Here is a 72089-nt window from a genome sequence, read left to right as displayed (position 1 = left end):
TTCCTTAGTGACTTGGGTTCATATTGGTAATTCCTTTCTGATAGAAGCAGAATGGATTGTCTCACCTATTAATTAGTTATATTCTATTCAGGACTTTAAGATATCTTTAATAGTTTGATATTTTATCAGGCAATCTCATGTACTCTTTAAACAAGCCCATATTTACATCTTGTTTCTCTTCATTACTTAGTGCAAAGTAAACTTATACTATATACTGACAGGTTGAAAATTCAATTCCAAATATTCCCTCATGTGTATGAGATTGTCATAAATAAAGCTCAAGGAGTCAAGAGACTTTATCCCCTGTAATTCCTGTATTATGTTAGTCATGTAAAGCTTCATTTGGTACTAAAACAAAAAGCCAGAAGTGTATCGAGGCGCTAAAGATTTCTGCCTCTTTCATTAGGATCTATCTAGGTAAATGGATAGAGGTAGAAAAGATCATAGTGAGGTAACCCAGACCTGGAAAGACAGATATCGCATGTTCTTCATTCTCCCTCATCTGTGGTTCCTAGCGCCAATTCTTGAGACTATATAACTGGAGAAACAGCAGAAACCAGGAACATAAAAGGTGACAATGGAGATGAGGGGGAAGGGGCAATAGAGAGTGTATCTCCCGGTAGGGTCAGAGAAGCCACGTCCATTAAGTCTCATGAACATGTCTGCCCAAACAAGATCTGAACAATGACAGCACCAACAGACATGCTAACATGGAAGGGGGAATGCTCAGAGGCTTCAACCCTCATCAAAGAACTATGGGCGACTAAAGGATGCTGAGAGTGGAGACATAACATAGTTTTCCCTAAGGAAGAGCCCCTGATTGGCTATCTAGTACCTAGGGATCAGCCCTGAAACCTTAAAATCTCATACATACAAGCAAAATTATATGGACTGAGCAGATTGCTCTTCTAAATTTAGGAGTGTGTGTGTGTGTGTGTGTGTGTGTGTGTGTATAATAAAAAAGAGATGAATTTGAGAGAATGGGGGTTAGAAGGAGGAAAGAAAAGGATAAATGATATTTATAATTCCAAAAAATATTAAAAAGTATATTTAATTGAAGAGAGTTTCAGCTAGGCAGTCCTGGCACATGCCTTTAATCCCAACACTGGGAGGCGGAGGCAGGCGAACCTCTGTGAGTTCAAGGCCAACCTGCTCTACAAGAACTAGTTTCAGGATAGCCAGGACTGTAGCACAGAGAAACCCTGTCTCAAAAAACAAAACAAACCAACCAAACAAACAAATAAACAAAATAGGAGAGGTTCACAGTAGTGAAAACAGATAATGGAATGAGACATGAGCCAAACCCTTCCTCAGAGGGGAAAGGAATCAAGACTAAGTTCTCGTTCCAGCACAAACATTCATAAATCCTTCAAAAACTGAATGCACTTTTCCAGTGTTTTAATTGTCTTCTCTTGTCTCATAACTAGGTTCATCAAGCTTGAAGTGGGGCCTCGGGAAATGAATGAGGCCATCAAGATTCCACAGATTTGTCCTTGGGCACCTAAATGCCTTCACAGGCAGTCTTTTCTAGAATCCAAATATAGTTAAAAAATTATTATGTTGCCAGTATCAGAGTTTATTTAATTTCGGGCTTGCAGAGTCTGAGCAGTATAGCAGTATCCGTCATAGAGAACAAGGCTCAGTTTAACCTAAATACACGGTGATTGTTTATGAGACAAGGAACAAACAGGTTCTATTAAAATAAAAGTAAGCAGACTCTCGAACTTATGAATTATAATTAGGGATGGTTGAACCTGTTTGATCAAAGAATATGCTAATTCTTTAAGCCAAAACCTAATGCCTCGTTGGAGATCTTGACACCCTCAGGATCAAGATATGACTCCTGGTGACTCCAAACTGTTGGAAGGCAGCCATGATCTCCACTATACCACCAACACAGATGACTTGAAACTGTTGGAATGCCAAACCAATACTTCTGGTTCTTCGGCACTTAAAGGATTTGAGATGAAAAAAAAAAAGTGGGGTGTATTTAAGATTAAGGCTACTTAAAACATGTTCTATAAAAAGTGGTGAGGGTTCACAAAAACTCAGATTACCGATTATACAGACAGCTTCTTTGTTGGAATTAGGATCATATACAGTGTGAGGGAATGGACAAGGGCAAGATGGAGCTCTTGAAGGTCATGAGTGTATGCTGGGTCAAAATTGATAAGGTCCTTGATTTCGTGAAACAAGTACTGTGATCCTGATAAGGCAAGTCTCGTACCCCCCCCCCCCCGAGCCTGTTTTTGCATCTATAGAAATAGAAAATGATGATATCTGTACTGCTGACCTCACAGGATGTCATAAAACTCCACTGAGCTAATATATAATAAAGCAAAATAAGAAGCTCTGAAAACGAGTAGGATTTCAACTATGATACCAGAATAGACGATCATAAATATAAAAGAAAACATTGGGCCAGTGTGTAAATCAAATGACTGGAGGAAGGAAGAAATGCATAATTGATATCATGTGAGTCATGGAAACTGATTTATGAGTGGAAATGAACACTGATAAGCAAGATGCATCTTCCCAGTAGTTGGAAAGACTTAATGACGGATTGGGCTTTTAGAGCCTGTCTTTAAAAAATTTATTTCACTTTTAATTTTGTGTCTGTGTGTGTGTGGGGTCTTTGCATCTGTATGTCTGAGGTGAACAGAGATGCTGGGTCCCCCTGGAGCTGGAATCATATGTGGTCTTGAGCTGCTCATCATGGGGGCTGAGCAGGGAGTTAACTTGGGTCTTCTGGAAGAACAGTATACACTCTTACCCACTGAGCCATTTCTTCAGCCTCTAGTTTGTCTTTTTCAGTACACAAGAAATAACCTTTTAGCTATCCCCTTCTCCTCCACCCCAACCACCTCCTCTGTAAATAAACACATTACCAGCACCAGGGTTGCAGCGTGACCAGAATGACAGGCTAATCAACAATAGGAAACGATATTGCAAATACAGCTGAGGGCACAATGCACACAAGAGCTTTGTCAAGTCCTTCTTATGAAACTTCCTGTCACAAACATCCTTTCAAAACCGGGACGTGCTGCCTGCCATTTTCCACACCACATCATCAGGGAGAAGCAGAGAACCCTGTTTCTCATTATAATTAATTGGCCATAATAGGAACTTTAAACAATTGGGATCATGATGTAAGTATGACACGTACTTCCTTGGATGAAATCCTCCCTGAGCTACAGGAAATAGGTCAATAAGGAAGTATATCTGCCCCAGACACACAAGATGGACTGAAGAGACCATTTGTAGATTCTCCACTAATGAATGACCCCTGCTGGATTCCTGCCTGGTGAGACCTCAAAGAATTAATTTGTTGCCAAGAAAAATAACGCCACTCAGGACCTAAAACCCAAGTCTCAAAACACAGAAGACTATGGAGCTGGAGAGATGGTTCAGTACTTAAGTGTACTGATTGCTTTTCCAGAGGACCTGGGTTCAATTCCCAGCACCCATGTGGTAGTTCATAATGAATACACAGTAGCTGTAAGGCCTTGATTGGGAGGATTTGATTTCATGCCCTCTATCCTCTGGAACTCAATTAGGAAGTTTTTTGTGGTTCAACTTTTTGCATTAAGCGCTATTTTGTAGTTATATACAGTCTGCATTGTAGTGGTAGACACTTTGATGCTCATATTAAATTCATATTAAACTGGCAGTCTGAAGTTTCTTTCCTTTTTTTTTTTTTTTTTTTTTTTTTTTTTTTTGGTTTTTTGAGACAGGGTTTCTCTGTGGTTTTGGAGCCTGTCCTGGAACTAGCTTTTGTAGACCAAGCTGGCCTCAAACTCACAGAGATCCACCTGCCTCTGCCTCCCAAGTGCTGGGATTAAAGGCATGCACCACCACCACCCAGCGACAGTCTAAAGTTTCTAGGTGTAGAAAATAGAGTGTAAAAAGCTAGAACACTGATGAATTTTTTTAAGAGTCAAAGACCTTGGAGAAAAGGTAGTAACAATAAACAGTCCACCCCTGGGACCTCCCCAGATAGCAATAACGATGAAGGGTTTGTGAAGCCCATGATGGGGGGAATAAATTAGAGTTTGGGGTCCCACACTAATTCAGATTCCCCCAAACCAACCTTAAGATGAAGTGAAAGTAGTTTGCTAAGGAAGCACTAAGAGAATCAGAAACAGCCAAGGAGAGAAAGGCACTCATGTAAGGTCCAATAAAGCCCTGCAGAAGGTAGCTTTTATCTGATCCTGCAGGCAGAAAGCTGGGCGTCCAGCATCTAACCACCACTGGAGGAGAGCAATCGCCAACACTCCGAGGTTATCTGAACATTTGCCCAAAGGGTTCTGTTTGTGTGAAATGGTTCCAGTTGTTGGAGAGCAGGTCTCAAACAAGAGCTCCGGGTCACACTACTCGAAGGAAACCTACTCTACTGAAGAAAAGGGTCGGGGTGGCACCTAAACGTGGAGAGAACGCATCCAAGAATCCGAGTGCCAACAGTGCCTGCTACAGGTTACTCAACCTCAGGCTTGCAAAGACGGGGACTTGCATGACATTGATGGTGGAATCTGTCCAAAAATAATAATTAAGAGGTTTTATAATCTCCATGGACAGAATGAGTTATTTAATTCTAGACTTGATATGATGTCAACAGTCATTTCCTTCTTTTCTTGCATAGCTAAGCTACATATCAAGCCAGGTCTCTGCGGTGCAAGCTGAAAAAATAAACTAGAAATAGTCTTTGTGCATGCTGATGAAAATGAGCGCAAATCTGTCCAACATTCTCCTGCATAATAGATAATGAGTGCTCTGGTTCGCTGGTAATTTGGAGGCTATGATGCTTGCTTTTCAACGAATTGCTGCAGAAGAATTACAATAACTATAGATTCAAGAGCAATTGAATGATGTCCCAGCATTTTAACCCATCCAATAACCAGCAGTATACAACAAATATATTTTTGCAAGCAGCTGATATTTGGTAGAAAATTACAAAAAACCTTTGAAAACATATTAAAATAAATATTAATCAGCCTGTTCTTCACAAGATAATGTCTGAACAAATATATACAGTATTATATATAGGATAATTATTTGTAATTGGACATGGACACTTAAACAAGAATATGGTTAAAACAGATGCTGGCACATTCTACATGACCCAAATAATTTTTATCAAGTAGTCTCAGTAGTGAGATTACTATCTATGTGACTGAAAAATCAATTATAGTTAGTAAAAATTTTGTCTTTTCCTTGTTCATTCTGTGAGAGTCATAAAGAACAAATTTATGGGCAGGTGAGATGACTCAGCCAATAAAGGTGATTGTCAAAGAGCCTGCCGACCTGACCTGAGTTTAATCTTCAGTAGCCAGTCACATGGTGGAAGGAGAGAACTGGCTCCTGGAAGTTGTCCTTTGAGCTCCACATGCACTCCGTGAAATACTTGCACACAGGCACACACTATAAAACATACAGAGAAACATACACACACACATAAATACATGAATAAATAAATGCAATTTAAAACATTTAAAGTAAATGTATTAGTCACTTTAAGTCATTGCTAAGTTTAAGTATAAATAAGGTTGTTTATGGTTTATCTTTCTTTGTTCTCAGAGTCCCCTGAGATAATAGAATATGACTTTAAATTATGAAGATTACTTGTAAAAAGTGGTCTTAAGATGTCATTGTGCTGGGCATGGTGGAGCATGCCTTTATGCCAGGGGTAGAGGCAGGCAGATCTTTGTGAGTTCAAGTCAACCAAGTCTATATAACAAGTTTCTAGTCAGCCTGAGCTACACAGTGAGACCCTGTCTCAAAGACAAACAAACAAACAAACAAAACAAAAGACACAACTGTATACTGGTGACTTTTTTGCTCAAGTCTATTTTACTTTTTTTTCAAAAATTATAACAAAAATACACAACAGAAGGAAAAATAGCAAGTATAGGGTTTAGAGAGATGGCTCAGTGATTAAGAGCACTGCTTGTTCTTCCAGAGGACCTGGGTTCAAATCCCACAACCTAATGGGGGCTCACAACCAATAATTCCATTTCATGGGATCCAATGTCCTCTGCAGACACCAGGCAGGCAAGTGACGCACAAACATGGAGGTAAAACACCCAAACACACACAATTATAAATGATAAAGTGATTAAACAGCAAGTATAGCACTTGATTTTTGTGCATATCTCTACATCTAAGAAGTATCAAAGATTTAGAATAATTTAAGCCCTTTGGGCTAGTCAGTATTGTCTCAACACAACAATATCTGAGAGATCAACTTACAAAGATTATTTTGGATCAGTTTTGGAGTTTCAAAGCATTCTCTCTAATGTAAGACATTAAGTAGATGGTGTTCCTGTTTTCAGCCTTTAGTGGAGGCAGCCCATTATGGTGGGAGCACAGGGCAGAGCAAAACCTTTCCCCTCCTACTGGGGAGTGAAAAGAGAAGGGGCTAGACCTTTACCTCCTAGGGCACATTTTCAGTGACTGGAATATCTCTCAACAGGTTCCGTTCCTATAGGCTCTACCATTTCCCAACAACAGACTCTGAAGGAACAGTTAACATCTGAAGTACAGGGCTGGAAAGACTGCTCAAGGATTAAGGACACTTGAAACTCTAGCAGAGCACCTGGATTTGGCTTCCAGTACCCACATTGTGGTTTACAACTGCAGGCAACTAGACTCAGGTGATCCAATGCTGTGCTCATGCTTCTGAGTCTCCAGGCACATACAGGTGTACATATTACCATGCGGGCAAAACACCCCTACTCTACATATGAAGTCAAAATAAAATCTAATAGAGCTGTTAATGTGGCTTCTTGTCTAAATATGATCCAGAGTTGGATTGCTACATGGGCAGCAAGACAGAGAGGTTAAATCAAGACTCAGAGCAAGGAGTGCACAATCATATTAAGGGAACGGCGGTGTGATGGTAAAGCCACAGTGGCAGGAAAGGGGCTCTCATTGCCACAGTAGAACTGGTCAAAGATGACTCTTGACAATAATCTGGGGGCTAAAGATGTGGCTTAGTGGTGAAGGGCACTTGTTGCTCTTTCAGAGGACTTGAGTTCAATTCCCAGTACACACTACATGGCTCTGACACCTTCTGGTTCACATATGAAGATTCAGGCAAAACACTTATAAATAGATAAAATAAAACAAATATTTTTAAAAAGCCTTTAATCTGGGCTGGGGAGATGATTTGGCTGGTAAAGTGCTTGTAATGCAAGTATCAGGACAAGAGTTTGGATCAGCAGCATCCCCATAATAGCTGGACGCGACAGAGCACATCCCAGCTCCCAGTGCTGTGGGGCAGAGACAGGCAGACATCCCTAGACCTCACTGGCCAGCTAGTCCAGCTGAATCAACCAGCTCCAGGCCAATTGAAAGACCCGACTTCAAAAGATAAGGTGGGGAGCAACTTAGGAAGACTCCTGACATTGACCTCTGACCTCCATACACACACGCACACATGTGTCCACAAATGTTCATGTGCACCTCACATGCAGACATGCATACACCCACAAACATATACACACATACACCGCATATTCTTATTTGCTTTCGGTCGCTGTGATCGACACCATAATCAAAAGAGACTTGGTGAAGAAAGGGGTTTATTTGACTAACAAGTTATAATCCATCATCTAGCAAAGCCAAGGTGGGAGGTGAGACCATGGAGTTGCTTCCTGGCTTGCTTCCCCATAGCTTACTCAATTACCTTTCTTATACAAACTAGGCCCATCTGTCTAGGTGTGGTACCACCCTCAGTGGTGGGCCTTCCTACATTAATCATTATTTTGTGATTAATTACAGAACCATAAGACTAATCCAATGGAGACAATGCCTCAGTTGAGTTTCTTCTTTTCAAGTGTGTCAAATAACTGGAAACTGGAATTAACTATGACATCCCAGAACACACTGCATTTAATACAAATCACAGTCATCTACATGCCAGCTATGTCCAATCTTATAATCAAAGAACATAGGTGAGAAAAGTCAGTTTGGCTAAGAACAAGATGCAGATGAAGAAGTTTCTGCAGGAAGGCCAAAAGATAGCCTCAACCACACAGATGCCAGCTGATTTGTCACTATGATTAGAAGCAAAATTACAACAATGTCAAAAAGACATCAGAGCTGGGGATAGGGACACGGAAGTTCATTAGAAGGTTTCTACTCGCTACTTTAATTAGCATATCAGTTAATGACAGAGGCTCATACGGTTCATCCAAATCTGGGAGGAGGTTTTTCATGGTCTGCTTTGAAAGAGGACAAAAGGAAAGAGCAAGACCAACAAAGCAGGGCTACAAAGGCCAGAGGCAGAGTTGCTGCCCTATCTACCTTTGGAAAATTGGACAACAGTTTACCCATAAAGTACTGGCCATAATGTCCACTTACGGCAAATATGGTAGAATGAGCACAGATATCTAAAGAGTGCTTTAACTTAAAACCCTGAAGGAAGAAACAAAGAGAGGGAGAGAGAAAGAAAAATGGCTGCCAAGAGCTACAATCCTTACGTAGGGGACCAAAGTGTCAACTCATTTAACAGATTAAAAATAACTTGGACTTGTATTTTGCTCACCAACTATTATCACAGTCTCTTTAAAAATAGCTGAGAATGATTTACTTTACTATGTTATGTGTGTGAGTGTTTTACCTGCATGCACCCCACTCCTGGGCACCATGTGCATGACTGGAGCCCAAAGAGGTCAGAAGAGGGCATCAGACTCCAGCTCTCCTGGGACAGTAGTTACAGACTTGTTGTGGGTTCTGGGAATTGAACCCAGGTCCTCTGGAAGAACAAGTACTCCTAGCAGTTGGGCCAACTCTCCAGCCCTCATCACAGTCTTTTAAAAGGCATCCACTACACATGTGGTACACAGACATACATACAGGCAAAGCACTTACATACATAAAATAAAATAAAAATAATTTTAAAAATATTTATTTTATTTCTATGTGTGTGTTCTTGTATGTGCACATGAATGTGGGTGCTGGAAAAGGCCAGAAGAGGGTATTAGATTCCTTGGAGCTGAAGTTACAGATGGTTGTGAGCTGACATGGGGGTGCTGGGTTTTGAACCCCAGACCTCTGGAAGAACAGCCTGTGCTCTTAACTGCTCAGCCATCTCTCCAGCCCTCAGACAAAGCTTTTGAGGCAGAAACTTTTACAGAATCCACTAGGAACATGGATGATGGCAGGACTGAGTGATTATATAAGTCACCTCACTAAAAATTATCCACTGTGTTATTTGGTAGACAGTCTTTGTTGTTGTGCCCCCACCCCCGAATTCAAACAACAACAAAACCCCAAATAAATAAACAGAAGGGATTAAGTGTCTTCAACTCCTTGTGCAGAATAGTACTTCTGACCTCTTTGCCAAGCGCCTGCTCAACCACTTTTCTAGCTAAAACCGTTTTCCTCTTTTGACATTTTCCTTGCAAGGGTTGTTCATTCACTAAAATCCAAGAGAAGTGTTTGAGGTTGCAGCAAGGGTATTAAAGCCACGTGATGGTGTGGCAAGAAGAGTGACCTTTGAAGTTCCTGTTTGACTAAATTTCTGACAAGGAAGGAGGAAATGCAGTGTTGTATATCTTGTTCGTCCAATTTGCTGATGTCTGGTGATTTACTACCAGGAAATTGTTATATTGTTCTTTGGAACCTGGACCGGCTGTGGTAACCCAAACAATGGCCTCTCATGTGGGCCTTTGAAATGAGTCTCAGCGTTCAGCTTCCAGATGAAAGAAAGTGGGCACTCGCAGTCCCTGCAGAGTCTCACACCCTCCACAAACCAGACTTCCCTTTGCAGCTAAGAATCAGAAAGCCAGAATTTCCATACAGCTAGTAAAAACCATCGGCAGCAAGCGGTAACAGTCAGGTATGATTATCTCTACACTGTTTTGCTTTCATATTCTCCCCAATGGTTTATTTTGGCCCATTTTCATAAGATATACATTCATGGTCATGGCAGGTATTAGCTCCCACCCCCACACAAAAAAAATCTCTCTTGTTTTAAATTTAGGTCAGGAAACAACTTGGGGGAGTCTATTCTCTCCTGCCACCATGTGGGCAGAACTCAGATCGTCAGGCTTGGTGGCAAGTGTCTCACACACCTTGTAAGTAAATAAATAAGTGAAATCAAAATTTCAGAAATGAAAAGGAACTGTATCCAATCCTACCCAATGACTGGGTAGGTGGCCTGCACTGGGCAGTTGGGGCAGATCTTTGTAACTGCTCAGTCCTAGTGTCCACTAGGGAACCACACAACTGAATGTGGTTTTTCAAGAGAAACTAAACTCACTGAAGCACAGCTTAGGGGACAGTTACTATCAGCAGCAGTCGTATCTGCCCCGTGTGGGGTGGGAGGACTAGCAGTTGCCGGCAGCACTCATTCCCGCCCTGAAAGGCTTCGGAGATAGAGCAAGGGACCGGGTGTCCAGTTCAGAGCAGCTCAAGGGCCAATTGCCCACTTCAGACAACTTAATGAGAGCCTTTCATGTGCCTACCTTCAAAAGTCAACCTCTCTCTTTCTTTGGCAAAGAACATGTTCCAGAGCAACTGAATGTCGAAAGGCCTTAGACTCCCAGAATTGCTGCTGTCTGGCGGTCAGAGTTCTTTCATTATTACCTCCCCTATGATCAACTTGCAGGCCTAAAGCCGGGAAGAGATTAAATTCCTGCCCTTAGCCAGTCCTTCTCTTGGCCCAGACCCTTACATCCTGTTTACAACTGAGCTGCCCAAACAATTCTGTAGATAAGAAATTCAGATTGCATCATTGGCCCTTCAGTGTCCCCTTCATACTGCAGTGGTCAGAGCACCCCAACCTCAGTCTGTAGCTCTCCGAGCTAGGCACAGTCATACCTATAGCACACTCTCACTGTTTTCTCTAGAAGGTCCATCCCCTGATGTGCCTGTGAATAGGTTGAATGGGTGCTTCCTTATCAGCCCAGCCAATTGTTATGAAGTTGCAGATTCTAAACTTAGTTTTTGCCTTACTCTTTGCCTATTTTGTCTTTATCCATTGTACTGCTCACCTGACAACATTTGCAAAACAACACTAACTAAACAAATTCTCTTTAGACCAGGCTGACCTCAAGCTCAGAGATCCAACTGCCTCTGCCTTCCAAGTGTCGGCATCAAAGGCGTGCACCACCACCACCTGGCTATGAAAGAAAGTTCTCAACGAGGAATTTGAAGAAATGGCTCATTGATTAAGAACACTCACTGCTCTTCCAGAGAACTTGAGTTTGTTTCCCATCACCCATGTCACCTCTAACTCCAATTTCAGAAGATCTGATACCCATTGGCCTCTGCACTAACACGGTGCACATAAACTTAGGTGGGTGCCTACACATCAAAATAAAAAAGCAAGGTGGCGGAGGTGCGTGCTTTTAATGCAAGCACTAAGGAGGCAGATGCAGGCGGATCTCTGTGAGTTCGAGGCCAGCCTGGTCTACAGAGTGAGTTCCAGGACTGCCAGGACTACACAGAGAAACCCTGTCTCAAAAAAAAAACCCTAAAATATAATAAAATTAAATTAAATAAATTTTAAAAAGTTACAAAACTGTTTACTTTCGCTTGTTTAGGCAACAATATCCACCTGCAGCCCTCAAGCAATGAGTATTTCTCAGACACCCCTAGAAACTTTATCTTTTCTCTGAGACATTTGAAACTGAGGCCTGTTTCTGAGCGCTCAGGAAGCGACTGCTTGATTTGTTTGCTTGTGTCTCCAGAGGCGTCTGTCAGCTCTGCCTTCTCAAGAGGAGTTGCATGGCTCCAGTGGCAGAATTAGTCAGGTCCCCAGGGCCTGCAACAAAGCTTTGGAATGAAACCCATGCAGAGATGATGTAACCTACCTGACAGGAACGGGGATATTTTGAAGAAAGACACAAGTCTCTCCCTTCCATCATCAGACTATTGAAACAAGGCATCCTCAGGACCTGCAATTTTCCAGGGGTCTCCTGTGCTGGGAGAAGGAAAAGGACAGAACCTGCGTCAGCTAGAGAAGGAACTTGCTCGAGAGAGATTCACACAGTGCTGAGAGCGTATCCGACCACTTTGACCAGGGCTGCTTACCTGCTACGGTGCTCTGACCCTCCTTAAACCCAACCTTTATTCAGGACCCTGAAGACAGACTGTTGGGGAGGGAGATAGGAGTGTGTATGTGTGTGTCGGGTGGGGGGGAGCGGGTGCCAATCAATAGGTATCTTTACCCCTCTTCCAAGTGTACTCACACTGAATGAATCTGTTGTTGCTTTGCACTGTTACTTGTTCTATTAATTGACTTGTTCAACAACAAGGATGGTTGTTGCTCCTGGTTCATCTTGTAAGGCGGTCTGACAAATCGAGAGGACTGTATAAGGTTTCTTTCCAGGAGACAGGCCCCTCTTCAGGCTGCATGCTGCTTTCCATTGGTGCTGGTTAGCTTTAACTGTCAACCCGAGACACTCTAGAATGTCAACCTGAGACAATCTAGAATAAAGTGGGAAGAGTCTTAACAGGGAGTTATCTAGATCAGGTTGGTCTCAGGCCTGGCTGTCGGGGAGTGCCTTGCTTAATAATTGAGGTGGGAAAATCTACCCTAAATGTGCACAGCACCATGTCATGGTCTGGGCCCTGATGTAGATGAATAGAGAAAGCTAGCTGAGTTGCAAGCAAGCAAGCAAGGATGCGTTTATTCTCTCTCTGCCTTTGGCTGTTTTTGTGATGTGCCTGTGTAGTGAGGAGCTGCGGGCAGGCCTGCTTTTCGCCTCATCCGGCTCCTGCACGGCTAGCTTAGCCCCGGAAATAACAACACACAAATTGTATTCATTTAAGCACTGCCTGGCCCATTATCTCTAGAGAGTTAGTTACTGGCTAACTCTCACATCTTGATTAACCCATTTTTAACCATCTGTGTAGCATCACGAGGTCGTGGCTTACCGGGAGAGATTTAGCATGTCTGACCTGGTGGCTGGCTCCATGGCGTCTGCCTCATAGCCCTCTTCCCAGAATTCTGTTCTGTTTACTCCGCCTACCTAATTTTCTGTCCTATCAAGGGGCCAAGGCAGTCTCTTTATTGACCAATGAAAATAACACAATAGACAGATAACCCTCCTCCATCATGCCTGTTGCTCCAAGCACCTGCCGTGGTGCCATCCCTGCTGTGATGGACTGTACATGGGATTCTGAACCAAATCAACCCTTTCCTCTCTTGAGTTGCTTCTGGCCAATTATTCGTCAGAGCAACAGCACTGAAACTAGCACATCATGCTTCAGTCCCGCGTCCAGTTCCCCTCTGTGCTGTTCCTCTTCACACCCCCACGTTCCCCTCTTATAGGCCTCTCCTGCCTACCTTTTATGCTCTGACATGTTGGATCATCCAGCTGATTGGAAATTTTGTGTGAGGGTTAATCTTGATCAGCAACTTAACATGATCTAGAATTAACTTGAAGCAAGCTTTGAATTGTCTAGTTGGTTTTAACTGATATAGGTAGAAGGCCAAGAAACCCCCTGCCCCTTCCGGGCAGGTTTCTATCCTGACCAGTGAGAATGGATTAGTAAGCACACCACCAGATTAGTCAACTGATTGGACAACTGAGAGATGTGCTCTTACTCTCTCCCACGGCTCCCCAGCACGATTGTGCACCTTGCCTTGGTGAGTGATCGGCCTGGTTAAGAGCCTTTGTTTGGTCTTTCTTCTTCACCCCACTCCCTACCTCTTGCCGCTTTGGGATTATTTCCCAAAGGTATTTCATAAATAAACCTTTGCACTCTTGTCCTTATCTCGGAGTATTTTAGGATTTGAAATGCTAAGTCATGTGGTAACTTTATTTTTAACTTCTTGAGAAACTTCAAAACTGCTTTGCAAAGTGGCTGCGTCATTTCACACTCCCATTAATAATGAGAATTCCAGTTTCTCCGCATCCTCATCAGTACTCATTATTGCTTGTAGTGATATTTCAATTTTATTTCAATAAATAAAGCTTGCCTAAAGATCAGAAAGCAAAACAGCCAGCTACTGGCTCTTACCTCTACCTCAGTCTGAAATGGCGATCCTGCCTCCAGGAATCTCAGAATGAGAATGTGTGTGAGAGCTGTCTCCTCCTGTCTTATAATCCTCTCTGGTGCTGGGATTAAAGGCATGCATCACTACTGTCCAGTTTCCATGGCAAACTAATGTGACTATTGGAATTAAAGGTGTGTGTCACCACTGCCTGGTCTGTAAGGCTGACCAAGGCAGCTGTTTGCTTTCTGATCTTCAGGCAAGCTTCATTTATCAAAATACAATAGAAATATCGCTACAATTGTTGATCTTTTAAGTAGAGCCAATTTAGGGAGCATGAAGTGTTATCTCATTGTAGTTTTTTTTTTAAATTTGTCTAAGAACTAAAGATGTTAAACATCTTTTCATGTTTATTTTCTTTGGAAAAATATCTATTTGGCCATTTATTTTTTATTTATTTCCTGTTTTCAGATTTTAAAATTTTATTTTATGCATAGGAGTGTTTTGCTTGCATAAAGATATGAACACCACATGCATTCCCTATGCTTTCAGAGGTCAGAAGAGGACATCAGATCCCCTACAACCGGACTTACTGAAGGTTGTGAGCCACCATGGTATACTGTGCAAGACCTAGCGCATGGAAAGGCCTGTGTTAGATCCTCCCCACCATAAAAAATGATAAAACACTACTTCTAATAATACCTACATCATTTTTAATGACTGTGCAGTAGTCCATGATAAGGGCTTTATATTATTTCTGTGTTGACAAACCATGCTGGTTTCTTTTTACATTTTTTTCTGCTATTATAAGCAATAATCTAAGTAATACAACTATACAAAACCCATAACTTAGGTATTCTTATATTATTAGTTCCAAAGAGGAAACACAGTCAATAGACATTTAAAATGTAAGTGGATGTTTCCAAGTTACTGTCTCAAATTGCTGCCCCAACTTCCATTCCCGAAACAAGATCGCAATATTGTTTACACAACACAATTGAATCTTATGCCTAATTACATCCAGAGTCCTTGGATAGAAAGCATACAATTGATTGCTTGGGACTTAAACACTTTTCTACATACTTATATACTGGAAAAACAAAATATGCATAATGTTCAGAAAATATTTTTGATGACTATTCTTTTCAAGTGTATCCATTTTTTTTCTCAAAAGACTTTTTGACACACTAGAACAGTTATAATGGAAAAGATGGTTAAAAAAATCAATGTTGGCAAGCATGCGGAGCAGCAAGAACTCATACAAATGGTAGAGCTGAACAATATCTCAGTGATTTTAGAAAATTTTTTGATGGACTTTCCTGAAACCAGACATCAGAGCTGACCATTCAACTTTTAAACATAATCAACAGAATTCTTGACATGTCATCTACCAAAATATTCTACGGTGTTTGTGGTAGCAATATTTATGTTAGCCCCACCTGGACAGAGGGCACAGTGCCCATATATGTGGCATGTTGGCATGCTGAATCCTTCAAACTGAAGGAGATTAATATGGCTCAGAAGCAGGATTCCTTTTGCTACCTTCCTGTCTCTGGAAGTCTACACAGTAGATAAAGAGACCGCGACAAGGAGATGACAGAGGGCTCTCAGAGTACTGGTATTATTGTCTCTTTGGGGTTTTGAAGCTGGCTTCCAGGAGTGGCTTGAGAGGTAGTGGAATAGTTAAGAGGCAGGGCCTAGCAGAAAGAACTCAGGTCACTGGCTGCTGCCCTTGGGTACGACTGATGCTGGCAGGAGTTAGTTCTACCTAGATGGAGTTGTTTCAAAGAACATGACTTTTTCCTGGATCTCTCTGACTTTCACTTACATCACGTGACTGTTCTCTTCCACCCAGCTCCCACCTTGTGATACCATCCTCCCTGATACTCTCCCTGAACGCCAAATTGCTGGGGCCATCTGATCAACCCTGGGCGGCCAGCCTCTAACACTAAGCTAAACAAGCTTGGTTTTTCCTTACAGCTTTTCCAGACTAGGTATTTTGCTACTGTAACTGAAAATAGATTAATGAAACAACCAGGTATGTGAATTTTTGACCATGGGAGTTGTTCTTTTATAACTGAATCATTTTTCTGCATGTACACTATACATTAATACAAGGTTATTGAAATGGGAAACAGCAAACGGTTCTGTCTCTGGCTTCTGACATTTTCTGAAAGCTTTGACTCTATCTTTAAACTTTATGGCTTTAAATTAATAGCAAAATAGTGGTTCAGTCTACTCTTGTCTATGGCAGCATGCGCTGAACCCACAAAAGTGACATAAGAGCTCAGGGTTGTTCTAAAACTGCCCCTTCCAGTTGCCAACAAGAATCCTTCTAGGTGACCTTACTATGGCATTACTTCATTAAATACCTGTCCTGATGATATCAAAGTCTGCATTCCAAAGTAGAAACTGAGCTGGACGAGTGACTGTTTCCTTACACTGCCTGAATCTGAGGCATCCAGCCCCTGGTACAGCAACCAGCTGTCACAGGCAGCCAAGGTTTTTTCTGTGTGGATGCTTGGTGCCCTCATTCCACACCCCTTTCTCACTCACCCTGGATGGCTAAATCGGTGTAGGCATTCATCCACACAGTCACATTTGCCTTCCAACTTCACTGTTTGCCAGGCCATTAATAGTAGGGAAACTCCAGGCAGTGGTGGCGTACACCTTTAACCCAGTGCTCGAGAGGCAGAGACAGGCAGATCTCTGTGAGTTCGAGACCAGCCTGGTGTACAAGAGCTAGCTCCAGGATAGGTTCCAAAGCTACAAATAAACCCTGTCTTGGGGAAAAAAAAAAGAAAAAGAAAGAAAGAAAGAAAAGAAAGAAAGGAAGGAAGGAGAGAAAGAAAGAAAGAAAGAAGCAAAGAAAGAAAGAAAGAAAGAAAGAAAGAAAGAGAGAAAGAAAGGGTGCGGGAGAAGTATCTGTATTCTGTCAATCATGTATTTTAATAAAACGCTGATTGGCCAGACAGGAAGTATAGGTGGGCCAACCAGACAGGAATTAGAGGCGGGGCAATGAGAACAGGAATATTCTGGGAAGCAGGAAGCTCCCTCTGCCATTCCTGTGCAGATCACTGAAGAGGCAGGATGTAACCTGCCCAGCTGAGAAAGGTACTGAGCCGCGTGGCTAACGTAGATAAGGATAATAGGGTAACATAAGTTATAAATGCTAATAAGTAGCCTGACCTAATGGGCCAATCAGCTTTATAACTTATAGAGATCTCTGTGTGATTGATTTTTATTGGGGCTTGCCGGTTATGGGGTACTGGGCGGGACAGATACCCCAACAAGCAGGCCCCTTCATTCTACAAAGAAAGAAAGGAAACCAATCACACATTCGAGTCACAGACCAGTGGGGCAGGTTTCTGAGCTGTCTCTAAAATGTGACTGAAACCTTCCAGCTGCTTTGTCATATCACAAGGGTGCTGAAAATCTGAATGCGAACCTCTTCAAATGACTTTAAAAAAAAACAACAGTGTTAGTACTGGGGAGATGGCTCATTGGTTAAGGGCACTCATTGCTCTTCTGAAGGACCAGAGTCAGCTCCCAGCACCCACATGGGTGGCTCACAACCCTAAGCAGCTCCGGTTCTGGAGGACTGACTCCTATTTTGCCCTTCAACGGGCACTACAAGCACATAGTGCACTTACATATACCAGGCAAAGCACTTGTTGTGTTAGGGTTTTATTGCTATGAAGAGACACCATGACTACAACAATTCTTTTAAAGGAAAACATTTAATTGGGGCTTGCATACAGGTTCAGAGGTTTAGTCCATTACCATCATGGTGGGAAGCATGGCAACACACAGGCAGACATGGTGCTGGAGAAGGAACCAAGAGTTCTACATCTGGATTGACAGGCAGCAGAAAGATAGAGTGATGCTGGGCCTGGCTTGAGCTTCTGAAACTCCAAAGTGCTCCTGACCCCCCCCACCCCAACAACACAGACTTCCTCCAACAAGGCCATACCTCCAATAAGGCCACTTCCTATGAGTCTATGCGAGTGCTGACAGCCATCCCCGGCAGTGGACAGATCCCAGCAGAGGATGTAAGGAGATGGTGGGGGACAGAGGTGAGCCAGACCATTGTGATGGTGAGACTCTTGCAGCCTGGCAAATTGTCAGCCAGAGTGTGTCTTTATTTATACAGAATTTAGTAAGCAGGGATACATTCATGTTGTTCCAAAACATAGATCATGTCATTTTGGGTTTTGTACTTGTGTTCCACTTCCTTTTGCTCATCTTTTAGTCACCACTAATAAACTGTGATAGAACAGAGTTGTCATTTCCAATCATTTTTCCTCTCAAGTTTTTGTTGTTGTTGTTGTTGTTTGTTTTTTTTTTTTTGGTTTTTGTTTTTGGGTTTTTTTTTTTGGTTTTTTGAGACAGGGTTTCTCTGTAGCTTTGGAGCCTGTCCAGGAACTAGCTCTTGTAGACCAGGCTGGCCTCAAACTCACAGAGATCCGCCTGCCTCTGCCTCCTGAGTGCTGGGATTAAAGGTGTGCCATCACTGGTTCCTTCAAGTTTTGACATCATTGTTAAACAGAGTTATCTTTATAATCATTCTTACTCATTAACCCCATAACCCAACTTTTAAGAATCTAGAGGCATATGCCAGCCTATTCTCAGGATGGTAGCTTTTGTGGCTACAAGGACACTAGATAGAAACAAAATCTCCAAGCTAGTCCAGGCAGATTGCCCAAGCAGTGTATCATTAACTCTCAATGGTTAGAGTGCTCGAGAAATAGCCTCAGGTCAAAGCTCCTGCAGTTATTATTCAAATTCTGGCGCAATACAATGTTTACATTTTTATATTGTTATAAAATGTATTTACAAGTCTAATCCTGGCATTCTGCTGTTCCTTGGTCACATGACATCACAGCAGCTCTGCATGTGCTAACTCTTCTAAGAAAGGAAGGTCCTGACATCTCATTCTTTATCATCTTTCCACTTCACGCTTTGCTCATTGATACAAGTCGCTGTGTGGGGCTGAGAATTTAACTTTGTTGGTGTATATGCCACGTAATTGCCTGAGTGTATAGAGGGAAGAGGTCTGCAATCTGAACTGTAGCCCACCCCTCTACCCCACTGAACCTTGTTGATTCTTTTGGGTTTGTTTTGAATAACTTGGTCCTGCATAAGTACAGGGACAGATATTTCAAGAATGTCTCATAACGTCATAAAGAGACCTCTGGTTTTGGGGTCCATTTTCATTCAAACCATATACATAACTTGTTTTATTTCTCTCTCTCTCTTTGTATCTCTAGCTGACCTGAAGCTTGCTACACAGACCAGGTTGCCCTGGAACTCAGAGATCCACCAGCCTCTGCATCCTGAGTACTGGGATTAAAGGCGTGCACCACCATGCATGGCCAATGTACACCAAAAATTTAAAATAATAAAATAAAAGCCCATTTTATAGATAGATTTTACTTAACATAATAAGTAGCAGACAAGCTGTAAAGGGTACAATTTAATAAGTTTGTAAAAGATAACTATGTCTGCGATCTGAAATCCATGGCTCACACGAAACCCAAAACATTTCTTTTATTCCCCAAGTCTTCTGAAACTCCCAGCGGTGCCCCCTCCACCCTGCCTCACCTTATGGTCAGTGTAGACTGGTTCTCCCTTTCTGGAACAAACTGGCATTTGAATAAGTGAATACGTTGATAGCCCACATCAAAGCATGTTTCACACGCACAAATAAACATATACACGACATGCTCAGGTATACACATTTGCACCCACCTAGGCTTCATTCTAAGAGGGTCTCTTCCTGTACACCAAGCAAGCAGTGTCAGGTGGCTCTGGAGAATCTCATGAGCCTCTGCCATAAAACCAGAACGAGGAAGGGAGCATGAATGGCATCTGAAAACAGGATTGTTCTCAGTACGCTCAACAGCAGAAGTCGTGGGTCACACACAGGAGCACGCAGGCAATGAAGGTCTCAAGTCATCCAGGAGAAGGCAATGGTGGTGATAGTTAACAGTGAGAGCAAAAGCAGCTTAGTCCGCTGTGGGAGTTTGTTGAGTCACAGGTCAAGTGACTCAATGACAGGAATTTATTTCTCTTGGATTTGGACAATAGATCTCCAATCTCAAGGTACTGGCTTCTTGGTTTCTCTGAGGCCTTTTTCCTTGGCTTGCAAGTGCCTGTCGTCTCCCTAATAAGGTCTTCCCTTTTGCATGATTCTGTCCCAATGTCCTTTTCTCCTAAGGACAAGTTGTTATGTTGAATTAAAGTCTATCCATATGACCTTATTTCTTCATATCTGCTTCTCTGTAGAGACCTTGGTTCCTCCTATTGTTTGGATATGATTTTTGCTTCCTGGGGCTTGTGTGCTAGAAGCGTGGTTCCCTGTGTTCTGGCAACTTTAAAAGATAGCTTATAGTTTGGAGGTGACTGGGTCATTTGAACTGCTGATCTTGATGGAATTCCTTCTCACAGAATACCCTTGTGAATGTATATATAAAAAAGCTAGACGGGCCCCTCTCAGTTCTCTGGATGCCTACCTACATTCCATCTCTCTCATACTTATTCCTGTCATATTGCCAAGGTGTGATGCAACTGGGGGACCCTCACAAGAAGCCTCCAAACACTGTGAGCTAAGTAAAATTCTTCTTTTTTTTTAAATTTATTTATTTGTATTTTATGTACATTGGTGTTTTTGTCTGCATGCATGTCTATGTGAGATGCTGGATCCCCTGGAACAGGAATTACAGACAGTTGTAAGCTGCCATGTGGGTGCTGGGAATTGAACTCGGGTCCCTCTGGAAGAGTAGTCGGTGCTCTTAACCACTAAGCCATCTCTCCAACCCATAAACTTTTTTTCTTTATAAGCTACTGAGTCTTGAGTATTTTGTTATATTAACAGAGAGTGGACCGATACATCCAATACAATTGCGTCTAAAGATTTGGAGGTTAGGATATCAATATATGCAGAAGGGGGATATAAATCAATCCATAACACCCACAAAGGCAAGGGACTGATGATTTTCTGTGACCTGGGGTGTCACGTAGTTCCTCGACCGAACAGAGAATAAGGTATCAGAAGCTCCCTTTGGTTCTAGCCACCAGTGTTGAAACCTCAGCTCCTGTGAGAGTTTTCTCAGCATGGTTATTGGTGAATTTAGAAGGTGGCTTGCCTTTGTTCCTTGTCTTGCCTCCAGGTAAGCAGACCCTTACATAAGCCAACTGTGTGGCTTTTCCTGGATGCTGAAAACATCATACTTGTTGAGTTAGAATGAATTGTGTACTTACAAGTAGGTGGGTGTAGGGAGGAAGTGTTAAGAAATAAACTCAGGGACTGGGCAATAGATTAGTGGTGGAGCGCATCCCAGCGTGTCCAAGGTCCTGGCTTTTATCCCCAGTACCACAGGAAGAAAAAAAGAAAAGAAAAAAGAACTGTTGTCTTAATAAGTTTGGCCATAGTCCCAAATTCCTTTTTTTTTTCTTGTTGTGGCAATTAAGTTACCAGTAAAATCAGACAATTGAATGATTATAAAAAGAGTTACCATTAAATCCTTTTATAGTGGTACTTAGAAACTCTTGGACATATAAGCCACGAGTGCCCTATTGTGTGTGTGTGTGTTTAATATAAAATACCCCTGAAGGCATGCAGAAGTAGTGGGACACAGGACACAGACTTCGGTTCCTGTGGGATCATGTGTTTCAGCAACTGATAGGGGAGTTTGTCTGGCGCAGGCTTTTCTAAATATAACATCTGCCAAGTTTCCTCCAAAGGGTAGTCTCATAGCCCAAGGGAATGAGACAAAGAAGCTCTTAAGAAAAGGGGGGGGGTTCATCAGCAACGGAAGAGGAAACGTGTTTCTCTTCACCTTGTCCAGGAAGCGAAGGTTCACATGCCAGGAAGCTTTCTATTTATGCCTGGTTAACCCAACTTAACATGGAAGGAACGTTTGTGAAAGCGCCATTGGCAAAGAATGACACTTTTATGAGGAAAGAATGGTCAAGGGTTAGTTTCTCTCCAGTCCTTCTGCAGAGCCTGCAGATTTGTGCTGCAAGTGCTGGAGTTCACAAAGAGGCCGATTCTGTGAGCTGCTTCTACATTCTGTTAAATTATATGCGTGCACATATACATGGATATTTGAGTACGTTTCCAAGTGTGACTATATATACATAGATATTTGAGTACGTTTCCAAATGTGTGTGTGTGTGTGTGTGTGTGTGTGTGTGAGAGAGAGAGAGAGAGAGAGAGAGAGAGAGAGAGAGTTTCCAAAATGTAAAAATTCAATTTTGTACAAGGTTTTGCATTTCTAGCCTTCCTTCAGGGAATGGGAGGTATGGTGCTCCTGAGTCCTGGGAGGTCCTGACTGTTGAGAATTGGGTTGAAGTATTGGGTTTGTTTACTCTAAGCAAGATGGAGGAAGGGACAAGGTATTTTCCTCAGTTCCCTTCTGTTTCAATCCACCATACCCTTTTTCTGTGTCTAGGCCAAATATGAATTGCTTGTTTTTTTTTCTTTTTATCAATGTTTTATTACAAATTTAAAAGCTTCCACTCCAATCGCCTGTGTTCCATTCCTCTCCCCACTGTTCTTTTTAAAGGTTTCCTTTTCTCAGGAGCCCTTTCTAGTTTCCTGACCTCTGACTGGTCAGGTTTTTTTGTGAAGTGGCCTCAGGACTCCTAGAAGTTTCTGGTAGCTAAGGATGGCCTAGTACTCCTGCTCTGCCTGCCTCCAAGTGGCAGGTGTGGGTCACTGGGCGGGGCTTCCTGATACAAGCTGTTGGTTGTTAACTGACTCATCCACAAGGGAAATAAAGCGTCTCCTTTGACACTTGGCAGAGGCTTTTAAACCTTTAAAGTCTGTACTCTCTTTTTATGTACTGGATTGCATGTGAGAATTAATTTCTTTTTTAAAATGTCCTCAGTTGATACTATCTGTTATGATTACTCTTGCTGTGATAAAACACTGTGACCAAAGCAACTTGGGGTGGAAAGGGTTTATTTCAGCTTACAGTGATATCCACAGCACTGTTTATCGCTGAAAGAAGTCAGGACAGGCACTCAGGTAAGGCAGGAATCTGGAGGCAGGAGCTGATGCAGAGGCCATGGAGGTGTGCTACAGTCTGGCTTGCTCTACATGGCTTGCTTAGCCTGCTTTTTTATAGAATCAAGGACCACCAGCCCAGGGGTGACACCACCCACAATAGGCTGGGACCTTCTATATAAATTCTAATTAAGAGAATGTCCTACAGCCTTGCCTACAGCCCAATCATATGGAGGCATTTTCTCAATTGGGGTTCCCTGTTCTTTGAGATGATTTTAGCTTGTGTTAAGTTGACATAAAACAATCCAGCACACCGTCTAATAAAGAGAACCTCTAGGCAGAAAAAATTTACCACAAATATGTTAAGATAAAAGCAAATTAAAGACACACCCTTAATCCCAGCACTTGGAAGGCAGAGGTGGGCAGATTTCTGTGAGTTCCAGGCCAGTAGGGATACAGAGTGAGACCCTGTCGCAAAAAACAATAAAGTAAAATCCTGAGGCAAGAGAATTAACTATAGTTGCAAATGTATAAAAAAATTTCACCAAAGGAGGAGGGAGAATACATGAGTAGAGTCTAGGAGATCAAGATCAAAACAGGATTCTTATAATTCATATGACATATTTATAATTATTATAGTGGCTTGAATAGGAATGGCTCCGTAGGCTCATATTTTCAAATGCTTGGTCATTATAGAGTGGAGCTACTTGTCAGGGATTAGGAGGTATAGCCTAATTGGAATATGTGTGGCCTTATTGGAGGAAGTGTGTTCCTGGAGGCGGACTTTGGGGTTTCAAATGCTTAAGCCAGGCCCAGTGACTCTTTATTTTCCTTCTGCCTGTGGATCTGGATGTAGAACTCTTGGCTCCTTCTCCAGCACTATGTCTGCCTGCATACTGCCATGCTCCCCACCATGCTGAGAATGGACAAAAATGGACCTCTGAAAATGCAAGCCAGCTCCAATTAAATGCTTTCCTGGTAAGGGTTGTCATGGTATCTCTTCACAGCAACAGAACACTGACTAAGACAATTATAAATAATAATATAATTCATATAACAAGGCAAAATGAGGTTCATATAAGCTTTGTATTCTCACAGGTAATGCTGTTTCCACAGGGATGTGGACTAAAAGATTGAATACTGCTGTCCATGTTTAAAACAAACAATTAAGTTGATAAATGGTGAAAGTGGGAGGCAGGTGTTTCGGTATTGTGATTGGAATTTATGTCTAAGAAATTAGGGGAGACTATGATGATTTGTGTGCTAATGAATTCGAGTACAAAATCTCAATTAGAACACATTCACTCAGAATAAATACAGATTATCTCGTTCAGGTTTATTACAGGTAAGTTATATGCAAAGATGCAGCTTTGCTCTGTCAACCAAAAGGTCTCAAGGCAATGATAATTCCAGGCCAATGAGCAAAGCTGGTGCTCAGGTTTTGCTTTTAAATACCATTCTCCAATAAAAGGAATAAAAAGCCAAGAGTTTCTGGGATAAAAGTCTTACTGTAAGGTTGGGGCAGAAAATGCCCCAGGTAAGCTTGGAATATCATATCGTACTAGGATAATCTCTCTCTCTCGCTTGCTCTTCCTCTCTCTTCCTCTCTCTCTCTCTCTCTCTCTCTCTCTCTCTCTCTCTCTTTCTCTCTCTCTCTCTCTCTCTCCCTCTCCCTCCCTCCCTCCCCCCTCTCACACACACACCCCAACTTAAAGAATTCCCAGTGAATATCTAAAGCTGGAGCAAAGTCCTATGTTCAAAGTGTGTGGTGTCTTCAAAGTATATGAGCAAGAAAATAATGGAATATCAACTGAAGTAGAGGCAATTTTTTAAAAAAATCTATAAATTTAATAAACAATTTTAATGAAATTTATAGCTACCTAAAATTCACACCAATAGAAAACTGATAAATAAACTAATAAATGGCCAAACAGAGAGAGACCACATAAGCCGAATTCTGTGAATTACGGATGCAGAACAGCACTCCTCACTCCTTAAGAGAAGGCAGCAGATAGTGGTTTTCTTCTAGAGTAACTTTTCAATGGGTAAACTTGGAAACTATTACCTAAGCCAAATGATCAAGGTAAACATGAACTGCCATGATCATAGACCCAAACCCCAAAGTTCAATCTAACCCGGGAGAAATGCCAAGTGACTTCTAACAGAAAGACAACACATGCAGAGTGCTTTCCAAACTGTCTGGATCATCAAGAAAACACGGTGTGATGACTTGAACATGAAATGTCCTTCAAGGGCTCATGCTTTGGGTGCTTGTTCCTCTGATGCTGGTGTTGTTTGGGGATGCTATGCACTTTAGGAAGGAGTGACTAGGAGTGGGTCTTTGAAGGGTATGGACTGGCTTCTGCTTCCTTGACCACAGCCATTTAGCCCCACCCCCACATGCTCCTGCCATGGTGAACTGATTGCTCTGCACTATCTTCCCTGTTGAAATGGACTGAACGCCCCTGAAACTGTGAGCCAAATGGACCTTTCCCACTTTAACTTGGTTCCCCTGTATTTTGGTCACAGTGACACAAAATATCTAATACAGACATCTGAAAAACAACCGTAGTCAAGAGTTGTATAGTCTGAATGAAGTTATGTCACTTGGGGAGGTAATGCTTTCCTAAGAAGCTCAAACTAACAAAACCCAGTGACAGGCATGGGACCCTTCCCTTTAAGTTGATGACCAGGGGAGTTAAAGAGACTTGCCAAATAAAATAGGCATTTCTTTTGCCCTTGGTTACCTCCAGGACCTTAAGTCTCTGTGGCTGAAGACAACACACACTTTGGACCTAGGACTTGGAGGAAATGGGCTGGATCTGAACTGAAGGCCCCCTTCCTGAGGACTAAATCATAATATTTAAGGGGCTGTGCAAGCAGCCAATGGAGAAAAGCAATCAGTTGTCCTACATAGCTGTGAAGCCTATGAACCACAACGATGACCCACAGGTACGGTAAACCCAAGGCTGCAATAATGTCACATATCTCTGGGCACAACCAACAGCTGCCTAATTGGACTTAAGGCATGCTCAACAGGAGGGAATTTGTGCCCAGAACTGTAAATCTAGCCAGCTACTGTGGCTGGTGAAGTCTTAGACCCCACAGGAGTCCTAATATTGCCACTTTACTGCTGTGGGGCAATGGTTTTACCCTGTAAAGATTTGTTTCTTGACCTTGTTTAATAAAATGCTGATTGGCCAGTAGCCAGGCAGGAAGTATAGGTGGGGTGACCAGGAAGGAAGTACAGGTGGGGCAATGAGAACAGGAGAATTCTGGAGAGAGGAAAGAGTCAGTCTGCTGTCATTACCCAGACACAGAGGACACAGATGTGACCGACCCGCCGAAAAATGTACGAAGGCACATGGGTAAAACGCAGACAAGAATTATGTTATAATAGTTAAGAAGAAACTTGAGTTAGTAGGCCAATCAGTTTATAATTATTGTAGACCTCTGTGTGTTTTCTTGGGACTGAACGGCTGTGGGACCAGGTGTGACAGAAATCTCAGTCAACACTTTCCTAAACCAGTGCAATTTCAAACCACATTCTAAAGACGTTTCCTGAAACCCACAGGTAAGTGTCACCCTTGTCCTCCATCAAAGAAGTTTCTTCATTCAGTAGCATCCAAAGAGTCACTCCCAGTCAAAGTACAGAGAATAACTGTGGAGTGCTCAACCAAAGTGGATGCCTCTACCACACAACCCAAGGCTCAGGGATCATCGTAGAAGAGGAAGCAGAAAAACAGTAAGAGCCAGAGGACCTGACTGTCTTCTGTGAGATAATGTCTTCTACACATAACAGGGAAGGGATCTCAAAAAACAGTGTGTAGATAAGACCTGCACAATGTCAACAGCAGTAGACAGGCTAACATGGATGGGGAAAACCACGCAAGCTCCTCCCCTTAGATAAAGAGTTACAGGCAATTAATGGCTGCTGAGAAAAAACAAAAACAAAACAACTAAATCTTCTCTAGGGATGAACCCCCTGATAAGTTATCTGATCCCAAGGGGTCGGTTCAAAACAAAGAGACAGTACAACACTAAATAAACCTTTTTTTTACAGACACACGTAACAATAATAAAAGAAAAGATCATGAATTTAAAGAGTGGGGACATGGGAGGCGTGGCAGAGACAGGGAGGAGTGGAAATGATGTAAATGCAGTATTCACGTATAAAATTCTCACGTTTTTTTCAATTTAATTTTTTATTTTTCTCAATCATTTATTTATTTATTTATTTATTTTGGTTTTTTGAGACAGGGTTTCTCAGTAGCTATGGAGCCAGTCCTGGAACTCACTCTGTAGACCAGGTTGGCCTTGAATTCACAGAGATCTGCCTGCCTCTGCCTCCCAAGTGCTGGGATTAAAGGCATGTGCCACCACCACCCAGCAAATTTAATTTTTAAAAAAGGAAACATTTTTAAAAGATTCACACAATGAGACACGGCTAATTATGTATCATGTATTCTGAATGGAATCTAGAACAAAAATGCATAAGGTTAAACACTAAAGACATCCAAGTAAGCAATGCGCTTTGCTTAGTTAGCGTGTCAGCATTAGCTCCTCCACTGTAATAAGAACACTGTATTATAGATTTCAGTGATAGTGGAATCCGAGTACAGTTGGCGTTGTAGAGCAATTTCCCCCGAGTGTATACATCCAGTCCTCCAGCTTGTTAAGACTCGGGATGGTCTAAAGGGAGGCTCATTATGATTCCAGAAGTGAATGACTGAGAAATATCAGAAGTCCCTGAGACTGGCCGAACATGCTAGCTCCTCCAGCCCCACATGTATATAATCAATAAGAACTGAGAGACACCCTCAGCCAGAACAAGTTCCCCGGAAGTCTCACTAACGAAGTTGTCAGAAAGACAGGGAGCAGCTGAGCTGCCTGACAAAGGCAGAGGGCAGCTCATTGCCTGGGAAAAGGCACACATCAGCCTGTGACGCTGTTGCAAGTACAGTGAACTCAGAGTTTTCAGACTTTGTGAGTTGTCACTGTGTTTGGGTGTGCTTTTGATAATACAGCTGCCTTTGAGTCATTTCTGCTCCTGTAAGTAACCCCTCACCCACATTCTTGGAAGTAACCCAATAAAACTCACTGGATCACCCAGTTGGACTTTGGTGGTATCCTTATTTCGGTCTGTCATTGGCTCCCTATCTGAGGCGAGTGGGTGTTTGCTCACGTGTCCCTGGGAATAGTGTTGCACAACAACAAGCTGGTAAGGAAACTTTGTACCATTTATTCAGTTTTTTTTTTCTGGAAATATAAAACTATTCTAAAAACTAAAATGCAAATGAACAAATAAAACAATAAGCAAAATAGGAAAATTGCGCTCTATCACTTTTTGGGACCTCAAGGACTCTATCCTGCAAAGAACAACTGTCAAATTAATAACAAAACTCCAAGCTAACGTCTGTGTATAGCGGAACGATACCTTTAAGCCAGTTACTGTTCCTCCAAAAACCCTAGACATAAGATCTGACATAAGATCCAAAGGGAGGGAAAAATACTGAGAGAAAGGAAAATAAATCAATAAACAAACCTGAGTCTGACTGTGGAGACCATTCTGAGAATAACTTCCGATTCACCTAAATGAATGCCTTCAAGGGCTGGTAGAAGTCACCAGTGAACTTTATTCTTCATGGTCCAAGCAGAGGTGTTGCAAAATTGGTATTTTACCTATGGGAAATACAGAGAATTCGTGTGGTGAAGCAAATGACGCTAACTCCTGGGACTTCTCTTTCTACATGGTATCATGGGACACTTTTCTTTGGGAGACAGTCGTACACATCTATTCACCCCAGGTAAGAAACAACAGAACACATTGACAATACTACTGAAGTCCAGTTTGGTAAACCAATGAGTTTACTGGGGTTACTTACAGGAATGTGGGTGAAGGGTTACTCTCAGGGTCAGAGACAACGCAAAGGAAGTTGTGCCACTGAAAGCCTGCCCCAGCATGGGTGGTGGCTCAGGAATACTGGAACCCAGGATCTCACTACAGCTCATTACCAAACATGAAGGCAGCTCACCAGGTTGGAGAGTTTTTCTTTCAGGCAAATCAGCTGATCTGCATTTCCTCAGCAGTCTTTATTGTTCACATGTTCTGAGAGGCAGAGAGCTAGTTCGTTTGATTGGTTCCAGGGACTTCCTGAGGCTTCTGAGTTGTTTACTTCCTGAGTCTTTAGCAGTCTCCCCAAGAATTTCCAAAGTATTAAAGACTTACTGAGTCTTAATGAATTTTTCCCCAATATAGAATGCTTTAATCTGGGGTAAATCATCATGCAGCACATGGTATAATTGTATCTTTATTCTGGAAGGGTAGGCTCTAGCCTCCCTCCCCACTGAAATCTAGTTTGGTGAACCAATGAGTTTATTGGAGTTACTTACAAGTTCTTCATACAAACTCTGTATTTGTACAGAACCTGTATACATCTTCCTCACACATATATATTATGCATAATGCCTAAGATAATGTAAATGTTATTTATATTGTGTTATTTAAGGGCAAAGAAAAACTCAGTTCAGATACTCCTGTAGGTTTTTTGGTGCAGTGGAATAATCCTTCTGTAGACTGTGAATATATATTATTCTCATTGGTTAAGAACTGATTGGCTGGTAGTCAGGCAGGTAGTATAGGTAGGACAGCCAAATTAAGAATGCTGGGAGGAAGAATGGCAGAGTCAGTGGACTCACCAGAAGACACAGAGGGAGAAAGACATACTGGAGAACAGGTAAAGCCGTGAGTCACATGGCAATACATAGATTATGAGAAATGGGTTAATTTAAATTGTAAGAGCTAGTTAGTAATAAGCCTGAGCTACCAGTTGAGTATTTGTAGTTAATATAAACCTCAGTGTGTTTATTGGGAGCTGATTGTAGGACAGAAACTTGCATCTACAGCTTTTTTGGGGGGTGGGGGAAGGGTCTTACTCTATAGACTAGACTGGACTGGAAATCAGGCTCCATCTGCCCCAGCCTTCCAAGTGCTGGCATTACATGCAAGTCCTAGATTTCAGACAATTTTTAAAACTATTCAGCATTGACTTAATATGAGTTGAAAGCACAGAACCCTTGGATGTTCATGGCCAATTCTGTTGTCTGATAAGGGGAGATCATAATTATCAAGCCTTCCTGGGCTTTTCAAATATCTGACAAAGAGCTCAGAGCATTATCAGCCCTGGAGAAAGACATCCTCATAACACCAGGATTCTTTTATATAAAAATATATGTCCAGGTTGACTCTTAAATGAATAGCCTTATAGACTTTCTTTTGCTATTTTTAAGATTTTTAAAATTTTTTTTATCACATATTAGTTACATATAATAATGGGTCTCATTATGACATTTTCATACATATAAACTTTCAAAAACAATTGATTTGCTTTCCACATTCCTTTCCTGCATTGATGTTGTGTTGGTATCAGCCTGTACCTAGAACCTCTAGAACACCACTACCTTAGCTATGGTTCTATTGTTGTGAAGAGACACTACAGCTAAGGAAATTCTTATAAAGGAAAACATTTAATTGGAGGCTTGCTTGATTTTAAATGCCTAATCTAGTATCATGATGACAGGAAACATGGTGTTACACATGGTATTGGAGCAGTAGATGAAAGCTGTATCCTGATACAGAGAGATTGGGAGAGAGACTTACTGGGCCTGGCATGAGTTTTTGAAACTCAAATCCCACCCCCAGTGTCAAACTTCCTCCAATAAGACCACACCTCCTAATCCTTCCAAAGAGTTCCACTTCTTAGTGACTAAGCATTCAAATATATGAGCCTAAGGGGACCATTCTTACTCTTATTCTTATTCTTATTCTTATTCTTATTCTTATTCTTATTCTTATTCTTATTCTTATTCTTATTCTTATTCTTATTCAAACCACTATATCTTCTGACAAGTCCACTCCTAGTCCAACAAAGCCATACCTCCTAATCCTTCCCAAACAGTTCCACTAACTGGAAACTAAGCATTTAAATACATGAGCCTATGGGGTCATTTTCATTCAGACCACAACACCTACTCTCTTGTTTCAAGCTTACTTGCTATTCTTAAGCATCCCCTTATTCATACAACCCTGTCTTTTACTTCTTGCAGCCAGCACCTGCATTTTTTTTCTGGCTCCTAAAACCAACAGATCCAACATTGCCTTCAGGTACAAGAATTTACTATAACAGTTTTGACCTCACTGGGCAGATACAGAGAGACAGACTGACACTGGGCTGTCTCTGATTGCTCTGTTCCAAATGTGAGGATCATAGAGGCTCACTCAAAGCTATTGCTAATGAGACTTTTCCTGAAATCTCTCCCAGCTTCATAGATACCCTTCTTTCTCTGGCTACCATCCCACCCCCAGGATTTTCTTAGGAATCCTTCTTTGTAAGTCATTTTCACAGAAATCCTTACTTTAAATTCTGATTTCTGGGGTTACTACCAAAAACAGAAATCAGTTCCTTCATCAAGAAAGGAATTACTGCCAAGAGTATTGTTGACTGAAGACATTCTATTTTGAGGGTGTCCCTTAGCCCAAACTGAGCAAGACAGAGAGGCAGGCTAGCCCCCTTACTCCCTGTGCTGCCTAGTTTTATGCCAACTTGACACAAGCCAAAGTCATCTGGAAGGAGGGAACCTTAGTTAAGAAAATGCCTCTATAAGATCAGCTGCAGGAAAGCCTGTAAGGTATCTTCTTAATTCGTGGTTGCTGGGAGAAGGCTCAGTCCATTGTAGGTGGGGCCATCACTGAGTTGGTGGTCCTGGGTTCTATAAGAAAGCAGACTGAGACCCATGAGGAACAAGCATGTAAGCAGCACCCCCTATGGCCTCTGCATCAACTCCTGCCTCTAGGTTCCTTCCCTGTTTGAGTTCCTGGCCTGACTTCCTGTAATGATGATCTGGTAGGTATAAACCATATCAATCCTTTCCTTCCTAACTTGGTTTTTGGTCATGGTGTTTTGTCACAGCAATAGACCCCTAAGACACTCTACCCATTTTGCCCCAGTCCTCTATAGGAGGCCCCTTTGTCACATGTTCCCTGTGGTTTGATGGCACCACTTTGCTATATTGTGTCTACCTCCCCCCCCCTCACAGGTCACTACCAGTCTTCACTCCTTTACTCATTGCTATGGCAAATCACAAGAGACAGCAACTTAAGGGAGAAAGGATTTACATTTGAGTCACACTTTGAAAGGTTATTAGTCCATCATGGTGGGGAAGGAAGTCGTGACAGCAAGAGCATGTGGTGGAGGCTCCTTATGTCTTGGCAGATCAGAAAACAGATCATTCCAGATAGAATTAGCAGGGGCTAGCGCCTACATGGTTCATTCAGTGAGCTACTTCTGCTAGTGAAACCAAAGTCCCAAAGGTTCTACAGCCTCCCAAATAGCACCACCAACAGGGATCAAGTGTTGAGACACATGAACTTGTAGGGGACATTTTACATACCACCTAATACCTTTTGCATCCTTATGCTATGTTGGACCCAACTTCAGACAGACATCCTATGAAAATCACTTTGCTCCCTCATAACTAAGCTGACCTCCCCCGAGTTGTAGAGATAAAGTCTGTGTGCCTTTGTTTCCCACTGGGTCTTCTCATTGCTGAAACCAAACATTGACAAACAGCAACTTAAAGAAATGGAGGTTTATTTGGACTCATTATTCAGAGATGTGAAGTCCATCACCATGGTGAAGGCGTTGGAGCAGGAGCAGCTCCCAGCTGTGGTAGTGTTGAGGTAACTGGCTAATGTTGAGGTAGAAGTCTAGAAGTAGAGAAAGAGGAATACTTCTCCCAGCACCTGTTTTAGAAGTCTGGGATGCTGCCACTAACTTTCAGACTGTGTCCTTCATTCTTAGCTAAAACTCCCTAGAAATCCTCTCCTGCATCTCACAGGTGCTTCTAAACACAACATGTTGCTGTGTTGGCAACACAGGGCAACCATCATAGTTCTCTTTGCTTTATTTTACTTTTCTTTCTTTAAATTTCTCTTGTTTTTAATTGTATATTTTACCTTCAAGTCAGTTTCTCTACAAACTATTTCTGGAATGTCCTTGGTTCCATTTTTTTTCTTCCATAGTTTTCTGGAATATTTTTTTTCTCAAAAAACTCCCGTTTTCTTAAGGAAGTATGAAGTTAAGAGACTCACTCCTGGTTTTCAGGAAGTGTTAGGGCCCTGAGAACACTGACTTATTTTGTGTTGAGGATTGCTTTCCTTTTGCTTCTAGATTCAGATATGTGGAGTAAGGATATATGACCTAAATTTCCAAATACCCCCTATTCAATGGCGATTAGTCCAGCTCCAGACAAACATGAAAGTTGAAGATAAACTATAAACGTTACTCAAGCACCACATGCTTAACCCATTTTATTCCAGAGAACAGAGGTTCCCAACACCAGCATTGTTTAGGAGAAGATAACCATGTCATGGGTTGTCCTGGACTGTCGAACACTTAGCAGCACCCTGACCTCTGAGAAGTTCCCTCCTGGATGCTTCTACTCATCACCACACAGTGTTACTCAGTTTTCCATTGCCGTAGGGAACTCCCAAGACAGTCAGGTGACTTACAAAGAGAAACGATTTATTTTGGCTCTTGGTGTTGGAGGTCTTGGTCAATGTTTGGCAGGTCACATTGCTGTGGTGAGGTAGCTTATCATGGCGGGAGTGGATGGTGGAAGATCATTCAACTCATGGTTGTGCAGAAGAGAAAGAAGGGCCTGAGGTTCCACAAACGCCCATGTCAGAAAACATTGCTGGTCCCCGCTTTGCTTATATGTATGTATATAAGCATTTGTAGGCAGTTGGAGGCCAGAGAACAACTTCAGGTGCCATTCCTCAGGTAAATCTACTATGCTTGTTTGTTTGTTTGTTTGTTTTTGACAAGCTCTCTTACTGGCCTGGAGCTTGCCTAGTAGGATATATATATATATACATATACACACATACCATGATCAGAGAGCCCCAAGGACTCTCCCATCTCCATCTCCTTAACACCAGGATTCTGAAATTTGTGCCTCTATGGCTAGTACCCTGGGCCCTGTTTTTAAAGTTTTACCTGCCAATAATATCACAAAGTGTTTGATGTAAGGGCCTTTGTGGGATATTTTAGATCCAAAGTACAACATCAAATACTCCTTAGCTTGGCTACAACATGCCACTCTAATAAATACCCATAATAAATATATGATTATATACACATATCATTCCTCTAAATAACCATGAGTAATATAACGTCCATGGGTTGAGTACCATTCATAAAGCTAAGACTCTGTCAAAATGTACCCAAACAATAGCAAATTCTTCCCTGTCCTTCACCCATCTCTTCCTGATGCTTAAAAGCAAGAAATCAAACAAACAACAAAAAGCACCCTTTTATTAGTTAAGGCTAGAGTATCCCTCTTAGTTTTGTTTTATTTTTGCTATGGGAACAAAGATCTCCCTTTTGTTTGGAGAGGCCCCGACCTTATGGGCTCAACCCAACACATCCAGGCACTCTCGGGTCATCACGTGGTGCCTAGGAGTGCCTGCAGGGAAAGCCAAACCCATCCTCGTGGGAAGATGACCTCTTTCTCCTCACAACAGAAAATGTGGAGATGCTCTGAGTAAGTGACCGACTGTGAGAAGAAACTACAGACCCAGTGCCACTGCACTCTGCCACCCACGTCTCACTCTCATGTTCTTGTGACATCATCATGATCCAGTGTGGGATCCAGGACAAGATAGGGTCTGGGGACCAGACTTGAGCCCTGGTGACTTTGAGTAAGTGGCTTTCCTTCTTGGAGCCTCAATTTCTACATCCACAAAATGGCAAGAGTGTTGTGAGAATTGAGTGGAATATTCACATTAACAGTGCCTGGCACTCAGTGTCTGGGATCAGTACTTTGTAGTAAATGGTTGATCTATGTTGTGTGTGGTGTTGGATTAGAGATTTTGTTTTGTTTTGTTTTGTTTTTTTAATGTTTCTGGATTTTGAACTCAGGGACAAGAGCTTACTAAGCAACCAACTGAGATACATTTTATGTCTGGTTTTGTTGTTGTTTGTTTGTTTGTTTGTTTTGTGATTTGTTTTTGAGATAGGGTGTCTCTCAACGTAGCTCTAACTGACCTTGAACTTGTGATCTTCCTGTCTCCGCCTCCTAAGAGCAGAGATTGCAAGTGTGTGTGACTGTGCTTACTCCTAGTGTTAGCTTATACCAGGCACAGCTCAGCAAGTTCTACCTGTGCAACAAAGAAGCTGGTCATGTTTAACCATTAAATGCAGCACCAATTTTTATTCATAAAAGCTGGTGAGTGACTTACTTCCTGCACACTGTGCTTGAACACTTTTTGCAAAATATATGGGGATGCCTTGGTTGCAGTATGAGTTGAGGAGAAGGTAGGGGTGAAAGGCAGGGTGGGGAGTAAGGTCACATGGGTGGTGAAATTTTCTAAAGTGCTGAGGTCCTCACTTGACTCGTTCTAAAGAATTTTTTTTTCTGATTTTCAAGACTGGGTTTTCCTGTAGCTTTGGAGTTTGTCCTGGAATTCTCTTTTAGACCAGGTTGGGCTCAAACTCACAGAGATTCGCCTGCCTCTGCCTTCCAAGTGCTAGGATCAAAGGCATGCACCACCACCACCCAGCTTCAAAGAAATCTTAATTTCTCTTGTACATTTTCTTCAAGTGGATCGAGTTTTTCTCCTAGGAACAGTGGGGTTCTTAGGGGCTAGTGAATGACTGACTTGGTAAAATGCTCTCTGAGTAAGCACAAAGACCTGAGATTGGATACCCAACACCCATGTAAAACACTGTGTGCACCTGTAACTGAGGCCCATCACTAACCAGGGTCATCCTGCACACCTTCCAGAATCACTCTTCCTTGTGAGAAGTGGGGGGCACAACGGGCTGTTATACAGACTTCTCTGAACTTCCTGGCAGTTCATATCCATCTTAGGAGACGGACAAAAATGGGTCCCTGGAGCTTGCTGGCAAGCTAGGCTAGCCTCATCAGTTAGCTTCAGGTTCAGTGAGAGATGCTTCCTCAAAATATAAGACCGAGGGTACTTGAGGAAGACACCAGTGCTTGAGAAAAACATGCACACACACATAAGCATGCACACACACACACACACACACACACACACACACACACACACAGAGAGAGAGAGAGAGAGAGAGAGAGAGAGAGAGAGCGCAAGATTCTCAAATCTGACACAACTAGGCTGTGTGTGTGTGTGTGTGTGTGTGTGTGTGTGAGTGTGTATTTTATTTTCTTCTCTTTTGGGACCATCTTGCCATATAGGCCACCGTGGGCACAAAGCCACAATTTTCCTACCTCAGATTCCATATTCAAACTAACAAGCACATCTAGGAAGTAGATAGTATGGTATTTTATCATCAAACACTAGAAACATCATTAGTACTCCCATAGCCCTGTTTCTGAGACAAGGTCTCACAATGTAGTCCTAATGGCCTTAATCTCATTGAGTTTATCTCCCAAGTACTGGAATTAAAGACCACCATGCCCAGTTTCCTTTCCTTTTCCTTCCTTCCTTCCTTCCTTCCTTCCTTCCTTCCTTCCTTCCTTCCTTCCTTCCTTCCTTCCTTCTTTCCTTCTTTTTCTTTTTGTAGGAGAGATTGCCAGGTGTATAATGTTATAGCTTAGACCAGAAATGTCCCCAAGGGCCTGTATGCTCAGTCCCCAGCTTGTCAGTATTGGAAGAGGTGCAGCCTTTATGAAATGGAGCCTGCAGGAAAGAGGTTAGGTAATAGGGGCCATGCTCTTGATGGGTACAGCAGGACCCTGGTTGCTTGTCTTATTTTCTTCCTGGTCTCTACACTGTGAGCAGTTTTTTCCACCGTGACCTACCACCACGCCAGTTGCCACTGGACTCTCATAAAACAGCAGGCTTTCTCACACAGACATTCCCGTTTCCCAGAATGAACACCGGTTCCTTTCCTTCCCTTCCCATAATCTGTCAGGCTCCAGGGACAAAGTAGTATTTGTGACAGAGCATGCTGTACTGAGAAGGGAAGGTCTTGTCCGCATGCCCACGGCTCCTGGGATTCAGATGTGGTGCAACAGACTGTTCTGGCTATGGAAATGCTGTCCCTGGGCGCACTTGCCAGTATTTACTCATCAGAATTGAATTGTGTTAAGAGAGTTTTGCAGACACCATGCCTGGGTGCAAATGCTGCCTTTACCCCTTACCTCTGGGCCTCAGTTTCCTTATCTGCTGAAAATAACTTTAATAACTTCTAAGACCAGTGTGAAGCATAGATGACCTGCTGGAAAATCCAAAGAAACATGTACAGAAATGCACTCAATAAACGTGTCGTAGATGATTAGTAAATCCCTCTGTTTTCCCAAATGAAAGAAAAATGTGGTTGATTGTGTTTGGGCAGGGTGGGGGCAGGCTGAGGGGGTGTCTTTGTGGAATAAGCATTTTGATGACAGTGGGCTGTGGTTAGGGAAGTATCTTTCAACCTCTTCACTTTCCAATTTGGGGTCAGCTCTTGGTTAATGGCCATTCTGTGCACTGTAGATCCCTTGTCAACTCCTTGGTCTTTACGAACAGGTGTCGGTTCCACCGCCTTATCATCAGACGTGAAACATCCAATGTTTCCAAACATTGTTCAGTGATTCTAGGGGTGTAGGAAAAGGCATCTTACTGATAGAAAAAATAGCCATGGTGAGTTTTTCATGTGTGTGTATGTGTGTGTGTGTGTGTGCACGCGCGCATGCGCGTACACACTGATACATTCATATATGTAGGGGCCAAAGGCTACTGTAGATGTCTTCCTTAATAGTGTATCAAACTTACTAGTTTCTAAATTTATTATTTTTATTGTGTGTATGGTGTCAGAATGCCGGGAGCCATGTGACTTCTTTGGGGGGCAAGGCCTGAGAACAGTACGAACAAGTACTCCTTTTGTCAAGGCCTGGGGGAATTTAACCCAGTTTTGGCAAGGCACATGAGTAGTTTGCTGTATAATTCTGGGCATGACCCCAGGAACATATGTGCTACCTGCTTTCCTTGTGCCGGTTATTGCTGATTGCCTTTAGTTTCACTTTCTTAGAGCCATAGATGAAATGGCAATTGTATTAGGAAAACTTTTCCCTGATGATTTTCCTCCGGGTGAGCCAGAGGGGATGTTGTTAAAAATACGCAGTGGATCTGATTTAGCCCATGATGTCTTTGATATTTTAGGCATTATGTGACCATGAATTCAGGAGTCTCAAGAACAGGATGCTGCCTTACCAGTGAGCCTCGTGACTGGACTGAACAAGTAAGCAGAAGTCCATGACAATATTACAGATGTGCATAACTATTCTGGAGAGAGTGATTTTAACCACAAGAGTCTAGGAGAAATGCTAATCAATAGATGATTTCAGGAGTTAATGGGAGCAGTCTAGAAACAGGGATTGAAGCAGAATCGTAGAAACCCACAGTGCCCTCATTTCTAGTAGTTGTCCCAGCGCCGTAGGAAGCTGAAGGAGACAGGAGAACAAAAGAGACGCAATGCCAACTGCGAAGAGCAAGCTTTTAAGTTATGTAGTTTACAGGACGATAGGAGAAGATCTGGTATACCCCCTATAGGAGATAGAGTAGTATAGAATGAAGGATGGATTAATTCAGCCCTGACTGATGAGTTGATTGTGAGATTTTAGATTTGATCAGAAATAAACATTAAGCATTAGAGGCAAAACTTCCTTTCACTTTGCATGATGCTGTAACCGCAAAAGCTGTCAACTGGGCACACTTGTCCACCTGTAGGTGTGCCTAATTAGAAACCTTTCTTTGTTGCTTGCTATACTGCTCATGCTTCTAATATCAAGGCAACGAATCAAGTAGGTAATGATTACCCGTGGGAAGGCTGAGGGACAGAAATGGAAGGAGATAAGAGAACAAACTGACCATTACTGTAACTACTTTTATAATCTTAAAGGAAACAAATATGATTGCAAAAATGTTCATGCAAATTATTGAAACTGTATAAATAATAACGTCTCAGGCTCTCCGGGCCACTTGTTTGAAACAGGAGGTCACATTTTTCTTTGTTTCATCGACTTCACACATCCATTCCAGGTTCTTGGACCCGGTAAGAGCAAGGCTCTCAGCATAAGATCATGACGATACTATAACACACATGTGAAGGTCAGAGGACACCTTTGTGGAATGAGTGTTCTTCTTCTACTTTTACATAGATTCCAGGGTCAGATTTGGATCTTCGGGCCTTCATAGCAAGTGATTTGTTTATCCCAGTTCCAACCCCAAGCCATCTCTTTGGCCCACCCCCTTATTTTCGAGTCTCTCACTGGATCTGGAGCTGGCTCACCAATTGGCTAGACTGGCTAGCTAACAAATCCTGCATTCTCTTCTTGTCTCTGCCTTGCTAACCTGAGATTAAAGACGTACAGTGCTGTACCTGACTTTTTATATAGGTGTATGGGATCTGAACTGAGATCAGATGGAACTATCATCTCAGCCTGCAGAGTGACTTTCTCTTGTTCAAAACAGACAGATATCTCTTCTTGCCTTCCTCCAGGATATACTGAGGCACGATGGCATGCAGTCAATAATGTGGGAATTTCACCTGGCCAATGGCTTTATTTTCCTCTGCTCCTCTGTGTTTCAAAGTGTGCAGTAGCACAGACACCATTCTGGAGAGATGAGAAGCAAAGACAAGAGGAGACATAACGTTGGAGGAGAGAGAGAGAGAGAGAGAGAGAGAGAGAGAGAGAGAGAGAGAGAGAGAGCATACCTCCCCAGTATTGGGTTAAACTCCTAAAACAATCCCAGCAATCACTTTGTGTGTGATAGTTGGGGCTATCTGAAATGTCGCCATGAATGGCAGAGAGTGTAACAAAGATGAGGGGCCTCAGACAATCTGTAAACTATGATGCTGTCCCTAAGATTTTACAAATGTTCACAAAAGTCGAAAGGATAAACTGAACACTGTAGATCCTTTATGGACCAGGAGATTGTGCCTGGGCTTCACTACAGCTTATGTGTGCAGTACAACAAGGCCATTGTTTGCCTGGAGCATGGATATTGAAAATGAAATCTTAGCTGCTGGTTCAGAATAAGGAATGCACTTAAGACTCTGGCTCAGCATTGTAGGCCAGATGGACCCACTCCTTCTCCTTATAGACTGGCCCTAGAGGAGCCAGGCTGCATGTAGGAAGAGATGAGGGTGAATGGCTCAGTGGTCAAAGAGATCAGGATGTCTACAGAGCTGATAGCTGAGGCCTAGAGGCACAACCACAGCAGGGATACAATTTTTCCTGCAAACTGAAACTGGGTTCCAAGAGCATCCTTACAAACTCTGAACTCTGGAGGGACAGAGTTGGACAGAACACTACCGTTGGCTGGCTCAGGCTGCACTCACACACCAGCTGCTGCGCGAAGGTTTGGCCTCTGTCTGCTGTCGGCTCCACAGGACTCAGCAGCCGGGTTCTCCTGGCCTTGCTCTAGCTGTGTCCACAAATCTGGATCACTTCCATGTAGCCCGAATTGTGTTCCATGGAGAGACAGAATAAAAAAGAAACAGATGAAGATAAGCAAGAGGGTATTTCCATAGGATAATTGGTTTGAATGACTACAGAGGCCAAGAATCCCATAACAGGCCAGTTGTGAGCTGGAGAATGGGGTGACAAGTAGTCTATCCCAGACCAGGTACAAAAAGCCCAGAGTGGGAAAGGTCAGGATGTAACTTATTGTTTAAGGTCCAAGCCTAAGAATCCAGAGCTCATTGGTATGGGGAGTCCTGGAGCTCAGATACAGTAGGACTTGACATTCTGATATTCAAGTGCAGGAGAAGAAGGGTATATCTCAGTTCCAGTGATCTAGCCAGACTCACTGTGGACTGCAGGGCATCTGCCCTGGTGGAGGGAAGGCCTTCCCTACTGTGTCCGCCAACTTTCATGCCAGCCTCTCACCACATGGAGAAAGTAAGGTTTTGCTTATTCTCCAGTTAGTACTTAATCTAGCCGAGTTGGCAGCTAACATCAATATTCCATGCTGCCTCTGATATGATTTTTCTACTAAGAGGGCCCAGAAAGCCTTTCATGAACTGCTGGGCTTACATCCCTGAGACTGTTTAGATTTATGTTCTGAGTAGCAGACATGAAGAAAGTATCAGTTGGAAGGTAGAGAAATAGATCATGAGGAGGCAGTGGGTATAGGGTGTTAGTGAGGTGGCTACTACCTGGATAAGGGGATACAAGATCTTCCTGGGAGCAATGTTTCAGGTTGTCCCATACAAGGGGTAAAGAACTGCAAACTTTCTGGGACTTGGGTAGGTGTCATATCTTAACCTTCTGTAAGCCGAGACTATTTTTTGTTTTCCAGTCTCCCAGACCCGAATTATCCTACAGAAATTATATATAAATTACAACACTGTTGGACCCATTAGCTTAGGCTTCTTATTAATTAACTCTTACATCTTAAATTAACCCATTTCTATTATTTTATATTTTACCATGAGGCTCATGGTTTGTTACCTCTTGCTTCTTGGTCAGATACATGGCATTTCCCTGACTCTGCTCATCTCTGAATATTTTGTTGCAAAGAAATGACTACTTCCTGGGTCTGGGTTTAGCTTTTCACAGATTTCTTTCCCAGGCATCAGTATGAGAAATCCAAAGACTTCCAGATCTGAATGTTTTCTGCTTTTGAGACTTTCACCATCTCATAGGCTCAGTGGGATCATTGTTTGGCTTGGATTGTCCCATCTCTTGTCCAACAGCCATATTTTCATTCCACAGCACAGATTTATGCCAATATGAGTAGCTCTTATTTTGGGGGTAGAATTGCTTCAGCCAAGGCTGAATGATCCAGCCGTTTGTTCAGGAAGCAACACTGAGTATGACTGTGTGGTCAACAGGAGGGACCTCAACATGAAGCCAACACTCTCTTGCACTGTTCCTGCATCATATACCCTGTCTCTTTGGTCCCACAGGGCATCAGGCTAACCTAGACAACACAAAATTTTGTCTTGCTCCAAGATGCTCCCTGTGGTGGCTGAATAAACACGTCCTCCATAAACTCAAAAATTTAAACCCTCAGTTCCCAGTTGGTAACACTGCTTAGGGAAGCTGAGGAAGTGTGGCCTTGTTGCAGGAAGCTTGTCTCTGGAGGAAGGTTTTGAAAGTGTAAAGGGTTGGAACATTTCCAGTTGCTCCTTTGCTTCATGCTTGCCAGTTGAATGGAGCTCCCAGCTCTCTGCTCCATTCACCCTGCCTGCTGCTGGCTAGCCTGCCTCTCCCACCTTGACTTTCGTTTCTACAGATAATTGTCAATTATTTCTTATTTACGCTTCCATTGAACAACCAGTAAAGTATTAAAAAATTGTAGGCCCCAGTGTTTCAGGTAAACACTAATCAGTTATATGCACTTCTTTCCACCTTAATCTGTCCTAGAATGACTCCATAGTGGAGAATGTCGACATTCACATTTGCCAGTGTTCCTCAGGGAAGCAGAATCAGTGTGATGTAGATAGGTTGATGATGGTGATGATTGATAGATAGATAACATGCTATAAATAGATGATTGACAGACAGGTGGCAAATGGTAGATGACAAATAGGGCTTATTGCCGTGGATTGGCTCATGCATTCACGAAATTTGTGAAGTCCTGAGATCTTCAGGACCACATGGACAAGCAAGAGACTCGGGATACAATTCCATCCTGAAGACTGATGTATCCATTTGAGTTAAAACACAAGAGAAACCGGTGCCTCCGTCCTGAGGAAGAGTCAGGAAGGGAGGGTTCCACCTGAATTCGGTAAAAGACGAACTTGGAGCTTTCTGAAAACCTTCAACCAATTAGATGAGGCCCACCTACATTAGAGAAGAAAATTTACTTTTCTCAACTCAGTGATTCCAATGCTATCGTTCTCATACAGCTTATCCTCACAGAAACAATGTGAATGATTAAATTATCCTAAGCCAAATATCAGGGCATAAAAAATCCCAACAAGCTGACTCATGAAAGTTAACCTTCGTTATGTTCTTCATTCCTTTAGTGACTTCATTGTACGGCGGCCCTGGTTTGATAGAGTGGCCTCCTGTTGGTGGATGTCTGACTCCTAACAACCTCTCATTATCACAAGCCGCCCTGTAGTAAGTAATTGTGTACGCATATTCCATTAGTTGTTCACTGTACGTGAGAAATGACTTCTAAGAGATGAGACTGTGAGGTAAAAGGGTACATATCTATGTGATTTCCTCTCCGTAGGGTCTGTGGAGTTAAAAAAAAAACCCACAACAACTTAGATTTAACCTTTTTTTAATGTGGATGAGTGTTTTGCATGTATATGTTATTTATGTGTATAAATATATATATATACTATATATTTAAAAGTATACTATATATATATGTATATATATATAAAGTATAAGTATAAGTATATACTTATACTTTGTGTGTGTCTGGTACCTTGGGGTCAGAAGAGGATGTCGGATTCCCTGGAACTAGAGTTACTGATGGTTGTGAGCCAGCATGCGGGTTCTTGGAACTGAACGTGAGTCCTCTTACAAGAGCAACAAGTGCTCTTAACTGCTGATCTGTCTCTCTAGCCCCAGGGCTATGCTGTTCTGTAGTTCTCCACAATTTCTGAAAGCACCACTTCCTTTGGGAAACAGGTGTCCAGGGTAGGTCACAGAAAACAGCACTACACTTGGCCATGGTGGCTGGTCTGACACCATGTTCCCGTGGTGTCTGGTCTACCAAACACCATGCTCCCAGAGAGAGGAAGTGGGAAGTCTGTGAAATGTTAAACAGAAATCTGTCTTCTGGAATGGCTTAGCTGACTGCTGTAAGCCTCGAGTCTCTAGAAACTACCCCACAGAGAAAGACTAAAGAGAAAGAAAGGAATGAAGAAACTAAGAGAGAAACCTGACGTAGAGCCCTGCTGGACCAGAATCAGGGACCAGTTCTGTGTTTTTCGGGAACAAAAGCAAAAAATAAGAATTTCTTAAATTTCTGCTTTAATTTGTCTTAGCTGCAAGCAAGACAGTCTTCCCAATGCAACATCTGCTTAGAGTATGGTTAGTGCCTCGTAAATGTGAGTTCAGGATCAATGTATGGGCTGGTAAATAGAGGGTAACACAGCATAGAACATTACCAATTGCTACATTTTATGCATCTATAGATTGAGTCTGACAAGTCCTTCAGAACTCAGTGAATAAATCAAGAAACAGAAGAAACATGAAGCGAGCCTTGAAGCGGGGAATCGGGACTGGTAAAAAAAAAAAAAAAAACCATTCAGTGCCGCCATATTCGCCAACCCTGGGTTCTGAGCTGAAGCAAGAGCCCATGGCTTTGCCTGTTCCCACTCTCAGATGGGAGCAAACCTCCCTGAGATACCTCAAGAGTCAGGCAGGGTATTTTCACCTATGTTCTGGACAAAGAAATTTGACCTCATAAGGTTTTGAAAGGCTAGCTGATTCTACTTGGGTTTCCAAAGATAAGCCAACTGCTGCTGTCCAGGTGTCTGGAGGGACCTGGTCCTAAGGGAAGTTCATCTCCGGCTTTGTCCTGGTGCAGTGAGAAGTCTCTTCCAGCTTGGGATTCTCTAAGTAGTCACTGATCAAACTTCCCACACAGATGGAGTTTTTGGCAGTGGTTCTCAACGTTCCTGATGCTGTGACCCTTTAATATAGTTCTTTATGTTGTAGTGACCCCCAACCATAAAATTATTTTCTTGCTACTTCATGACTGTAATTTTGGTACTGTTTTGAATCATAGTGTAAATATCTGATATGCAGGATAGTTGATATGCAACCCGTGTGAAAGGGTCATTTTGCTTCCAACAAGGTTGCGATCCACAGGCTGAGAACCAACTGACTTAGGAACAGTCATTTGGCTGGAAGGCAGATTAAGGGACTTCTATTGGAACTTTCTTAGTATGTCAAGCCACCGAACATCACTTAAGTTGTATGTTACTTTGGGGTGGTTTTGTAGAGACACAGGTAGATGTTACAAGGAAACAAAAGAATGTTACTCCTTGGGGCCATCCTTCCTTATGACCCAGACATCCTATAGAAAAGAATCTAGGAAGAATGAGGATAGAACAAAGTCAGTGCAGGGAGCCTTGACTTCATCTAGTTTGTTTTTAACAGTACTCGCTTTTGTAGGTCAATCAGGCAGTCTCTGTTAGAAAGAATAACAGCGACTGTTGAATTCAGAGGAAAGGCTGCTGTTTTTACTGCTGCCATTTCTACTAAAATCCCTGAAGCAGGCCCTGCTATCCATACCCTGACCTGCATCCCCAGATGGCTGTGGCTATAGAAATGCCTCCATCTGTCTCGTTGTGAAAATGTGTTTATCACATCATTGGCCCATCTGCAGAGATTTTGGAATTTATGACTCTCAATAGTTCGCTGAATGGAAACAGATGTTTTATCAGAAATTCATTGTCAAAGAGAAACATTTAATACTGGCAATTAGCAAAGGAAAATGAGGTCAAAGTACCCAATTCAGACAGAGATTCTTCTCCGCAGGAAGAGTGTGACATGAAGTCGTGAACTGCAACCCTCTCTGTTTTGCTTTTCCTTGTAGATCTAGGAAAGATTCTGGCTATGATTTGGAGAATGGAGAAGACCTCTGTCGAGAATATTAATACACACACACACACACACACACACACACACACACACACACACAGGTAAAGAGATGAGCCAAACGTCTGAGCTTCTACTTGGGGAATCAGCTCTTGGTACTATGGGCTATTACAGTTAATAAGCACTGGATTGCTCCTAAGCATCGGGCCACATCATTTGCAAGTCCTTGAATGCCAGACAGAGTTATGGCAGCAGGAAATCCAATATTCTTTGGGTGGTAAATTGTTTTTGAGATTTATTTATCTTTAAGTCATGTGTGTGGATGTTTTTGCCTGCAGATATATCTGTGCAGTATGTGCTTGCAGTGCCACGGAGGGGTTTTGATCACCCAGAACTGGAGTTACAGAGGACTTTGGCCCAATCCTCTGGAAGAGCAGTTAGTGTTCTTAACCGCTGAGCTATCTCTGCAATCCATGAAAGGTAAATTCTTGATGGAGCAACAAAATCAGGGGAAATGAGGCCCTTCCTGCTTAGGTCAAGCTCATGTTGTGCACTGAGGAAGAGATAAACTTGCCATGTGATTCCTGAAGAAAGGGAGTGTTTATGAGACCACTGATCCCTACTGTCAACTGGAGTCAAGAGGCTATGCGACAGTTTCCTTCCTCTGCAATAAATGCAGACTTTGGGATGGGATGTTATCTTTAAAAATGGAACTCTTCTAAGAAGAGCTGCCCCTACTCTTGTTCTGGGGGCATCAGTGGTCAGTAACTACTGTTTGGCAGTGGAATCCAGCTTTGAAATACGAGAACAAAGAATTTTGTTTTTTTTTTCCAGTAAGGTTTTACCACATAATACAGGTAAGTTCAAAGTCACAATCCTTTTGTCTCTGTCCCCTAAATTCTGGGATTGTAGGCATGTGCCAATATATCTGTCTGAAACTGGGATTTGTTTAGTTATTTTGTTTGTTTTTGCATGTATGTGTGGTGCACATGCATGTGTGTATATGTGAAACAGGGCCTCTTAATAGAACCCAGAGTATAACAAGCAGGCAAAGCTAACCTGCATGTCCTGGAGGTCCTCTGTCTCTGCTCCCTGAACACTGTGATTCCAGGCCACCATGCCCACCCAGTACTTATGTGGCTGCTAAGGACCTGGATTCTAGTCCTCATGTTTGCTGGCCAGGTGATTTTTTTGGGGGAGGGGGCATTTCCCTAGTCCTCATCCACTAAGCTAGGCTTTAAGACCCCTAAACAGTTTATCTTCACGGGACTTATGCAAGCAAGTCACACTACAGTGAGGAGATAAGTTGGGGGAAAGGGTGAGGTGTCAAATCATTTTCCTTTCCCTAAGCAGTCAACAGAAGCCACCTGTTTCTGCACAGCCTTGTCCCAGAAGCCCACCGAGGACTTTGTAGCCTGCAAAGGGGTCGTTTCAAGTCATTCCCTTCAATAGCGCCAGTTCCCCCCTTCTTAATAATGATTACTGTAAATAAAACTAAACTGTGCCACTTTTGTATCCCTTTATAAAGAGAAAATTCCTGCAGTTCAAACATAAACCCGAAAATTGTCAACATCCATAGTGCAGACAGTCCAGCTTGGAAGTCATAGCTGCCTGTAGAATAATTCCGATTTCAAATACTCTATCCCTTTGTCTCTAGACATCATCAAAGTATCTAAAAATATCATTATTTTGGATCAAGCTACGTAACAGTTAAAAACCCAGTGAGTGTTACAATGACTCACTTTGGATCAACAATGTCTCCGCTACAGTTTACTGTGAAGTCTGTGCACACTGCTCCATATGCCTTATTTACTCCTGCAGTGTTTACCTTGTGTAGGTGGGTTTTGGTTTTTGAGTCATAAATCCATGAACATCGGATTCCAAGTGTCTTGGTGCTAACATGCTAAGGATGACAAAATTCTCAAGTCAGTTGTACATTATTCAAATTTAAAAGGTTGTACAATATTACTCAATTATAAAATGCCAAGGTTAGGGAGATGGCCCAATGGGTTCCATGCTTGCTTCACATGCATAAGAAATTAAATTTGGAGCCTTAGCACCCTCTTTTTGTATAAATAAAAGGAAAGCTTTTAACTCTAAATAATAAAACTGTAAAATATAGGAAAAATTATTAGGTAAGATTTGCATTCACAATATCTAGTCCATTTGTATTTGGCATATTCAGAAAAAATAATCTATTATCTACCTTAACTTGATGAATTTAAAGCTTTATACCTAAACCATTTTCTATCATAACTTGCATTACCATCTTAAAACTCTTTTAAGACCTCAAACATTTTTAGACAAACAATTTAAGCTTTTATTTCTCTCAAACTTATACATTTTATACCTCTTTTTGTGAATTTTCTTTTTGAATTTGGTAACAAGGAAAACTTTAATAATAACTATCTCATCTTCAATTCCATCAGAGACCAGAGAAGGATATGACATTATCTGAGTAAACAGGAAGTGGAGAACAATCCAAAACTATGAGAAATGACAGAAACAGCTGACTGCCTGGACAGCCAACCAAGTTTCCTCTATAATATTGGGGTGTCTTTCTTAGGCCTACAGGTCTAGAATATCTGACAGGCTTTTCTGTGAGGCAGAAATTTTGAAGGACTTTCCTTCCTTGTCTTGGCAAAGTTTGCCTTCTTTTGTGTCCTGTTTTTCCAATTTGGACAGCATATTGTCAGTAGTCAAGGCAAGGGCAGTTTCTTTGCCCAGTGGATAACTTTGCCACAAATGAAAGAAAACTTCTTATGGAGGATTTTGATGTACACCATTCTCTTTTGGAGTAAACTGGTGCTACCAGGAGCAGATGTGTCTCATTGTCATGAAAAGTCCTTTGCTTTTAAAATATTAAAATGCCACATTCTGTAGGTCTCTGAAGTGTTTGAAGACCATCTATCTATTTAAAATATGTCTCTGATTGACTTTGGAAATATTTCGAACATGACTACAAGTTTGACTGTTATAGATGACTATCTACTAATGTGTATTTCTTTATTATCCTGAATAGTCTTCAAGGACTAGAACTTTACATTACATATTAAAATGAGCTGCATAGATACAATACCTTAAACAAGAAATAGAAACATATAATACAGTATAATAAAATAACCTTAAATTTATATAAAAAATCTTAAACAAGAGTAGAAATATAAATGTAGTGTGACAAAAATAACTTTAAATTTGTATTAATATAAAATATCTTAAACAAGAGTAGAAATACATATAGAATATGTTCTAACAAAAATAACCTTAAATTTGTATCAATACACAAAAATTCATACCATTGTAAAATATTTGAGATTAGTAGTTCCTTTTTAGTTTAAAGTAGATTCAATAATCTTCCCTTTTATCCTATCATTCCTGTATTTTCCCTTTCAGAAAGAAATCCTTGAATCTAACCTCCCTTGCTTAGTTTCCTCCCTGATCATGACCAATAACAACTTGTAACCAACCTCTTAAGCAATGATAAACATTCATAACTCACCAACTGACCAAAAACCATCCACTCCACCTGTTGGAAAAGTGGGCATTGTGTTCTTAAAATTACTTCCTGTTGTCAGAGTGTGATTGTTGCTTGAATTCTAATTGGTATTAATAATAATAAAACCCAGAGTCAGATATAGAGGTTAATGATGAAGATTAGAGAAGCAGAGTGGCCAGCCACCAGAGAGTTCTTTTACCTCTACCAATGCTCAGACCAAAGGGGCGATCTGGTCCTTAGACTACATCTCTCAACTGCATCTGTCTCCACCGAACCTCAGACTGCACTGAGTTCCTGTCTCCTCCTGCCTCATATTCCTCTCTCCACCCAGCCATATCACTCCCATCTCCACCTTCCTAGTACTGGGATGAAAGATGTGTGGTTCCAAGTCCTGGAATCACCTTTATGTGAGCTCTGTTTCTCTTTTAGACAGATGCAGTCTTGTGCAGCCCAGGGTGGCCTTGAGCTAACAGAGATCCACCTGCCTCTGTCTCCCAAGTCCTGGGATTAAAGGTGTGTGCCACCACTGCCTGACCTCTAGTGGCTTAGCTCTGCACTCTGATCTTCAAGCAAGCTTTATTTGTTAAAAATATACACTTTGGAGACTAGGCAATAGTCTGAAGTTAGCGATCTAGACCAGGAATTTGATAACCCCATTTCCATTAAATATTTGTATTTCATCCAAAAAATGTTTCAGGAGACTCACTTCATTTCTCTGCTTCCTACTTACAAAGTGATGAGAAATAGTTCATTAAGATTTAAGAACAGATGACTTTCTCAAAACCATCTGTAACTCCAATTCCAGGGGATCCAGTGCACTCTTCTGGCCTCTGTGGGCACCAGACGCACATGTTATTTATATACATTTATGCAACAAACACCCATACACATAAAATAAAAATAAATATTTTTTTAAAAAAAGATTTGAGAATGGGGCTGGGAATATAGCTCAGCGTTACAGTGTTTATGTAGCATACACAAAGCAAACAGTTCAATCCCCAGCACCACACACACACACACACACACACACTCACACACACACACTCACACACACTCACACACACACACACACTCACACACACACACACACAGAGGGGAGAAGTATATTTGGGAATAATGATAGAAGGAGAAAAAAATTTTAATTTAAAAAATAGGTTAAATATTTTTGATGGTTTCTCCTAACAAAATACATGGTTGTGAGTACCTTGGGCCCCATCCAGAAACTGACAAGAGAACCTAAATTCACATGTTTTTTATGAATGCTAGCCTATAATTGCCCTGTTAAAATTAAGAGTTCCTTCATTGTGTGTTAAGGGATAATAACTTCTACTTTTGTGCGCTGCCAGCGTTCAGTTAATGTACTATATTTTTTTATGCCCAGACTAATTTTCTCAATTTGCCCTCACACAGGAGCAGACAGATTAGCAAGGAGGCTATAATACATTTGCATTTGGCAGTTGTGGATGATCCTCTAAGCTACCCATCAAGAATGGAGAGAAATGTGGGGCTCCTATGCTGGGCAGAGAGAAGCAGCTCAGTTACCCATCACTTGAGTCACAGTGATTGACTGCATTGATGAAAGAGGCTGGTCCAGTTTCTTCCAGATACTGAGTTTTCCTTAAAAATCACGAAAACTTGAAGTGTTTCCCAATTCCCCCAGAAGAGAAAGATCTTTCATGAACTTGGGACGATGGGAATAAAGCTCCAGGAGGTCTCCAGATGCAGAGCTGGTGCTGCCTGCCAACCTTTGATCTCCCACCCTGCAAAGAGAATATCTTGTCTGGACAAATGTCTCTTCTGTAAGAGCTACTAGTGAACCATACTCCAGTGGAGGGGCTGCTGTGACGGGTCTCTGTGTCAACAGAGCCATGGATGTCCTAGTAAATGTAACTTTTAGGTGTGCATAGGGTGTTTCTGGGGAAGATTTGCATTTGAATCTGTGAACCAGGTCAAGCAGTCGGCCCTTCTCAGCGTGAGTGGGCTTCACACAAACCACCAATGCCTTGAACCGAAGGAAAAACACAGGAAAGGAGAACTTGCCTCCTGTTGTGGTTTGAATGGGAATGCTCCCCTGTAGGCTCTTAGATTTGAATGCTTGGTCACCAAGGAGTGGCACTATTAGAAAGTGTGAACTTGTTGGAGTAGGCGTGTCTTATTGGAGGAAGTGTGTTCCTGCTGGTGGGCTCTGAGGTTTCAGAAACCTAAGCCTAGTCCAGTGGCTATCTCTTCCTCTTCCTGCCTCCTGAAGATTTATTTGGATGTAGACTTTCAGTTCCTTCTCCGGCACCATGTTTGCCTGCATGCTCCCATGTTTCCAACCATAATGACAATTGCTAAAAGCTACAACATTATATAGTAATATAGCCATCTTTTCACCAACGACTTATCAGAACTAAGGGATCTGATAAAGGCTAAACCAAAGGCAAGGCTTTTTTGGTGCTATTGCTTTGTGAATAAAGTGGCTGTCCTTTGCTGTACATTGTTCGTTATAACTAACTCCCTTTCTGTTACATATTTGGGAGTTAATTCCCACAGTTCAGAACTGTTTCCTATGCCTTTGGGCTACGTGTGAGAACAGTTTCCCACTGCCAGGCCTTATTCCTCTCCCCTAGGTAAACACAGAGATCTGTCTTCCTGCAATTATCTTTATCAGCTGGCATTTGCTCAGTGCTTAGAGTCCAGGCGTAGGGTACTCTAAGATATTCACAGATATCCAAGGACACTACCTGCCCAAGCTGCTGCTCTGGTTTTACCCCGTGACCAGAACAGCTGGTAACAGCATAACCTGGAACTGATAATTTAGAGACCTAGGTTCCTTCTTTGTTTCTACTGCCCAGAGCAAAACTCTAGACTTGGGCTCATAGAAACTGCAGTGTCTGGTGTATGTGCTACCTGACCTAGAGCTATCAGCTCGTCCCTGACTGTTTATGTAGGTTGCTTGGTTACCCAATTCTATGCATGCTGGGAGAAAAGAAGTGGTCTGCTGATTTAAAATACAAACCATGCCCTATTCATAATTTTACTGAAAAATAAACCTTTTAACTCTTCTATCACCTGGAAATGTAGCAGAGTGCACTAACCTTCCCCTTTAGAATTCCCTGATGGTGTAATTCCTTTCTTAGCTTACTTGCTCCATTAAATAGTTTATCAGAGATGCAGAGATCTGTGTAAGTGTGAAAACCCTTCTCTGATTTGTATGGGGCAAAAGGATTCTGGCCCTGGAACCTGCTAGGGCTGGGGAATTCTGGTTTTAAAGATATATATGACTGAGGACGTTTGTAAGGGGTAGAACAAGGAACAAGGTCAAGGAACAAGGTGGAATAAGAATGAAGAGAGAAAGAGGAGGGAAGAATAAGGAAACATGGACAGACTATTACAGTCAATTCCCATTGTAAATAGATTTCTTACCCCTCAGATCTTAACCCTCAGATTTTTAGTCTCTCTTTAGCTTATCCTGGCATCTTTAATTGAACCCTGAACAGAAGCCTTAAAGGCTAGAACGTTAAGGTCCCATTAGATAATGGACTAAATTTCTGAATATAAGTTGGCCTCAATTAAATGCTTTCTTTATAAGAGTGGCGTGGGTCATGATGTCTCTTTACAGCAATAGAGCACTGACTAAGACACCTCCCTTTTTTCTGCTTCAGCGTTGGAGCTGGGCCCCTCACTTCCTCCTGCCCCGAGATGGTACTTGTACTATCTGTCCCTGCTTCTGAGACCTTTAGACTCAGAATGAGGCATACTTCTGGCTCTCTAGCCTGGAGGCAACAGACCATAGAACTTGGCCTCTGTGGCCTCATTAGGCAATTGATTACAGTAAATATCCTTTTATTCTGTGTGTTTTCTTCCTACCGGTTCTGTTCCTCTGGTTAAGCCTTTAAAAAAATGGTCCCAATGCTCTGTTTTCTAGGAAAACAGAAGGAAAGCATGTAGTTAACATACCTTTAACACAAAGATAAAGTTAAATTTTTAAACATAGGTTGAAGACAGAATATAACCAAGTTTTTAATGAGATCTTCATAATATTATCTTAAATGTTTTTCTCACTTCCCCATTATTATTACCTTTCATCACATTTACCAACAAACTCATGTAACCTTAACTTATACAAAATACATATATTTTATATTACAGACAAGCACATTATAATCTTCCTCTTTCTCTATTTCAATCCCCACTTTTAATTTGTCATCTCTAAATGCTATATACATAAACAATGCTTGGGAACAAGGGACGTGTCCTATCTCTCCTGAATTAATATTGTCACTCAGCAGTGAGAAAGATGTGCTTGTGTCTCATGTCACTTTCCTACGTGCCCTCGGTCCACTCAGCACACAGATTGCACATCTAGTTTAGGGAGTTGACTGGGTGTGTGCACTTGTCTCTAAGTTTACAGGAGCTCTCTGCTGAGAGCTCGGTGTTCAATGGAGACTTTGAAGAGCATCATTGATTATTCTACTCACTTTTCCTCTATCATAAGTAAAGCTTTAAGTTACTTATATTCAGGATATTCATTTCTGTGCTTCACTTAGTCATATACAAGCCCTTTCTTGCTCAACAGAAAATGTTCTGCCATATATGTGTGGGGGTCTATGTATATATATCCCCTTAAAGTCCAACTGAAGAGGATTAATAGATCTAAAAGACACAAGTCCATGAAAGTAAAGGAGACCTAAAGGTCTCTGGTGAGTAGATAAGAGAGCCCAGTACAGTTGTAGAAAAAGGGAAGTATAGGAATGATGTTGGCTGATAGAATAGGAGGAAACTGTGGTCTTGGTATTAGCACGGAGTGGGCTGTAAAAAGCAAGAGTGAAGGAATATTGTGTAAGAACTGTACTCTGCGTCCTAGTCTTGCATGTGCAGAGCCCCAGTCAAGTCTGGGAGACTTAGTATAAAGAGGTTGCCTTTACAGAGAAAGATTTTGGCGTTGTAGAACGTGTATGCCTGTTGACCAGCATCTGCTTGTTTACATCATTTGCTATTCTTAGCATTCAACTTAAAATAATGTGAGAAGGGTTTACTTGCAAGGTACAACACGAGATTTATTCAAGTAATCATATTGGGAAGAACAAATAAGTTCAGTGACCACATCCCCAAGTCCATCTTCAGGGTGTTGACATAAGGTCAGGAGGTATGCACAACTCAGCAGTCTTTGTGTGATCCCACCCCCTTCATCCACATTGATTAAGCATTGAAAAAAACCCTCAGCAGGGATACCAAATGTGTTAGTGTTACATTAAGAAATAATAATTTTTTTAAAAAATAGAATTCCTCAGCCAGGTGGTAGTGGCGCACACCTTTCATCCCAGCACTCGGGAGGCAGAGGCAGGCAGATCTCTGTGAGTTGGAGGCCAGCTTGATCTACACGAGCTAGTTCCAGGACAGGCTCCAAAGAATACTGAGAAACCCTGTCTTAGAAAAACAAACCAAAACAATAAAAACCAACAACCAAAATCCTCTTGGATTAATTTGGCCAAGATTGAGCCAAAATTTGATTTCTCTGGTGTCTTCTGTCTGTCTATAATTTGTATTCTGTGGCTTGGTGTGTATGTGTGTGTGTGTGTGTGTGTGTGTGTGTGTGTGTGTGTGTGTGTGAAAGAGGGATGAGAGAGAGAGAGAGAGAGAGAGAGAGAGAGAACTGTCTCCGTTGCCTGTCTACTATGCCTGTGTGCTGTGTCTGCCTGTTGCATGTGTGACCGAATTGTGTCTTTCCTGTGTCTGTCACTAACTAAGGGCTTTTCTCTGTATTTGTTGAATCCACAGGTAGCATGCTATGAAAAGGATATGAAGAACAGCTTTTTACAGATCTCTTTAACAGAGTTTTACAAAGGAAGAAGTTACAGTACTGGACCCAATGACCCTGAATAGTTTTCAAAATTCAGAATACCTCTCAAAAATCCACTTGTTGTCTGTATTCACTTGTTGGTTTCATTTGTTTGGTTCAAGGTTGCTTTCAACCTGGTGGTGGCTTTCAGCAAATGATTACCACAATACACATCAACCACAATACACATCACATATACGTACATTATTCTGGGTCAAGGACGTAGAAAAGCAAATAATTTAAGATTAAAGCTATGCAGTAGCTTAGGTTGTAAAGTTGATTATATGAGAAATTCAAGGCACAGTAGGGTTAGTTTCATTGATTTCTTAAGGGATTAAACTTAAAACAGGGTGAGTACATAGTCAAACAGGTTAAGTGCATAGTGTGATATTATTAACTGACAGTTTTAGTATCTTTGAAGATGAGAGATGCTTTCAGAAAAAACATTGCTTTTGGTCAGTTACAGTGGTCACTGTGATGGGCAGTCATAGTGGTCACTTTTGTGGTCACTTTGGTGTTCAGTTGTGTCTACTGTGATGGTCAGTCTTAGTGGTCACTGTCATGGTCACTTTGGCAGTCATTTGTAGTGTCTCTCTGATGGTCAGTCATTATGGCCACTTTTGTGATAATTTAGTGGTTGGCTGTAGCATCCACTCAGATGGCGAACCATAGTGGTCACTTTTGTCACTTTGTGGTCAGTTGTAGCAGGTCTTTTTTGTTGGACTTTCTTTGGACCACCAGCCCCCAAATAATGACATGGAGACTTATTAATTATGAAAGTTTGGCCTTAGCTTAGGTTTGTTCCCAACCAAATCTCAGAACTTAAATTAGCCTGTTTCTATTAATCTATATTCTGCCACAATCTCTTTTCCATTCTGTATGTCCGACTCCTTCCATGTCTGCCAGTGAATCCTTTACCCAGAAGTCCGGCCTATCCTCTCCTGCCTAGCTATTGACCATTTAGCTCTTTATTAAACCAATAAGGTGCCTTAGGCAGGTGAGGCAAAATACAGATGCATCTTTCTACAGAATGAAGAAATATTCCACAATGGTCAGCTTCAGTGTACACTACCATAGCCAGCAGTTGTAGTCACATCTGTGGTCATTTTGATGGCCAGTTGTAGCGTCTACTCTGATGGTCATCCATAGTGATCACTTATGTGGTCACTTTGGCGGTCAGTTGTAGTGTCCACCGTGATGATCTGCCATAATGGTCACTATTGTGGTCAATTGTAGTTTCCACTCTGATGGTAAACCATAGTGGTTGCTTTGTGGTCATTTCTGTGGTCAGCTGTAGCATCTACTCTTATGGTCAATCATAGTGGTCACTGTTCTGGTAATCTGTGTGGTCAGTCACAGTGGTCACTGTTGTGATTATCTATATGGTCAGCTATAGTGGTTACTTTTGTGGTCAGCTGTAGTGTCCACTCTGATAGTCAGCCATAGTGGCCACTGTTTTGATCACGTTAGTGATCACTTGTAGCATCCACTCTGATGGATGATCATGGTGGTCACTGATGAAATCATCTATAGCATCCACTCTGATGGTCAGCTATAGTGGCCTCTTTGGTGGTCAGTTGTAGTTTCCACGATGTTGGTCAGCTACAGTGGTTGCTTCTGTGATCACTGTGCTTGCCAGCTGTTGTGTCCACTCTGATGGCCAATCATAGTGGTCACTGTGGTGGTCATGTTTGTGTTCAGCAGTAGTGGTTACTATGTGGGTCAGTTTCGGTGTCTGCTGTGATGGTCAGATGTTGTGGTCACTGTGGTACTCATCAATGTGGCCAGTTATAGTAAACACTGGGGTGGTCAGTTGTACTCTTCTCTGTGATGGGCAGTCATAGTGGTCACTGCGGTGGTCACTGATGCTGTCATCCATAGTAGTCAGTTGTAGCAGTTTCTATGATGGTCAATCATAGTGGTCACTGTCAAGGTCGCTCTGGTGATCAGTCGTAGTGTCCAATGTGATCAGCAATCATAGTGGTCATTGTCACAGTGTCCACTCTGAAGGCATAATGATTATTGTGGTGGTCTTCAATGTGGTCAGCTGTAGTGGTCAATGTTGAGGTCAGTTGTTGTAGTGTTTATTGTGGTGGTCAGTCATACTGGCCACTGTGGTAGTCATGTAAATGGCCATTTGATGGGTAGTTGTAGTAATCACTGTGGTGGTCACTGCTTTCATTAGACAAAGTGGTCACTTTTGTGGTCATTGTGTGTGGGGATCCAAAAATGAGAGCCTATTCCACCTTGTCTGAAGGTCAGAGAGCTTGAGCTGATGTTTGCTCTTTCAAAGTTGTTGGCAATAGGTGTGGTTTAAAACAAGATATCCTGACCTAGGTAGGGTGTGGTTACTTGGTGTTCTGAACATTAAGATGGCCAATAGAGGTGGATCAACTCTACCCTGACCAAACATCAGAGGATTCTAGCCTACTTCTGCTCCTTCATTTAAAATAGGAGGTTTGTCATAGGATTTGCCTAAAGAATACTTGGTCTAGGGTGTGTTCACTGCCCCAAACATCATATGCTTTTCTAAGGAATTAATGCTTTGATGTCTCAAGTACTAAAGCAAGCAACTGTTCTGGTATCCTTTCTGTCATGGTAAAGCAGTCTTTTGCCCCTCACTCTTTGTATTGGGGTATAAAAGTGTAAGGATAATAAATGCAGGAGAACTCAGAATTCAGCATTTGATATTTGCTGAGTTGCCCTCCTGGTACTATCCTATGTCTCTCTGATTCTTTCTTAATCTCTGTTCCTCCTACCTAACATTTCCAATCCTCATGGTCCTATCCTGGAACCTATGACTCCACCATGGCTATGACCATGGCAGAAATCACTCCAAAACGTGACTTATGACAAATGTGGTGGTCAGTTGTAATGTAAATTGAGACGGTCATTCATGGTGGTCACTGTGGCTAGGTTGTCTTAGGGTTATCATTGCTATGATAAAACAACACGACCAAAGCAACTTGTGGAAGAAAGGTTTCTTTATCTCCTGTTACTATCAAATCATTGATGGAATTCAGAACAAGAACACATACAGGGTAGGAACCTGAAGTCAGGAGCTGATGAAGAAGCCATGGAGGGATGCTGCTTAATGCTTTGTTCAGCCTGATTTCTTATAGAAGCCCAGACCACCAGCCCAAAGATGGCACTATCCACAATGGTCCTCCCCATCCATCCCTAATAAAGAAATGCACTACAGGCTTGCTTGCAGTCTGATCTTACAGAGGCAGTTTTTAAATTGCGGTTCCCTCCTCTCAGATGACTTTAGCTTCTGTTAAGTCAACATAAAACTATGCAGCTCAGAGGGTCATGTCTGCATCCATGCCTGAGTTTTATTTACAGTGGACATAGTACCAAGAACAGTCTTTGTGATTCTGGTCTTGTGTGTCAACTTGACACAAGCTAAAGTCATTAGAGAAGAAGGAGCCTCAGTTGAGGTAATGCCTCCAAGAGCAGCAGCTGTAAGGTATTTTCTCAATTAGTGATCAATGGGAAGGGTCCAGCCCATGATGGGGGGTGCCATCCCTGGGCTAATGGTCCTGGGTTCTATAAGAAAACAGGAAGCCATAAGCAGCTTGATGTGGGAGGTCCTTCTGTCTATGTAAGAGTTAGCCAATAAGAAACTAGAGATAATGGGCCAAGCAGTGATTTAATTAATACAGTTTCTGTGTGGTTATTTTGGGAATGAACATCCGGGAACTAACTAGGGGGCTCCTTACTCTAGCAGCTCCCCTCTATGACCTCTGCTTTAGCTCCTGCCTCCAGGATCTTGCTCTACTTGAGTTCCTGTCCTGACTTTCTTTTGGTGATGAACAGCCATGCAGAAGTGTAAACTGAATAAGACCTTCCCTCTGCAACTCACTCTTTGCTCATGGTGTTTTGTGTCAACAATGGAAATTCTAATGAAGATAGTCTTTGATTTCGAACACAAAATCAAATCAAATACATACTCAGATCACCACTGAAACTCAAAGCTCAGCTAATATCAAACTTTCTAGGTACTGTTATATTTCCTCAGCACACATTACTTATTATCAATTTATAAATTAGGTACAGTAGAGATTAACCACAATGACTGATAATAATATAGAAAAATTATTTTCACATTTTCACTTAAAGGACATTAAAGCTTCTCTTTGGTACTTCTGAATTGCTACCATTACTTTTGTGCCTTTGAGAGACTATTCAGTAAAAGATGGCGCAGAAGGTAAAGGCAGTTGCTACCAAGCCTGAGGACCTGCATTCAGTCCCAAAGGTAATCTCTGGCCTCCACTTACATGCCATGACATATGTGTGCTTGATATACCCTCTCACAACATGCACACCCACATACTCTCATAATAAATAATTAAATGTAATAAAATAAGTTGTAAGTTATCTGCACAGACACTGGTACTCTGACAGCCAATCTTATATTTAGGACAGCTACTAGTACTAGACTTTCTTTTGTGGGTCACCAGACAGCTCCCAACTCCTGACATGGAGACTTACTGGTTTTGAATGCTTGGCCTAGCTTAGGCTTGTTTCTGGCTAGTTCTTTTAACTTAAATTAACATCAACTCTTTATCTACCTTTTGCCTCAGGTCTTTTTACTTTTCTTTCTTTCTGTATAACTTACTTTCACTGCTTCTTGTGTCTGTCTGTCTGGCGACTGCCTAGCTTCTTGCCCCGAGTGTGTCCTCCTCTTTCTCCTTGTTCTCTTCTTCTTTCCTTCTTTCTGAGCCTCGATTTCTCCTCCTATTTATTTTCTCTGCCTGCCAGCCTTGCCTATCCTCCTTGTGCCCAGCTATTGGATGTTCAGCTCATTATTAGACCAATCAGGTACCTTAGGCAGGCAAGGTGAAACAAATGCAACACATCTTTACATAATTAAGCAGATGCAGCATAAACAAAATCAACACAGATTTACACAGTTAAAGTATGATTCTACAGCATAAACAAATATAACACATCTTTCCCTAGTTAAAATAATATTCCACAGCGGCTACTAAGTGACAAATGTATGGGAAGTATATAGAGTGGATTTGCTGGCGGTGGAGGATGATTCCCATCCTGGACAGAGAGATCAAGAGAACTCTAGATTTCATCACGATACTCACAATAGTGTGTAACTTACAATTTAGAACTTATTTCTAGAAATTTCAAGTTAATGTTTTTGGATCATGGTGACTTTGGGGACCTGACTTTTCCTCAGACATCCATGTTCCCAATCTTACTCCTTCTAAGTCCTTCACAAACCAATGTATATGCTGCAGTACAAAACCACCCCCCTTTGCAAGAGCCTGAAGCCCTGTGCATTAGAGAACAGCCCCTTGTAACTGTGTTTTATGTCCACACTGTAACCCAAGCCCCTTGCCTATCATCTTTACAACTTTCCTCATCAGTGTGGCAAAATGCTTGACAGAAACAAGGACTCGAGGTAGGCAAGGCTTGTGATAGTTCGTTTTTGCAAAGATTTCAGTCCAAGGTGGTAGAGAAAACATGGTGCTATGGGCAGCGTGGACCAGAGTTTTTCACATGGCTGTGGACCAGGAAGCAAAGATGGAGTCCAAGACCTGGGGAGGACATAATCTGCAAAGCCTAGTGACCCCAGGTCTGCGAGCACCTCCTAAGGACTGTGTGACCTTCAGACTAGTGCTACAAACTGGAGACCAAGCACTCAGATATGGGCCCATGGGGATGTTTCAGATTTAAAAATAACACTCATGAACCAACCTTTGCCTTTCCCTCGTCTTTCAGCTGCTACCAAGAGGCTGTGCCCTGTGTGGCCCATTAGCACGAGTAGAAAGAGAAGGGCTGGTGTAACAGTCACAACACTGGAGACTATATCACAATCACCAAATTGTCCCTCTTGTGTAGCTTCTTCCATAGGAGAATGTGACTTGGTACTTTTTCTGGAGGCCAGGAAGGAAGGTAGGAATGGTACCAGGGTGGGAGTACATGTCATCTGGCAAGGCAACATCTCAGCCAGTCCCATAGGAGCTCTGGAATGAAGAGATGCATTCGGGATCACCTCAACTTGGGCAAAGGGCCTGTATGAGTCAGGGTTACCATTGCTGTGATGAACTACTACAGCCAAGAGCAGCTTGTGGAGGCAAGGGTTTATTTCACCTACCCCTCCACACCACAGTTCATCATCAAAGGAACTCAGACAGGGCAGGAACCTCCAAGCAGGAGCCGATGCAGAGACCATGGAGGAGTGCTGCTCTCTGGCACTATGCCTTACTCAATGTGCGTTCTACTAGCACCCAGGACCACCAACCCAGGGGCGGCACTTCCTCCAGTGGCCTGAACCTCCCCACATCAATCATCAGCTAAGACAATATGCCACTCTCTTGCCCGCAGGACAACCAGACGGTAACATATTCTCAATTGAGGTTCCCTTTTCCAAAATGATTCAAGCTTGTGGCAAGTTGACATAAAACTATCCAGGACGGGAACTGAGCCTATTAGCCCCCATCCTGTGCAATCATTAGGTGAACTACACCTCGGAATGGCCACACCCTTGGACCCGGAAAGATCTCTTGAGTGAGTCGACCTGCTGAAAGTTAACCTTGGGCTGTCAGCTGTAAGTAGCAATTCTCACAGCCACCAGGTGGCAGCATTCCCTCCAACAACCAAGATCAGCGAGATCCACTTGCCTCCAGAGAGAGACAAGTCAGAGTAATTTAATTAGAAACAATTATTATTCTAAAACATTCCTTCCCTTTGCATATTTTTCTTAAAGCCATTGATCATTTGGGGATATCTGGTGGGATAATGAAAGGAATAATAATATCGCTTGAACTATTTATTCTTCCTGTTTGTTTGGTTAATTGTTTAGAGACAGGGTTTCTCTGTGCAGCCTAATGATACTGTCTGGATGCATTCGAACAACCTGCTTTATTAAGTGGAGACTGAGGTGACCTCGCGGCAGTGTTTTAAAACATCTTGTGTAACTATTCCCCCTCCGGCGCTGCCCTCCCCCGCCCCCAGTTCTCAATTTTCCTTCAGAGGGGGTAAGGGTGGGAGGGAGAGCAAGGAAAACAAACTGCGTTGCAAGGAAGGGAGATTCACTTTGAGGTATGAAGAGAAACATGTGACCCATGAAAGGAGATCCCCTGCTGAACTCCGAGCAGGTCTTCGGGGTCTGTTTCCTGTGTCATCAGCGATGGTCAGGACCTGGGCACTGTGCTCTGTTGGTGGAGAGTCAGAGAGCAGCAGCCGCAGACTCATTGAGATCACCTGGTTGGTGTTTTATTCAATAACCGGTTTCAAGGAGAATTTCGGCCAGCTCTTCTCGAGCGCCATCTGCTGGGAAAGATCTAGAATTGCCTAGGAAAGATAGGGACTGAGTCTTGCCATTTGGGGAGTCTCAGAGAATTCAGGGTACTCTTAAAACTTAGCGCTCTTTTGGAAAGAGCGGCTTCAGGCTGTCAGGCATATGGAGGAGGACTCCGCCTTCAGTGTGGTCTCCCGAATGGCATCGTCCTATTCTAAGACGGGAGGATGCTACTGAGAACAAGTACAGTTCCTGGTGCCTCCTGTGCTTTCTGTATCTCAGTTTTTACACGCTTTGGGGCTGGTAAAAAGAAATTCTTTCTTTGGGTCTAGATCCAACCCAATGATGCATTCACTAGGTGAGTGTACCATCACTAAGGTACACACCAGCCCAAGACGTCCACTCTTGAACCTGAGCGGGCAACGTATGTTATAGAAAACTAAGATTTTATTCAGTTCTGACTTCCTAAGCAGCAAATGCATTCTGTACCATATACTTCTCACTCAGTGTCATATACACAGAACCTTTTCCTAGAGCAAATCCCCTCACCACGTTAAACTGGTACTCGCACAGTGTTCAGTCCCCTGCCTTTGTTCCCACGAAACTTGGAGACCCCTGAGATGAAAAGAGTCAGTCAGTATTTGATGATTCTGTAAATGATCAAAGAAAGAGTCCAGTCTTTTTTTTTCTTATTATAGTTTTCCCTTTTGAGACAATCTGGTTCTGTAGCTCAGGTTGGCCTTTAACTTGTGATCCTCCTGCCTCAGTCTCCCAGAAAGCTGAGATTGCAGGTGTGCTTCACAAAACCTGGCATCTTGCATCTTAAAAAATACGTAAGATCTTCCGCAGAAGTGTGAACGGTCCTCACTATAGGGCACCACGAGTCTTCTTTGCTCACACCCACCTCGCTAAACAACATCGGGCACCAGAAAGAGGGCATTCCCAGATGGTGTTCTCATGCCCTCGGTCACTACCCACCCCTTACAGGAACATTCTCACCTGTCTGCCAGAGAACCACTCAGTCCTCTCAGGTGTGTGAGATTTAGTCACTATCTGGGCCAGTTTTCCGTCTCCACAGCCACTGCAGCATAGTGTCCCTGTGTCATAGGTGCCACACTTTGGTGCCCGTTCTCCAGAACAAACCCTAGCAAGAAACCGGAAGGAGTATTGAGAGGAGAGGGATAGTCTGGTGGGTGAAAAGGGAGCTCACATGAGAAGAAAGGCAGCAGTTCTTATAGGGAATCCTCAAGCCAAGGTTGTCTGGTGTGTTGGTTAGTTTCTGTCAAGGTCACACAAGAAGCTGCAGTCATCTGGGAAGAAGGAACCTCAACATGCCTACGTCAGATTGTCCTGATCACAAAAGTGACCATGACAGTAGCCACTATGGTTGATTAGCAATGGAGACACTACAACTGACCACCAAAGTGACCACTATGGCTGACCACATAGATGATATAAGAGTGGTCACTATGGTTGACCATCGCAGTGGACGCTACAACTGACTACCAAAGTGACAATGACAGTAACCACTATAGCTGGCCACCATTGTGAATGCTATAGCTAACATAAAAGTGACCACAAAGGTGACTGCTACAATTGACATTACAGTGGATACTGCAACTGACCACCAAAGTGACCACTATGGCTGACCACAAAGGTGACATCATAGTGACCACTATGACTGACCATCAGAATAGATACCACAATGGCTGACCATCACAGTGGATGATACAAATGGCTATAAAAGTGATCACGAAGAAGTGGCCACTATGGCAGCTCATCACAGTGGACACTACAACTGATCACAAACATGACCCCTGTGGCTGGCCACAAAAGTGACCGCAGAATTGACCGCTCTGGCTGACTGTTAGAGTGAACACAACAACTGATCACCAAAGTGACCACTATGGTTGACCACTCCTTCTGACCATTCAGAGAAGATATAAACTGATCTCCGTGGTGACTTCCGAAGTGACTAATATTGCTGAAGAGAGTGACTCTGACTGACCATTAGATTGGACACTATAACTGACTACCACTGTAACTACTATGACTGCCCATTACAGTGACCATTTATAACTGGCCACCTCACTGACCACCACAGTGACCACCATAGTCACCTTTATTGCTGACCATCACAGTGAACAGTACAACTGACCACCTCAATGAACACCTTGGTGACCACTATAACTGACCAAAAACAGTGATATATTTTTCTGAAAACATCTCTGATCTTCAAAGATACTGAAATTTTGCCAGTTAATAAGGCTTAACCTACTATTCTACTGTATACTCTCCCTGTTTAGCTCATTAAGAAAGCAATGTAACTAACCCTACTGTGCCTTGAATTTCTCATGTAATCAACTTTACAACCTAAGCTACTGCATAGCTTTAATCTTAAATTATTTGCTCTTCTATGCCCCTGACCCAGAATAATGTACGTATATGTGATGTGTATTGTGGTTGATGTGTATTGTGGTAATCATTTGCTGAAAGCCACCACCAGGTTGAAAGCAACCTTGAACCAAACAAATGTAACCAACAAGTGGATACAGACTGCTAACTTCTGTTTGTGGTTGAGTGGTGTTCTGAGTTTTGAGAGCTATTCTGGGTCAGTGGGTTCAGTACTGTAACTTCTTCCTTTGTAAAACTCTGTTAAAGAGATCTGTAAAAAGCTGTTCTTCATATCCTTTTCATAGCATGCCACCTGTGGATTCAACAAATACAGAGAAAAACCCTTAGTTAGTGACAGACACACGAAAGGGACAATTCAGACATACATACAACAGGCAGACACAACACACAGGAACAGTAGATAGGCAATAGGGACAGATCACACACACACACACACACTGTGTATATAAGTGAAAATGTGGACATATGTGTATTTATATAGGCAAAATGCCATTCTCTAAATTACTTGGGATGAATAGCAAAACATCTACTACTTGTCTATGCTAAATGGATTAACCCCGAGAGATTCATTTTGCTATCTAGGACTTCAGTCACATATTCTGTTTTTTTATGCGCAAATACTCCTTGTTGAACAGCCCCAGCCCCACTTTCCTTCTTGGGCAAATCTTAGACCCTCTTTGAATTGCACTTTTCTCATCTGTGTGATTTTCTTTCTGGGGTTTGTGGTAAGAATTGAGATATTGCTTATAACATTTTTAGCCGATAGTCTGTGGAATTCCAATTCTTTCCCCCACTTTTATTTTCTTCTCATTTCTTCTTCCTGGCCCCTCCTCTGGTACCAGAATTGAGATTTATTAAAGCTTAGGATTTTCACAGTGTAGAAAGGAAGGAAATATGGAGAGGTTGTTTCGGGAGATGGAACCCTGACTCATTCATAAGGCAGCCACAGAGGTCAGGGGCCTGCCAATCAACACCTTACGTGTTATTTCATTATGAATGAGTGTTGACTACGGTAATGGATAAATGAGTTCCCAGGCTGGGATAAGAGTCCCCGGAGACCCAGAAGCCAGTGTTGCTTTGGTCTGCAATTTTGTGTACACAATATAACACTGTATTCCAAAAAAGTGTTCCATTGTATGTGTTCATCAACCCACACGTGTGCGCACGCACACACACACACACACACACAAGTTTGAGGAGACAGAAATGTTCACAACTATGGATGCATCGTTATATACTCTATATATGTATCCACTTATCACACTGTGCCCCATAATGCTGTAAAATTAAACTAATACAGGACTGAGAAGACGGCTTAGTCCATGAAGTTTTTGCCGTGTAAGCATGAGAACCTGAGTTCAGATCCCCAGCACGCGCGCGCACACACACACACACACACACACACACACACACACACACACACACACGGAATTAGGCAGCATGGATCTGCCGCTCCAACACTAGGGGTGGTAGAGACAGACAGAGGTCTAGAACTTTCTGGCCAGTCAGCCCAGCAAATTGCTGAGCTCCAGGTTCATTGAGAGGCCCTGTCTCAAAAAATAGGATGGAGAAGTGATGGAGGAAGACATCCCAACATCAACCTCCCCCACACACTCTATGAAAATAGGTGTACTGGAAATCTGGGCTGCAGTAAAGGGACCCCAGACAAGGCTTTCTATGTAGGCTCTCAGCTGATATTTGGTACCTAAGAGGTACCAAATTCAGGGAGGGATGCAGAAGGGGAGTCCAGATCCCTGAGCCGGTAAACCACTTATTAAAGGCAGTGTGGTGGCAACTACCATGCTTCCCAGGCTCCCCCACTCAGTACCTTTCTCAATGACCATTTCAGTTGTCCTTAGAGTAAAGAGAATTTTTGAACGACCCTTGGAAAATTCTATTAAGAGTTTAATATGTAGAAAAGCCACTCTGATCGTTGGAGAACATAGGGCAGAGTCATAAGCCCAACTGCCTGGCACATACGACTGGCTTCAGGTCACACACTAATCAAGTCAGTCTTAATCAAGGAGTGAGGACAGCCTCCTGTAGCCCTAAACCATCTCCTGCACCCTGCACATTGGTGCCTCAGGAGCTGTAAGCTTGGCTGATAGGATGAGGTTACCATCTACTTCTTAAGCCCATGGTGGTCTATTGACCACTGACTGAGAGCAAGTTGTAAGTTACAGGCTTAGCTGGTTGTAGGAGCAGCACCAATGAATTGTATCAATGTACACAGGAAGCTGAGCAAGAACCACTTGTCCTCTTCTTGTTTGTGGTCCTGTGGACTGATCTAACCCTCCATTCCTTTGCCTGCCTACCCACAGTTTATACACTTGTTGGATACGCACACAAGCATCCTGAATGCTCTCCGTTTGCTGAGAACATTCCCCATATGTTTCCTTTGGGTGGAAGGACAAATGTAGGGTTCCTTAAGACCCCACCTTGTTTCAGCAGCTCGGGAGTTTCACCTTAAAGCACACAACTGTACCCGGGCTACTCTCGACTTCAGACAGGTTCTTCTCTTATTTACATAGTGATGATGGAGAAGTAATATTGGGGCTGAAAAGGGAGGATGTGACTCTCCAGCCCTGACAGACTTGGTGACTCTCCCTGTCTGACAACCTATGGGCGTCCTTGCTCTGAAAGCCTCTGAAATGGCCTTTCAGGTCCATGTTGACAGTTTCCTGGGCACCTGGACTAAATGATGTCTCTGAAGTCGTGCACATTAACGACACACCTCTGTTTCTCATGGACCTGTTGTCTGTCATCTGAAGACATTTCCCTGTTCAATGTTGATTTGCATATGTAAAAACTCCCTAACAGCCCATTAATTACCATGGGGCCCCTGAAGACTGATGAGGAGATGCTTCATCAGCAGCGCTGTTAACCTTGTCCACAAACAAATACGCACCCATCAGATTTACCTGCTTAACTTCAACTGCAATTACCAAGCAATCAAACAACCGACAAGTGTAGGTGCTAATTATCCAAATGAGATCTGGAATGTTCTGTTACCTTGTTATTTTTAGCTCCTCGGCCGTTATTCTGCTGCACACCCTCTGTCAACACGCGTAACTTGTGTCCCATGAGTTGGTTTAGCAAGTGTTAATGGGAGGATTGCACGCGGGACGTAAAGGAACACCTCCAACAATGGAGCTTTAGAATAAAACAGTCTCCTAAAAGCGAGTTGTAGTCTCTTGATGCGTAGGTTCAGCCATCACCAGCAGGTGGCGGTGTGGGCCAGAAAATAAAAATCTGTTTCCAGAAATAGACACAGGGTACTTGAGAAGAGCTTTTTGGATCAAATGACCTTTAGTCGCCCACGCAGAGGGTTGCTGGAAGGGGCTGCAGAGAGCCACACTGTGCACAAGACCCTTGGGGTCTGAACACAGCTGCCCAACAGAGGACCTCCGCCACTCCGTGTTGCACAGGACAGAGACTGGAGTCAGTGTGGCCACCTCGTCCAGGTCTATGTTTTGGGTCTCAGATGACTCTGGGATTTAAACACATCATTCTGTTTTCAGTTCTACCACTCGGCTCCCTTTCTGAAAACCGCACTGGAACTCTTTGCTCTAACCTGACGACTTATAACTACTTTGCTGCAGTCTTATGGAGGGAAAAATTTTTTACATCACTGTTTTCGCAAACATTTGTTTCTCAGCCTTGGATCACAGAATGGTTTATATGAAAAGAAGGTCATTTAAACACACACACACACACACACACACACACACACACACTTTGTCTTTGACTGTGTTCTTGGGAAGAAAGAATTTTTTTACAATTCGGATGTAAACAAGACTATTGTGTTCTCTGGAAAATGTACTCAGGATTCCCATTAAATGACTACTCCGGTGTAAGATATACACTTAAATTAAGCACTGTGGTAACTTATTTATTATTTATTTATTTGACAGGGTCTTCTTATGTAGCCCAGGCTCACCTTGAATTCATGGTCTTCCTGCCTCAGCCAGCTGGATGCTGGGATTGTAGATGTGTATCATCATGACTGCTGGCATGTATGTGGGGTGTGACGTTTTTCACCCCTGGATTAGTCAGGACTCCTCAGAGAATCAGAGTCACCAGTGTGTACACAGAGATATTGATTATAAGTAGTTGGTATCAAATGTGCAGAAAAAGGCTAGTGTGGGGCTCCGGGAAGAGGTAGCTCAGAGGCTGACTGATGCAGAGCTCCCCCTGGCTAGGGGGACATCAGTTTTACTTTTAAGGCCATTAATGGAATTGATGAGACCTGTCCACATGAAGACAATCTATTTGACTGTTGGTCTACTGACTTAAAGATTAATCTTATCTAAAAAAAAATATCTTCATGAGATCATTTCAGATGATGTTTGATTTGGATGGTGTGGTCTAGGCTACTGACACATAAAATGAACCTCAAATGACCTTTACTGTCTCCTCTTGGAAAGACTCTTTGAGTACATGGAAAGCCTGGGAGTGGGCACACATTTTCCACACACCCCCACATTCAGATAACAGGGCAGTGCCCAGACTGGACAAGGACACAGGGTCCTAGTACGGGTGCTCTCTGTTATTGACACTTGTGTGGCACTGTGGAGCATGGCACCCACCTCCCCCGCTCCATGGTTTCCTTCTCTAATACCGTGAAATGCCCAGGAAAGTTGGGAGTCTTCTAGATGGGGATGTGAGCTACTGAAAGGCACAGGTCAGAGCTGTCTCAAGAAGGCTAATTGGGTCAAAGTTGCTGCCAAGGTCTTAGAGGATTCAGGGGCTTCAGAAAGATGGTTCCTGGAGACTGAGACAAAACTCATTATTGGTTGGAATCAAAGGCCAGAGAGTTATAATACTACTTAATGGTTATTGATGTGTTTTTTTTAAAATAGTGTATGTGTGTGTGTGTGTGTGTGTGTGTGTGTGTATACAGATGTTCATAAAAGTCAGCAACTGGAGTCAGACCCTTGGATCTGGAGTTCCAGGCAGTTGTAAGTTCTCCTTTTTAAATGCTGGGATCCAAACTCAGGTTCTCTGATACAGTAGTAACTGCTAGTATCTACTGAGCATCTTTCCAGCATCAATGGCTATTGTTGAAAGCAACAAAGTTAGATGTGACTTGTTAAGCAACAGAAGTGTGAAGTGGCTGGCCCCTCAGGTCTAGTGAGACTTCTTCAGGGAGGGGCTACTTGCAAGGGGGCACAGCCCCAGTAGGTAGATGTTCATTTTGTTGCATGTCACTGGCTATAGATGAATTTTTAATAGTCGTAATCACATCCACATGCAAACAAGGCAGATAAAGACCACCTTTCTCACCCTTAATAACATCTTTACCCCCCCCATGTGTGGTGGTTTGAATGGGAATGGTCCCTATAAACTCATTTGTTTGAGTGGTTGGCACATAGGGAGTGGCAATATTAGGAGGTATGGCCTTGTTGGAATGGGTGTGGCCTCATTGGAGGAAGTATATCACTGTAGAGGCAGGCTTTGAGGTCTCATTGTTTTGGTTGTGGCTTCTATTGCTGTGAAGAGACACCATGACCACGGCAACTTTTAATAAAAGAAAACATTCCATTTGGGTGGCGTATTGTTTCAGAGGTTCAGTCCATTATCACCGTGGCAGGAAAATGGTGGTATGTAGGCAGGCTTGGTGCTGAGGAAGGAGTTGAGAGTCTTACATCGACTGAGAGTCAAACATCTTGATCCACAGGCAACAGGTAGTGAACTGAGTGTCACACTGAGGGAAGCTTGAGCAAAGGAGACCTCAATGCCCAGCACCACAGTGACACTCTTCCTCCAACAAAGCCGCACCTCCCAATAGTGCCACCCCCTGTGGGCTTATGGGGACCAATTACATTCAGACTACCACTCAGATATGCTCAAGCCACACCCAGTGTGGCAGTTTCCTTCTGCAGCCTGTGGATCGAGATATAGGACTCTCAGCTCTTTCTTCAGCATCATCATGAAGGCTTGCATGCCTTCAGGCTTCTTGCCATGATGTTAATAGACTAAATCTTGAAACTGTAAGCCAGCCTAGTTAAATGTGTTCCTTAAGATTTGCCATGGTCATGGTGTCTCTTACAGCAATAGGAACCCAAACGAAGACACTATGGTTCTGGGTACCAAAGCCCTAGTTCTTGTGCATGTTAGACACACAGTCTCCCACTTACCTACACTTCCTGCCTACAATCACCTGTACTTTCCTTGACATTCTCAAGATCAACATTTGTATATGATAAGTCTGCAATTTCAGTTCCTTCTGGTCTGAGTGATCTTTAAGTCATGCATCCACCGAGATGGCTACCTTGGAAATTTCTGGTAGACAATCTTCATGAGTGTTCTTGAAAAAAAAAATCCTGACTCCAGTTTCTAAAATGCATTTATGTCTTAATCTACCCCCACTCCAAGTCATTTGGTAGGTAGATCCAGATTCTACGGGAGGCAGGTTTGGTCTCTCCCTTCCCTTTCAGATTCTGGCCCCTGTGTCTTTTCAGTACCAGTTGGGGTCAAGAATGCACACTCTAGATGACACATTCAGGGCACCTGTCATGGTCCCTGACCAGCTCCTTCTTGGTGCCAGCCCTGGGACCATCTGGCAACTTCATATTCAAGACTTTCCAGGGTTGGAATCCAGGCCTGCCTGCTTCTGCTCCGCCTGGATTCCTGGTGGTGAACTCTACCCTGCAGGTGGCACCCTGCTCTCCCCTCCTGACTGAGCACGGCTAATGCTCAGGCTGCTAAACCACTTCACCACGTTGAGGGTCCACTTGACATACAAGGTGGAGAAGAGACTGTTCAAATCACTCAGCAGGCCTTGAAAAGCTCAGAGAACTTTCCTTCCTCTTGGTTAAAAACAATAAATAAATTAAGTGATGTTCCAGGCCTATTTGCTGAATGAACCAGGTCAATAGACTAACACAAAGTATTTCTGCCAGTAGGACTTTGCAACACACAGGGTTTTTCACACCTAAGTATTGGAGTTCTGTGCAAGATATAAACAAGTAAATAGGATAATTGCCAACATTCCCATTTTGCAGATGGAAAGACTGAGGCTTGAGCTCACACGACTTTTGAGTAGTAGATATGAAACTGAATTCAGTGCCACTGATTGCCAACTCCATCTTCCTTGTACTGAGGATTTGAACCTCTGACAGAGTCTGGAGCCCCAATCTCTCTTTTTCCTCTTTTGGAACGCATCTGCAAGAATGAAATGGCATGGGATGAACTGTGTTAGGGTTTATGCTTCACATAAATTCCTTTTGCATTGGACAAATAATTAAACATGGTACTGTAGTTTCCACACTTAGGAGACTGAGGGAAGAAGGAGCAATTGAGCCAAAGAGTTTGAGGAAGTTTTGGACAACAGAGTGGAGTCCTGTCTATGAAAGAAAAAAGGAAAAGATTTGGGAAGCAACTAAATCTGCTTTCTAATTCATTTTGCACAGTGATGAGTCCCCTCCCTCTGTCATTTTCTGGACCGTGTTTTTGTATGTTTTGTCTTCAGTGAGCGCCCGTGGGTTTAGACCCACGAGGAACCATGATAGTCCACGAGCTTTGTTGTTTATTTGTCTAACCCCAGACTCTCCAAACACCGGGAGAAAAACATCAACT

This window comes from Myodes glareolus, chromosome 10 (assembly GCF_982192425.1).
Source record: "Myodes glareolus chromosome 10, mMyoGla1.1, whole genome shotgun sequence".
In the NCBI taxonomy this organism is placed as follows: Eukaryota; Metazoa; Chordata; class Mammalia; order Rodentia; family Cricetidae; genus Myodes; species Myodes glareolus.
The sequence above is the reverse complement of the archived record's forward strand: the minus strand, read 5'-3'. Positions refer to the sequence as shown.